The sequence below is a fragment of the Arachis hypogaea genome, chromosome 20 (genome assembly GCF_003086295.3).
Source record: "Arachis hypogaea cultivar Tifrunner chromosome 20, arahy.Tifrunner.gnm2.J5K5, whole genome shotgun sequence".
Lineage (NCBI taxonomy): Eukaryota > Viridiplantae > Streptophyta > Magnoliopsida > Fabales > Fabaceae > Arachis > Arachis hypogaea.
The window spans coordinates 135427488-135498110 of NC_092055.1; the positions used below are offsets into that span (position 1 = coordinate 135427488).

The following is a 70623-nucleotide window of genomic DNA, read 5'->3' on the forward strand; positions in this document are numbered from 1 at the left end:
TACATTAGCGCTCCGATGGCACTAAGATATGGTACTTCAAGACTAAGGATATCTTCATTCTCTTCTTTAGGACAGAATTGATCCTTTTCCACATCCAAAGATCTTACGATCATTGGGGTACTTAATGGATGTGACTTATCCATATAAAATCTTTTCAAGATCTTCTTTGTGTATGTTGTTTGATGAATAAAGATCCCATTTTGGTGCAATTAGGTGGTGCAATGGGAACATATATTGCACACCCAAATATTCTTAAATAGGAAACATTTGGCTGCTGGCCAAAAGCTAATTGCATAGGAAAGAACTGATCGTAACTCGTTGGCTTCAAACGAATAAGTGCCGCGACATGTAAAATAGCATGCCCCAAACCGAGGTTGGGAGATTTGTTCTCATAAGTAATCTAGCAATTAATTGGAGGCATTTAATAAGTGATTCTTCTAACCCATTTTATGTGTGAACATAAGCTACTGGATGTTCAACACTTATTCCATTAGCCATACAATAAGTATCAAAAGCTTGGGAAGTAAATTCACCAGCATTATCAAGACGAATTGCTTTGATTGGATTTTCTAGAAATTATGCTTTTAATCGAATAATTTGAGCCAGTAATCTCGCAAACGCCAGGTTGCGAGAAGATAATAAGCACACATGTGACCATCTCAAAGATGCGTCTATCAGGACCATAAAATATCTAAAAGATCCACATGGTGGATGAATAGGTCCACATATATCACCTTGAATCCTTTCTAGGAATTCAGGGGACTCAAATCCAATCTTTACTGGTGATGGCCTTAAAATTAACTTCCCTTGAGAATATGCAGCACAACAAAATTCACTAGTTTTAATAATCTTCTGGTTCTTTAGTGAATGTTCATGAGAGTTTTCAATAATTCTCCTCATCATGGTTGTTCCCGAATGACCCAATCTATCATGCCATGTTATGAATTCATTTGGGCTAGTAAACTTCTGGTTTATAATGGCATGTGATTCAATTGCACTAATCTTGGTATAATACAACCCAGATGAAAGTGAGGGTAATTTTTCTAATATAACTTTCTTATTTGAATCATGAGTTATGATACATAAATACTCATGATTTTCCTCATTCATTGTCTCAACATGATATCTATTTCGTCGAATATCTTTGAAACTTAACAAGTTCTTCAGGGACTTGGTAGATAATAGTGCATTATTTATTATAAATTTTGTTCCTCCAGGAAAAAAAATTATAGCTCTTCCGGAGCCTTCAATCACATTGCCTGAGCCAATAATAGTATTAACATACTCTTCTTGTGGCACAATATGGGTAAAATATATATCACTTTTAAGAATAGTGTGCGAACTTGCACTATCCGCAAGGCAAATATCTTAAGAATGTGTCCTTGCCATTTTTCTTCAAAGACAAATGATGATAATAATAATAAAATGAATAAAAGTACATGCACAGTAAAATTATTCACATGAATACTTAACAAATACATACACATATCAAACTATTCCATCATTGATCAAATAGCCAATATTTCCTTCAAGATCCTCAAAGAAATTAGATACATCATAATGAGTGGTGTAATTTTCATAATTTTGAACAAAATTTGTTTCCTTTTCTTTGTCATCCTTTTTCAAGGATGCTTAATAAATATCAACAAGGTGCCTTGGGATACGACAGGTACGTGACCAATGGCCCTTTCCACCACAATGGAAGCATTTATCCTCAATTGATTTACTTTGCCAATTGTTTCTTTCTTTATCCCATTTCTGGTGAGATCCTTTCTTATGAACATAATTTCTTTTCCTTCCATAATTTTTTTTGTTATCAAAATCTTGCTATTTACCTCTTCTGGAGTTATAAGTTGCCGCATTTGCTTCAGGAAATGGGATGACGCCAACTGGGCATGCTTCATGATTTCTTAAGAGCAACTCATTGTTGCGTTCAACAACAAGAAAGTAAGAAATTACCTCAGAATATTTTTAAATCATTTTTCTTTATTGCTACTACAGGAGCACATTCAAGGCATGGAAGGTTGAGAAAGTTTTCTCTAACATATTGGGTTTAAGGAAGTATCACATGATTGTACCTTTCTTCAAGGTTTTTTCACATATCTGCAGGATCTTTTAATGTGGGATATTCATTTTTCAATCATACATTAAGATGACGACGAAAGAAAATTATGGCTTTGACTTTATCCTTCTGGGATGTATTTTCAGTCTTAATGGTATCTCCAAGATCCATTGAATCAAGATGGATTTTAGCATATAGTATCCAGATATATCAAAAGCATTATATTCAAGATGAAAGAGTTTCGACATAATAAAAATTTATTACCTGAAGTCTTCCTAAAAATTGATCAAAATCTCGTGCAGATAACGTGTTATGAAAATAATTAAATAAATAAATAAGGAAGAGGTAACAAAAGAAATATAATGAGAGAGAGAAAATTGTTATTGATGTTGTTGTGTATCGTTCATTTGCCTCGTACATATATTTATAGGCAAACAAAATTTACTTTTTCAAAGCTTATTAATTTTCTTCAACATAAAAACTTATTCCTTTTAACATAGAAAAATTGAATTACCCATTTAATGGACATTCATTCTTATCCATAACAACGATACTCATTTACTTCTAGTTTTTCTCTTTAATACTTTTCGGTCCTTTTCTCTCAGTTAGCCGAGTTTCACACCAACACTGTGGAAGGAAATAAAAATTTGGACTTAGTTCTTATTTCTCTCTTTAAGTTAATAATCTCTTTTTAGTTACATATAGTTATTAAAACAATTATTAAATTTAAAGGGAATATAAAAGAACCAAGATGTAGGTGTAGAGAGTGAGCTTTTGAATTTTGATATTTTTAAGGAACGGTGAAAACAATGGGCGGCACAATAAACTTTTCCATTGCACGAATGCCACGTAACCATTCTCCACTGCCAGCTGGACTCACTGCCACGTTTCCTCTTATCACTTGTCATTCACGGAACTCATTTTTACCGACCCTGTCATTATATCATTACTCCTCACTTCAATATATCTGAAACTCTCTCACTCTCTTTCTCTCTGCTTCATAACCACAATGCAAAACCCAACCCAAAAGCCTTTGTTTTTTTCTCTCTCTCTCTTCTTCTTAAACCTTTCTTTCTCTACATTTTTTATGCCTTGCCCTTGAGTGTTTGTTTTGTGCTTTCTTTCCTTTCTTTTGTCTGGACAGAATTGCCCCTGCTGGAAGCTGAAAACTACTGAAGCCTTTTGCTGTTGCAACTTTCTGCAAGCAAAGTTAGTTGCTTTCTATCTTTTTGCTTGTTGAATTTGCTGTTCTTTTTATCAATTGCATGCAGGGAAGTGTTTCTCTCAAAAGATTTGGGGGTTTTCAACTTCTTCTGATCCATTTTTCGTTTTTTGGTTTCCTTTCTGGAAAAAAAAAGGAGAATGGAGGGTGTTTTAGTAAATTTAGAGAATTAGAGTGTGGTTTGTTGTGAAATCTAGTGATGGATCATTTTGGATGTTTTGTCTATTTAGTAAGGGATTCTTGTGTAACTGACTGTGCTGTGTGTAATGAACATGTTGAAGAATTTTGTTCTGTAATGTAGCTTGATTTGCATTTGTTATGTAATGTTGAGCTGTTGCTACTGTGGTTAATTTATCTTCTTTTGTTTGTTAACCGCTTTTATAGATGAGATGCGGAATTTGGGGAATTTTTTGAGCTCCTAGGTGCTTGAATTTGGAAGAAATTTTTAAGGCTGATCTTGGTTGAAGTGCTGTTGCTTGAACTGAACTGAAATGAATTGAATTGAACAACCCCCTCTCTTCGGAGCTCCTTTATTGATCGAGTTTTTCTTGTAAGTGTCCGCGCCGAAATCCTATTCCGCATTTGAATTTGTGTAGAAGATTTTGTTTCCTTTTCTTGAATCAACTTTTGAGTACTTTATGAAGATGCCTGTGATGAGGTGAATTCTTAATGTATGGACTAAACTTTTTTACCTGAACAATTAAGTATGGGTTCTCTTAGTTTCCAATTCTCCATGATGTAACTAGTTAAGAAATTAGGTTTCTAGGTTGTCAAATTATGAATAACCTAAAGCATGACAAATAAGAGTTGTTATAAACTAATAACTTCAAAATCTTCGAGCTTTCGCAGGTGTAGAAAATGATTCTGACAAAGCAATATAGGTGTGTACACTCAGCTAGTTGTCAATGCACCAAGGGGCATTTAAGTGAAGATGTGTTATTCTTGGTTTTTCATCGTTTGAATTGGAACCCCAAGTTAATTGCCACTCTGTCATGTGTGTGCAAATGGTTCGATGATCTTGCGAAGCGAGTACTGTGGAAGGAGTTTTGTCGAACAAGAGCTCCTAAGATGATGCTTGATCTGCAATCAAGCGGAAGCCATAGTATTGACGGAAACTGGAGGCCCCTAGGGAAGCTGCTTACGTACTGTTCCGGATGCAAGAGAGGTGGTTTGTTCAGAAACATTCAGATCCCCGGTCACTTTGTATATCGGACTAGGTTTTCTAGAACATCAGGAAAGAGCTTTCTTTTACCACAGTGCAGAAATGATGTTTTATATGTGTCTGATCCTTGCGAACATCTTGACCAAGGTGAAGAAGGGGATTTAGGATTCTTCCGTGGAATTTTCAAGTCTTTTGCGACCTCGAATGTAAGGAGGATGCTTAATAACAAGGCTGCCAGGCTCCATCCAACAGAGGTTTGCCCTTATTGTAAGGCAAAGTTGTGGAGCATGCTGCAGGCTAACATGATCCCGCAAAGTGCTAGTTGCAGGTTGGGTTCATATGAAGATTGCATCGAGTATTATGTTTGCCTTAATGGGCACATGCTTGGGATCTGCACCCTGTTACCATTATCTGAATCAGAAGAGGCATCTGAGAAGGACTAAGATTGTAATGATTCTCAGGTATTTTCTCATACCTAAAAATAATGAGTTTTTCTTATGTTTAGTTTTCGTTTCTCTTTTCTATATAAAAACTGAACGCTAAGATTGAAAATCTTTTTTGGAATTTTCGGCAACTGGCTTCATTAAAACAAACTGAGCTAAACAGCTAAATATTTTTTCATAGGTTATCTAGTTGATTAAAATCCTCAACTAAGCTTATAGAAAATTGTGATCCAGTATTGAATACTGAGCACCCAAAATCCATTTGTCTCCAACTTAATTTTGGTGTGCCTGAATAGTGGTTGTTTTAATTTTGTTATTTGTAATTTGTGTATAAAATCCCCGTAGTTTGACTCCTCAAAAATTCCCTACAGGATAGAGTATGGGGGATCAATTAAGTCTTGACTTCTCTAAAGATAATTTCTTGGTACATTCAAGTAAAAATCATGTTAAAAGCAAGTTGCCAATTCCTCCTTTTATTATCACACATGTTAACAGAAACCACTTTATAGAATCAAGAACAAAGCCTGTTCGCCCTTTAGGGATGCTTGATAGTTCATGATTTTAGTATGGTACATATGGACAAGATACTTGGTAGTTTGAGAGGAGTCTTCACAAGTGGAAGTCAAGAAGCTTCTTCTATATTTTACCAGAGAGTAGGAAGCAAAGTTTCAAGGAGAAATTATTGGGTACTTATGGGAGCACTTAATATCTAGGTTGATTATTCTCCATCTATTAATATAATAACTTTCAAATGAAAATACAATTCTTACCATAAAAAAGAACACTGATATCTCGATAGATGGAGCGTAATCCACCAAAGTGCTCTACGAGTATGCAATAATTTCTTAAGAGTAGAAGAATACGCTGAAAGGTGTACGAATGCTTGGATTGCCTACTTTTTACTTTGAAGTCCTCACAATATGACATTTCTTCAATTATTTTGAACAGATTGGCATTCCCTATTCACATGATGTACTGGTTTGAACGCACTTCTGGAATACTCATCGGGTAAAAATTTCTGGTCAAATATGCCATTATATGAATTAAATTTAAACCATTGAGTTTGATTGATGCTGCTGCTGTGTCAACACATGCTGGCATTTTCCTACAAAGGATAGATAGTGTATGAACAAAATTTTCAACAATGAATCAAAATATTGGCTTTGTTACTGTGAACTCTGACATTCCATGAAACAATGTTTGTTGCTGTGTGAATATCTGTAGTACCCGGCTGGTAGATTTGGTTGTTCTTTAATTCATAATTGTTAAGTATCATTCTCATTCCTCTCACTCTGCTAAACCCAACCATCGTTATGAGGAGTTAAGTATATTCTTAGGCTTCATATTCTTTGTTTTGATGCGCAGCTTTAAATTATGAGAAAATGTGAGTCAATGATATAGCAGACAAGATTCTAGTAGCCTTGATTAATACAATTCAAAAAGGCCAATTTGCCATTGGGGAACAACCATGTTCACGCTTCTTTCTCACGTTGCCTGCGTTGAACCTTTATCAAGTATTCAACTATTCATGCTTAAATGAGTTATCAAAATTATATAAATCAAAACAGCTGTTTAGACTCCGACGTAAGTGCACACTAATAACGCATATGACTTCTACATGTGATTCGTTAAGTTTACAAAGAGTTGAATTGTAACACTTGGCTGTCCTAAATGGATTGGAAAGGAAAAAGTAATTGATTCGTTTCGACTGATTTCAAGCCTTCAAGGGGAAGCGAAAATGGTGGATGGTCATAGAGAACGACTTTGTAACCTTCACATTAAATAGATTAAAGTAGGTGATTTGCTTAACAAGTTGCAGTAAATTTTCTACTCAGTTTCTTCTTCGTCCTTTCGAAAGTCCAACCCAGAAATTGTCATCCTTCCAATGTTAACTGCACAATGGAAATCACCAAACAAAATGTGTGATGGAAGAATGAAAGAGGAATCATTTAAACAATGCAGAACTTGTGAAAGGAAATGTCTTAAACTGATACTGCTATTTGAAAGTGGCGATTTAACATTTCAAAAGAATGCAAGGTTCCTTCATTTGCAAGATAACCTTACAAAACTCTATCAGGAAGCCATGTGTCAGGATGCAAATACATGCCATGAAGGTAGCATCAAAATATCCTCGCACGGTTTATGATGTAGATTTCTGTTAACAAAATTGATTCCAAGAAGAGAAATGCCATAGTTGATTTAACAGCAGAAAAAGTATGGCATTGCCCCCTGCCCTTTTTCTTCAATTTGGTATGCACAAAAATGAAAATAACCGAAACATGGAAATGGCAAGGAATGCACCACATATTATAAAAGGTCTGGCAATTACCTAGAACGCAGTCAAATATAATCAAAATGAGTTTATCAGGATGATATTAAATATAAATATGCAGATATATTTAAACCTGGCACAACATAAACCAAGCTCCCCTCCTTCATAAAACAAACAGGAAACTACTACTAGGTGATAAAACAAACAGGAGACTACTACTAGGTGAGAGTCACATTGACATACCAACGGCGTCCAGCCCCATTAATTTCGGCATGAACTGTCTTATGTGGTCTTCGGCTGCTTTATCAGCTTTCAATGTCTGGCACTCGAAAAAAACCATGATTCTTTTCTTCCCATTATTCTGTCCAACCATACCTGTGACATCCTTCTCCCAACTGTTACAAGGTGAATGCAAAACAATGAATTGAAGATGTCATCATGTAATACTCATCAAAATGAATGGAAACTTCGATTTGTAAATGTAAAGAATGTCTAGAAGAGAAACCCCATTCATAGAATCTAACTATAGTTAATCCTAGTAGAGTCCAATAATTCCTGCACTATACTCTAGAACAAATACCAACACGATTACCCGATTAAGAAAATTCACTTTCATCTTAATACCGTTATTCTGGCTGTTTACCATAAAAATTTTACTGATTAGGTATCAAATATGATTTAAAAAAAAAAGACCCTGGTAGTATATAATGTAAAGATCACCATGCCTTACCCATGAGCATGATCAATGCTATTGAACCGAGCAGCATCATGACCTTTGCATTCGACAATAGTAACTTGTTCTTTCTTTGTCTGTTTCAACAAAACCAAACAGGCAATGAAGTGCATGATGAACAGCTAAAGATAAACAACACAGAAGTCATGGTTAGTACATTGAAATCTGTGATTGTAAGCTTGATGAGGCGATAATCCTCACCCCTACTGCATTCCCTTTCACAAGGCAATTCTTACGCCGTAGAAAAAATTGGAAAAGAGAAACACGTAAGTAATCATATTAAATGGAGAAAACTGAGAATGTACATAAAAAAAAACCTATAGATTCACATAGGACCATGAGAAAGTAATCAACATAAAATAAATCAACAAGGTGTAAAATAAATCCAACTCAACATCTTTTGCGATTCTGGGAAGAGTTACTCGTTGGAGGGAGGATAATGAAAGTTGTAAGCTGTGTTTAAAGTTTAAGTTTGACAATTTTAATAAGAAGCAAGTAATTCAGCTTAGATTCAATGGTATACAATCTAAAACAGAACAAATAACAAAACTCCGCTGTCAAAACACGCTATCCGTTTACCTAAAGCGCATTTAGAAAGAAAATTTCCAATGATAATCCCCAATCCAATGAAGAGAAAGGCAGACTAATCACCAACACTGGCTCTATTTCTATGAAAGGGTGCAATTGATTTAGACCCTACATTTATCTCATGGCATGATCTAGGTCTGTGCCTCATTTTTCATCAAGCAAACTCAAATGATATTAGATTAACGAGCGGTTCGCTGTAAAGCATTTGGCATTTCATAGAGTTTAGGGAAGAGCTGCACCCGAATCGTGTAATGTAGACAGTCTAACCTATTGCAAACATTAGTGGCTCTATTGATTGAACTTCTGACTTCATAGACAACTCAACCGTTACTTCAAGGTTACTTGAAACCCAGTGATAATTGCAAACACACAAAGAAATTCAATTTGCTAGCACTAGAGGAAACTATTAAAGTATCACTTTTTGGTTTATATTCTAACTAATATTCAATAGTACCTAAACTCAAATTTCAGTCTTCCTAAACACATTCACAAAATTGAAAATTACTTCAAAAAGAAATAATTAAAAAAATTATAGATAATAATATACCAGAGCCATGAAGACCATAGCAGATAGAATGGGGAAGTTGGATGAAGTGTCCCGATAAAGAACCACTTGGTAACAATGCTATTGATGCCATTCCTTCCATCTCCTCCATCTTCTCTTCTATCTCCTCTGCCACAAAATTTTAACCTAAAAATAAGTGACGGAAAAATTGGGAAGCGAATTCAAACCAATAAAGTTTGGATTTTTAATATTATCAACAGCTCATGATCAAAGACCAAATTTTAAAATAAGAGGAAAAAAATAAAACACTGACCCATTGGGCAGTTAAGTTGGTTATGTTGAATGACACAGTGACACTGCAAACTGTGAAAGCGAAAGGAAGAGAAGCTTGGTCCTTGGAGACGAAATTGAATGATGGAAAACGAAACCGACTCAAAGTAGCGGCATCAGTTATTAGCCGACGGTTGCCGTTTTGTGGCTCCCTGTTACTCTCACCTTTACACTTCACGACTTGTCGTTTAACCCTCTTCTCACCCTTTTTTTTTTTTTTTGTCACTACCTCTCACCTTTTCTTTCGTTGATGAACAACTAATTTTGTGCTAAATCATTGAAAAGGTCTTTTTTAAAAAAGAAAAATGATAGAAGATTTTGTCAAAATAAACATCTTGAAATTATGGAAAAAGGAGTTTTTTTTTTTATCGAAAATAGGAAGACTCAAACTCGCAACTTTTTAAGTGAATATGAGAAGACTATCACATTTAAACTATTATTCATTGGAAAAAAAATAGGATTTAATTGAAAAGAGATTTTGTTTAGCTCATTTTTAAATGTTTTCTGTTTACCTCTTTACTTATTATATTTGGTACCAATAATTTAGAATTTAGAATTTATTATTATACTTTAAAATTTAGAGTTCATGATATTTTATTTTCTATTTTTTTTAATTTATTTTTAATAATAAGTTAATTTTTAAAAAATACTTTACTTTTTTTTTTGGAGTGCATTATTCTTCACCACTTAATATTAATTGTAAAGATATTTATAACAAGATTTATTTATGACATTTTATACCGATTATCTAATTAAATTCATATTTAGATGAGTCCGTAAATTCATGTATCTAATCAAATTTACGTGTTTAGATAAGCAGATGAAGTCATGTGTTTAGATGGGTTGGTTCCACGATCACCGATTCCTCGCCCGGATGGACGGCCCACTCAGCTGCCACCGTGCCCATGGGCGAATCGCCACTACGGTTGCTGCCCACACCTGTTTCCCTCTGACGGACAACCCTCTTGGCCGCTCAAACAAACCCCTCCTCCCCCCTCTGCTCCTTGTCCTTTTCATACATTAAGAAAATTCAATTACTTGCTGTTAGACAAAATATAATTTTTATAAGAAAATTATAAAAAGAAATAATTAATTATTTGGTAATGTTCCTATATATAATATTTATATCTATTTTAAATTAAATTAGATCATTTGATAGTTGGTTATTTATTTAAATTTTGAAATTAACATCAAGCAAGAAGTGCGAGAACAGTTACAAGAAATTCAAATTTTCTGCAAGTGGTGTACAAATGGTAACTGTTAGCTGATATTAGGCTAGTCTATAAATAGAGCTTTAAGAAAACATTATAATCAGTTCAGTTTTTCTTGGAAAACGCTTAGAAACCCAAAAAATGCTCTCAACCCCTTGGCATCACAGAGTAAAATTGGAAATCTTAAGTAATTCCTCTGAACTTAAACACTTGTACTTTGTTTTTTTCCAGTTTTTATTAATAAAATTCCTCTACTTTTACGTCTTTTTCTCTTTTACGTTTGTGTTTCTTCCTTCATCTTCTTTTTAATTTCCTGTTTGTTTTAATTTCTGCATTTTACTTTGCCTCCGACACCTTGCATGTTTTCTTTTCATCTTTAATTTTACTTTCGAAACTACAATTGAGACCTTGAGACATCCACAAAAGGAGTCGTTTCCGCTCCTTAAATTAAGATTGTGAAACAAAACTCGAAAATTATTGATTTATTTGTTGTTAACAATGGAACAAAAATTTGAGTAAAACAAATTGGCACGCTCGGTGGGACCTTGTCAATAGATTGTAGTTTGTCAAAAGAAAAAGCAAGAGTTTTGAATTTGCATGTGGTTGCGCAGTGGTAAGTTCGTGCGTCCAGAGCCAAGAAAATCAGTGTTAGTTGACATGTCAAATACTTCTGCAGCATCTTCTTCTACTTCTAGTGATGAGATTAGAGGAAATGAATCCGAAAATTCTCCTGTGGTTTCAAACGCAGAGCCTACCTTGATGTCAGTGAGGCATGATGGCGTTGGCCATGCCCATACAGGGTTAAATGCAACTCACATAAATACCGTGGGGTGGCTGCCATATATGGCTTGCCACCGGGGTATGTCCCCTCCATGGTGACACAAGGATTGCCTGTGCCTCTCTACTCAACTTTTCAAAATCCTATTTATCAAAATCCATATGGCATGTCAAATGTACCTGTTTCTGGGGTGTCAGGTTCACACGTATCACAACAAAATTTTTCATATTCTATTAATACAAGAAATAACAGTGCATCTAATTCTACTAAATCCACTGTCACTAGGGTAGAAAATTCTAGACTTGTATTTCCTGACATGTCAAGAGCAATGCCTGTTAATCAACCTAGTTAAACTGTGGGATCTTTAGCAAATATTAGGCAACAGATGGATGAAAGTCACCATGATCTAGTAAACATGTTAACTCATCAAATGGTGACAGTTTTAAATCCTCTTTTAGAAAACACAAACACTAGAATTGAACAATTAAATAGGCAAGTTAATAGGATTGCTACTGTGGTAAATTTAGAAGAAAATGATAACCAGGGTTTAAGATTTGATAATGTCAATCAAAATGGTGGAGCAATTCCTAATTATGATGTCCATATGCCTAGACATGGTCAAAATGCTGATGATATGTTAGAAAGACTTAGGCAAAACAACTTAGGGGAGCATTATAATCTAACAAGAAATGTTGAACAAGTTTTAAACCGTTTGGAATTTAATGTTGGTTGCTTAAATAGACCATATTTTGTGTCTGCTTTTCCTGAATGTGTCCAACAAGCAGAGCTCCCAAGGGGTTGAAAAATTTCAAAATCCCTTACAAAATTTTCTGGAGAAGAAAATGAGTCTACAGTAGAGCATATTGCTCGATATACTGTTGAAATTGGAGAAGCAGCTTCTAATGAATATCTCAAGATGAGATACTTTCCTTCTTCTTTAACAAAAAATGCATTCACATGGTTCTCCAACTTGAGACCAAATTCTATTCATTCTTGGGCACAGTTAGAAAGAAATTTTCATAATCAGTTTTTTCGAGGTGAATTGAAAGTTAGTCTTATGGATTTATTCTCTGTCAAACGTGCAGAAGGAGAATCCATTGATACTTATTTGGTGCGATTTAGAAACATGAGAAATAAGTGTTTTACTCCGATTCTGGAAACTGAAGTTGTCAAAATAGCTACTAATGGGTTAGAATTTGAGATCTTTCCCAGTTAGCTGAAAGAGTAAGACAGATAGAACAAATTAAGAAAGAAAAAGAAAATTTTAAAAAGGATTCAAAAAAAGTTGCATATGTTTATTGTTTTTCTGATAGTAGTGATTCAGATGAGAAAGAGATTTATATTGCTGAATTATGTGGGGGTCCTCCTTATGTATGCAAATCTTTGAAGCCTGTTAAAGGAAAAGAAAAAGTTTCTTCTTATTCTAAAGTTGAAAATAAGACTTATTCTTTTGATATTTCTAAGGCAGATCAAATATTTGAGGTTTTTTAAAAGATAAACAGCTTATTTTACCAGAAGGAAAAAAAATGCCTTCAGCTGATGAAATAAAGAATAAAAAATTTTGTAAGTTTCATCAGGTATTTTCACACACCACTAATAATTGCGTCCGTTTCAGGGACTTGATACAAAAAGCAATTGAGGAGGAAAGATTGAAGTTTGAGGATAAAACTATTATGAAGGTGGACACTGAACCATTTGCTGCTGACTCAAATTATGTTGAGCCATTCAATTTGTCAATCAACATGGTAAAAGTTGATGCCACAATGGTTAGTGCTAAAGATGAAAATAAAGACCTGAGAGTCTTTGAGCAAGATAAGAAGTCAGTTTATCCTCGTCCTGGTGAGGATCTGTTAGATTTTTTGTTGAGAATTAAAGAATCTGACAGTACCATCGCCATGTGCCCAAAGTGCAATGTTGTTTTTGACAAGGAAGCTGCAAAAGAGTTTGAAAAGTACAAAGTTGAAGAGAAAGAAAAGGCTGAGTTGAGAAAGAAGATTGCTGAAAAAGAAAATGAAACTAACGAGCTAAAGCGGAAGATAGCCGAGGGAAAATAAAAGTTGGGCGGTCAAACTCCTTTGAACAAGTGCGTCAACAACACTGGGGTATAACCCGTCAACCAGAAGATGAAGACTATGGTCATGATTGATGGAAAACTTGATGAATTTTCTCAAAAGACAAGAGTTCCTCCACCAAAATTTCAAACAATAAATGGGTCCAGAATGTGAGAAATATGCAGAATCAACCTACTACTTTTGCAAGAGGAAAAAACAAATGGGTGAAGTCTAGACCTTTCAAGCCTAGGTACTATGAGTCTCAGTTATGGAATATGAATCATGCAGAAAACGGAGGTAGTATATATATTCTAAAAAATGTGCATATTCCCTCAAAACCAATTTATTCTTGTTATAATCCTAACATGCACCAGGTTCCTAATTATTCTTCTTGGCCAAATTGTCAAAATATTCCAAAATATTCTCCTTTTACAACTTTTGAGCAGAAAGAGAATATATCTGAGTATGTTCCTTTGGATCCATACAAGGGACATGGAGTAGATTTTCCTCCTTTGCCAACCATGGCCAAGTCTGCATAAACAGGAAATTCTTCTAATCACCCTAAATGCAATAAAAATGTCAAGAAAAATCTTACTGGGAAGAGGGCAATGGTTGAAAATAAGGGAGAAAAGGATGAAGATTTAATTACTGATAATTTTGACACTGGTTTTTATGACAGCTTAGAAGCAATATTTGGTGTTAAGAAACCTATAGCTGTGGTGTCAATACTGCCTGAGGAGTATAGTCAAGTCCAGGAAGTAGAGTCATTAGAAGATGATTGTTATGATGTCTTCCCTGGAAGCGAATGCTTATTGCTAGATGACAATATGTGTGGTGGAGGATTATTTGAGAAGCCTACTGAAAATGATAAGGAACACTTGCGTCCACTGCATATCAAGGCTCGTGTTGATGGAAGGATAGTCAATAAGATTTTGGTTGACGGGGGAGCTGCTGTTAATCTCATGCCTGAAAGAATGATGGGAAGGCTTGGAAAGACTGAAAAAGATCTGATTAAAAGTAGCATTGGGGTAACAGATTTTAATGAAAGGACTTCTTCTGTTAGAGGTGTGGTTCTACTGTCAATTGAGGTTGGTTCTGTTAATAGGCCAACTCTATTTGTTGTGGTTTCTTCAAAGGCTGGTTTTAACTTGCTTTTGAGACATGATTGGATTCATGGAATGGGTGCTATTCCATCCACTTTACATCAAAAATTAATTTTCTGGAATGAAGATGGAGGAGTGGAAGAAGTTCTTGCTGACAATAGTACTTGTTACTATGATGAGATGCATGTGGAGTTCAAGATGTATAATTCTGGAGTCAAGCCGCTGACAGTTGACACCAATGCATTTAATCCTGAAAATATTGAGATGTGCAAAATAGATATGAATGGTTTTATTTTGGTCCCTAAGGCCGGGGCGGATACGGCCTCAGGAGAAACTTAGATGAGCTTGACGAGCCAACTGGCTCGGCTGTCAGCCTATATGGCAGACAGAGAAGGGTGCATTGACAGTGTACCTTATGATTGTATATATGATGATGGTCCTTTAGGTTTTGAAAAAATAATACTGACACTGTAAAAAAGTTTGAAGTGCAGGATCCTTTGGAGGAAGTAGATATTGGTAACGGTGATTATCCTAGACCAACATATGTGAGCAAGATGCTTCCTGATGATTTCAAAAAAGAAATGGTGGAGATTTTGAAGGAATATTGCGACTGTTTTGTATAGAATTATGCAGAGATGCCAGGCTTGAGTCGTGAATTAGTAAAAGATCAATTGCCATTGAAAGCCAATGTTAAACCTGTCAAGCAGCCACCAAGGAGATTTGCTCCTGCAGTCGTGCAGAAGATTAAAGAAGAGATTGAAAGACTTCTTAAGGCTAAGTTTATAAGAACAACAAGGTATGTCAACTGGATTTCTAGTATTGTCCCTATCATGAAAAAGAATGAAAAATTAAGGGTTTGCATTGATTTTAGAAATTTAAATTCTGCAACACCAAAAGATGAATATCCAATGCCTATAGCTGATATGTTGATAGATTCTACTGCTGGTCATGAAATGTTAAGTTTTATGGATGGATATTCAGGTTATAATCAAATATACATAGCTGAAGAAGATGTGTCAAAAACAGCATTTAGGTGCCCAGGTGCTTTAGGAACTTTTGAATGGGTTGTGATGTCATTTAGGCTAAAAAATACTGGTGCAACTTATCAAAGGGTGATGAATAAAATTTTTCATGACTTTATTGAAAATTTTATGGAAATTTATGTTGATGATGTGGTTGTCAAATCAAATGCTAAAAAAGAGCATCTAGAAAACTTAAAAAAAAAAGCATTTGAAAGAATGAGAAAGCATAAGTTGAAAATGAATCCCTTAAAATGTGCTTTTGGTGTGAGTGCAGAAAATTTTCTTGGTTTCTTGGTACAGAAAAAAGGGATTGAAATTGACAAAAATAAGGCAAAGGCTATCTTAGAGGCTCCCCCTCCAGCTAACAAAAAGCAACTACAAGCATTTTTAGGGAAGGTCAATTACCTCAGAAGGTTCATTTCCAATCTGTCAGGAAAAACCAAGGTTTTTGCGCCTCTGATCAAGTTGAAAAAAGAGGAAGAGTTCCAATGGAAAATAGAGCATCAAGAAACTTTTGACAACATCAATCAGTATTTGACTAATCCTCCTATTATGACACCTCCAAGGCACGGAGCACCTCTAAAACTTTACGTGTCAGCTTCTGAAGTAACAATTGGTGGAATGCTGGCTCAAGAAGATGAGAATGGCAACGAGAGAGTGATTTATTATCTAAGTCGTGTGCTAAATGATGTTGAGAGCCGTTATTCTCCAATTGAGAAACTTTGTTTAGCTTTATATTTTTCTTGTTTAAAACTTAAGTACTATCTAATTCCTAGGAATGTTTATGTAATTTCTAAGTTTGATGTTCTTAAATATATGTTGTCTTCTCCAATATTGCATGGTAGACTAGGAAAATGGATGCTGGCCTTAACGAAATTTTCTTTACAATTTTGTTCCTGCAAGAGCCGTTAAGGGTCAGGTTCTAGCTGATTTCCTGGTTGATCATCCTTGTATTGACATTGATGAGAGTTTACTGGGTTTCATTGGTTTGGTGCCTTGAAAATTATATTTTGATAGTTCATGCCATAAGGGTGGTGTTGGTATAGGAATTTTAATTATTTCTCCAAGTGGCGAGCCAAGTAAATTCCACTTTGAATTGAATTATTCATGTTCCAACAATGAGGCAGAGTATGAAGCATTAATAATGGGACTGGAATTATTATTAGAAAGAGGAGTTAAAATGTAGAAATTTTTGGAGATTCACAGCTTGTAGTCCGTCAAGTATCACTTGAATATAGGTGTGTTAGTGAAAATTTAAGAAAGTATTTCAATGTGGCTACAGAGTTGTTGAGTAAATTTGATAATGTCATTGTAAGGCATGTTCCAAGGGAGTTAAATCAAGAAGCAAATGAATTAGCTCAAATTGCTTCAAAATATAAGATCAAGCCCTCAACACTAGAAAAATTGGTAAGGATAAAGGACATATTTATGCCTTTGAGAGAAAGAGAAGTGTTGTCATTAGAAAAACTAGACCCAGAAGATTGGAGAGTACCAATTGTAGAATATTTAAAAAATCCAAGTCTTAGTGTCGATAGAAAACTTAAATATAGGGCTCAAAGTTATGTTCTAATAAGTAATGTCTTGTTTAAGAAATCTGTTGACGGAAACCTCTTGACATGTTTGGGAGAAAAAAAAGCGTATTTGGCTCTTGCTGAAGTGCATGAGGGAATTTATGGTGCCCATCAATCAGGGAAAAAAATGAATTGGGTGATAAATAGGAGAAGATTGTATTGGCCAACTATTCAAAGAGATTGTATAAATTATGCCAGGTCCTGTGAAGAATGCCAAAAACATGGAAGCCTTCAACATATTCCAGCGTCAGAACTGCATGTTATAATTAAGCCATGGCCATTTAGAGGTTGGGCTCTAGATCTTATCGGACATATTCACCCACCTTCTTCTAAAGGTCATAAGTTCATTTTGGTTGGTGTTGATTATTTTTCTAAATGGGTAGAGGCTATCCCTCTGAGGGAGGTGACTCACAATGAAATAATAGATTTTATTGAGGAGCATATTGTGCATAGGTTTGGAATTTCTCAGTCTATTACCATTGATCAAGGAACCATGTTTATTGGAAAAAAGGTCATGGAATATGCCAAATCTAGGGATATAAAAATGCTTTCTTCTACACCATATTATGCCCAGGCCAATGGACAAGTGGAGGCAGCGAATAAAATTTTGATTGCATTAATTAAAAAATACATTGGAAGGCAGCCAAGAAATTAGCACCAAACTCTCAGTCAAGTTCTTTGGGCTTATCGAAATTCTCCAAGAGATTCTACTGGAACCACCCCGTATAAGTTAGTTTACGGTCATGATGCGGTGTTGCCAATTGATATTAATCTGTAAAGTATAAGGGTGGCCAGACAAGACGAAATACCAGTAGTAGATTATTGGAATTCTTTGCATGATGAGCTCAATGAACTAGATGACGAAAGGTTGAGAGCTTTAGAGCGGGTGATTCGACAAAAAGAGATTATGTCAAAATCATACAACCGCCGTGTTAAAGCAAAGACATTTGCAGTTGGAGATTTAGTGTGAAAAACAATTTTTCCTATAGAAAAAAAGTCAAAAACTTATGGTAAGTGGTCTCCAACTTGGGAAGGACTTTATGTAGTTGACAAAGTTTATTCTGGAAATACCTATAAGATTCTTGAAATCGGATCAGGAAGAAGAATTCCTTCAATAAATGGCAAATATTTAAAGGTATATAGGCCAGGCATACATGAGATAAACATTCCACATGTTTAAGGACACGAAAATATCCAGTTGAAGTGTCCAAAGAAAAAAAAATAGCAAGTGTCCAATCTCCAAAATAAGGATAGAGTGCATTCAAAAGCGAGTAATAAACAAAATTCTAAAGGTTCAAAAAGTGAAGATTGCAGACACATATTAAAATCACAAATGTTCACATAAGAAATACAAGACTAGGTTTCAAAGATCTCCTTCAAGCGAATAACTTCAGCTTGGAGAGCGGTTTGGAAGTTCCTGACTTCTTTGGCAGCTTCCTGTGAGGAGGGCATCTTCTCTTCAAGTGACTGTAAGGCTGCATTGCTACTGTCAAGCATGCTACTTGCTTTGGCAAATTGAGCCTCATTCTTTATCAAAGCAGCGTCCAGCCTACTTTTTGCTCCTCTCTTGACAGTCAGCTGTTGTTCTAAGTATCGAATCTCCTCAGATAGCTCATGAGCCCGATCTTTAGCTTTTGTAATATGGACAGCCAGGGTAGCTTTGACAGCCTCAAAAGAGGAGGTGTCTTGTTTCAATTTAGAAAGAGATTCAGTTAATTGTTGACACGATGAGATGGCTGCCTGAGAATCTGAAAATTTGGCATAAAGATCCTCATAAACTTTCCGCAAGTGAGCCAACAAAGGATCAATAGTCTCAGGATGTGGTGTAGTTGAAAAAGTTTGAAGAATATCGGAAAGCTGAGCCTTAAACTGCGGATCCGTAGCAAGTGTCAAAACAGGTTTGGATAGAATGACATTGAGTTGTTGGCTTAATGGAAGCAGGATGGAATTGTCAACAATCTTGGTTGTGGGAGGTGTAGTATGGGGCTGCTCTGTTGAAGGGTGACTTTGAATGGTAGAATAAGATTCAACTATGGCCTTCTGTGTATCCATACTACATGCATATGCTTCATTTAGACTTTCTAAATCAGCCAATAAATCATTCACTACATTAGGGGTCTGAGCATGGATGAAAGCGATGAGTATTTGTTTTTCTGACCGCTCACTTGGGGAGATTTCAGAATTTTGAAGCTAGACAAAAAATGCAAAAGCGAATGTTAACATAAAAATAAAGAAGATACAAGGAAGAGATACCAACCATCAGGCTAAATGACATGTCATACCTTATTTGCATTGGTTTTGGGTATAGGCTTATTAGATGTGGCAGCCATCATATTTTCAGTATTAGGCACGATTAAAGAAATGGTAAGAGTCACAGTGACCTAAATCAAAAAGTAAAATGAGGACAAAGGTAATAAAAAGGGGACTCAGCATGAGAAGTATCATCACCATATAAGTTCTTTAAGATGATGTTATTTCAATGTAAAAATATGTAAAAATACCTGAGAAGCAAGCCGGTCACTGGGGCTAAGAGCATTGACATCGAATTTACTGACTGATTCATCACTTGACGAGGTGTTCTCGTTGTCCCTTTCATTGTGTCGAGAGATTATCAGTCCATCAAGATTGTCATTGGATGTATTTGATGTGTCATTCTTATCATTACTACTTGAAGATATTGAAACTTCAATTGGTTCAAGTCTTCTTCTTACCCGACGGTTTGAGCAATTAAAATTGCATTTCTTTTTTCCTACAAGCTTACTAGAAGACTTTCTCAAAAGAGGATTTGCGGCAAGTGAGGTAGTTGTGTTCTCTGTAATAATAAAATATATATATATAATAATAATGAAAAAATAATTAAAACAAGTGCCATTGTGATAGCCTTAGAAGACATTGTGCATGAAGAAAATTAATAGCAACAACACAGAGAGTACATGTTACTAATAGAGGAAATTACCCTAACTAATAATAATAATAATAATAATAATAATAAAATGAGCAAATAGTTTAGTGGTAATTACCCTTTTTTGCTCTTCTCACTTGTTGCATTACAAGAACAGTGGTCATCCTTTGACAGCAAGTACTGAAAGCAACTTCAATAGAGGAGTAATAATTTTTCCACCAAAAAAAGAATGTTCTTCAGAGTAAGATTCGAGTACTCATAGTCATAAATAATACAAGGGATACTTTGCATGCCATTTTTAGGGTTAGGGTTCTTCACAATCATTAATGGAAAAGAAAAGATAAAGATGGAGCTAGCAGTAAAATCTTACCTGGAATATTGAAAAAATTAGGTATAATCAAACCTTTGTGAACAGAAAAAGCCAATCGTAATAGATAAAATTTGGGAGTACGTGGGGGTACAGAGTTGAAGAAAAAGTTTAACTAGCGTATTATCTTTCTCACATGTACCACAAGAAGATAAGAGGACTGAGTGATTTCACTTTTTGTTTAACCAATTTAAATAAATAAACAAAATAACAAAGAAAAGGGGAAAGAGTACAATACTCTTATGTACTTTCTAAATGGCGTTTCAAAATTTCATCCTTATCAACATTTATTGTTATCATTTATATACTTTAAAAAAAATAATAAATAAATAAATAAATAAACATACGTTTGTATATACTTCTCTTATTATTATAAACAACAAAATTTTTTCACTTTCAATTCCTGTATGACTTCAAGTAAAAAGTTTTGGGGGCATTATGTTAGACAAAATATAATTTTTATAAGAAAATTATAAAAAGAAATAATTAGTTATTTGGTAATATTTCTATATATAATATTTATATTTATTTTAAATTAAATTAGATCATTTGATAGTTGGTTATTTATTTAAATTTTGAAATTAACATCAAGCAAGAAGTGCGGGAACAGTTACAAGAAATTCAAATTTTTTGTAAGTGGTGTACAAATGGTAACTATTAGCTGATATTAGGCTAATCTATAAATAGAACTTTAGGAAAATATTATAATCAGTTCAGTTCTTCTTGAAAAACGCTTAGAAACCCAAAAAACGCTCTCAGTCCCTTGGTATCACAGAATAAAATTGGGAATCCTAAGTAATTCCTCTGAACTCAAACACTTGTACTTTGCTTTTTTCCAATTTTTATTAATAAAATTCCTCTACTTTTACGTCTTTTTCTCTTTTACGTTGGTGTTTCTTCCTTCATCTTCTTTTTAATTTCCTGTTTGTTTTAATTTCTGCATTTTACTTTGCCTCCGACACCTTGTATGTTTTTCTTTTCATCTTTAATTTTACTTTCGAAACTACAATTGAGACATTGAGACATCCACAAAAGGAGTCATTTTCGCTCCTTAAATTAAGATTGTGAAACAAACCTCGAAAATTGTTGATTTATTTGTTGTTAACAATGGAACAAAAATTTGAGTAAAACACACCTAATTAATATATGTGTTTCTTTGTTTTTAGATAGTTATTTTGAGTTATTTTACAAATTTTAATATTATATCTTTTATATATATATTATTGGTGATGCTACATGTACAAACTCGCTTGTCATAAAATCTAGCAACTAAGTTGACACAAGCCCAACAAAAAAAATAAGTCAATGTTTTGAACATGTACTTCAAAAATTTGTGTTGCGTATAAAATTTTTTTGTGCTTAATATATATTATTAATTGGATGTCTATGTTTTGGATACGTAGTTCTTTAAAAAAAAATTTATTCTGCAAACTTTTTATGTTCTAATTTTTTAAACATATATAAGAGAAAAAGAAGACGTAAAAGACGACCAGGACAAGATGACAACGATGATGAAGGAAGTTGCGAAGGAAAAGGGAGAAAAAATTAAACAAGAGAAGAAAAAAAGACGAGGATCATGATGACATTAAAGAAGAAGAAGAAAAAAAAGAAGATAACAACAATAATAATAAAAATAAAAAAAAAAAAGAAAGAGAAAGAAGAAGAAGATGAAGAAATAGCACAATGTATACATAATTACATATACATTTGAAAAAGCACGCTCTAACTTGGTTCAGTACTTGATTTAAAAAAAACTTGGTCGTCTAACTTTATTGTTATTCGCAGCACTGCATATCTTCTTAAGTTTGGCTCAAATTGTTATTTCGTTATATTATATCGTATCACGTATTATGACATGCTAAGCATTCCTAAGTTCTAAAATTATATTCAATGAAGTGGTAACATGCCTTGAGTTCTAAAACTATATTTAGTAAAATTTAATCTCCCCACATCATTACTATAAAAAAATTCTACACATATATCAAATTACGTATTAAGATGTCAACCAAAATAACTTTTTTTTTATTTACTACATAAATAATCATTTAAAAAAACATATATAATAAAACAAGTATATAAAAAGATATTTTACGATATCAATCAAAATTAAACTGACAGACAGATGGTATGCTACTACTACTAGCTCACTAGTTGAAACTTGGGACCCATTGGACATTGGTTGGTAAATACCAGCATCGAAAGCTTCCACCCACGAATTTTATTGTTCGTCATCTTTCTTTTACAAGCAAGGACAGTTATTACTCATACAAAATCTTCCCACACTCATTACAAGCATAAATTCTAAATCCTGGAAAATTTACACTAAAACACAACACATGCCTCTCACCAAGGACCACCAAATCAAACTCAAAATCAGAATCATGAATTGATGATACATTGCTATATACAGCTATACAGTTGCAACAGATGCCACACGAATAGTGCCGCAAAGTTGCAAACTTAAACTTGAGAATTATGAAGTAGCGGATCGCGGTTGCTGTTGGGCCTATCGGAGTATCTGATTGGCATCAGGGCTGGATCATTATATGCATTGGCCATTGTATCATAGAATTCCGACATGTTATGGTCATTTTGGTCTGCTCTGTCCTTCTTGATCAAACATTCAGCAGGATAGTCCTTAAACATGGGGAAGAACCGATTCTGGCAATACTCGTTGAATAGAAGTGTGAGAATTGGAAGAGGAATAGTCAATGCAGATGCCAGAGGAAGCGTTTTCAGGCCAAAAATTCCAATGGCTATTACATGCATCAATATCAATGAAAAAATTGTGGAGTTGTGCACTGTTGGCCAAAATTGTCCCCCAGTCTCATACTTGGGCACATAAACTTTTAGGAACTGTCACCAAAAGATGTTTTAAGGCAATGTTAGAATTTCATTCATGAAACAAAAAAAGATAACAGCAACTACTACCTGTGTCAAAAACAAAAAGAAATGCAAATGCATATAATATATGGGAAAAGCAATAATAATATCAAACCTGGTTGCGGAAAATGATGTATCCCAAACAAAAGTAGACCAAGAGAAATGGCAGTATTAGTGGAGCAAGGATGAAGTATGTTACACCAAGAAGACCAAAGAGGCGAATCCTGGGAATTTCACTGTGGTAAGGAATTGATGGGGGCTCAAAATCATCATCACTGTTGCTACTAAAAGTTCTACTAATAAAATTGTATAGAAGTGTAGTCAATTGAAAGAGTTCCGACGCTATAGTGGTCCACCCAGTTGTGACAACATATGCTATGAAAAACGATGCCTGCAACAAGGGAAAGTATATGAAATTTCATCTTTGAAGATTGGATTTTGGTAACAGGCATTTATAACGAAACAAAATTAAGTTGAGAAACAAAAAAAATTGATAACTCAGGGTGCGGTTGTTTCCGCCTCTTTAAAGATAAAAACTGATTTTTGACTGAGAATTTACTTCATACTTCTTGTATGATAAACAAACGCACCATCAATGTATGTTATAAAATACTGGAGAAATTTTGTGAAACTTCATACAATATGACATTCAATACTGATTATCACCTGTGATGGTACAGCTTCAGCTAGTACTCTGGGAATCTCTTTGGGCTCAAGAAAGACGTTCACTCGATAAAGAGCTGACCCTGATAGTACATTTGCAAAGAAAATGTTCCATATGGTAAACAATAATACTTTAGTACATGCACTCTTTTGAATCTGACTCAGTGATATGTATCCTTGCATGGATGAAAGCAGAATCATAATAGGTGGAACAAAGGACAGAAACAATTGAAGAATCAAACTGGGAAGGTATCCTGTTACAACTTGGCTCACAACAGACCTGCAAACAGATGTTGCAAATTCATGGTAAGAAAACTTTAGTGCAAATAATAAAGCAATGAAGTATACTCTCAACTTGCAATCACAAACTCAACAAGTCAACAGTTCAATGGGGAAAAAAAGGGATAATGTATTCTCCAGAAAACTGTATCATAGACACACTTGCGTGCGCTCACGCACATTGCCTAATATACATTGTGTGATGGTGATATATGATTCTTCTTAATATGCTGTATGAGGGCCTTCAAACTAAAACTCTGGATATATTATTCCGAATACTGAATCTAAGGTGTAACCCATCCCGCTTATGACTATTCAAAGAAACCAGCTCTTAGCCAGAATGAATTTAGCTAATGGGAGATTGCCGACAGCCTGCGATACAAGCACTGATTCAAGTAAGGTCTAAAATATGATTAGTTTTCATAATTAACAAAAAAACCTTCATAGCTTACCAGATGAAAGATGAAAATATGTTTGTGCATAAAAATTGAAATGGCAATTGTTGTGAAAAATATGTGCCACGGCCAACAAAAATGTGTACATTTAAAAGCAGATGCTTTATACAACTAAAAATATAAAAATCAAATATATATTTCAATGGACGTAGAGAATGGAAGTCTGCATGCAAAGGTAGTTATATTATCATCTTACTGTGATGCATGCTCTCATGGAAGATGAAGGTCAACAGGTAGGAATTCCTACTTACAGTCTCAGTATGCCTGTAAGAAAAGGGAACCAGGTTTCCAACTGATCAAGATGTGTCAATCCTTGTACAATTGCCACTGGGATTAAAAATAAAACTGTAAGAGTAGCACATGCAACAAAAACTACCAGCTTGCTTATCCATCTTCGAATGAAGGAAACAGTGAAGAAAGGCCAATAAACATCACGAGGCTCGGGTGCTTGCTCAGTAACCCATTCTGTGGGATTGACACCTTCTTGAATGTGTAGAGCTATGGCAGCACCAAATCTTGTCTTAAATGAGACAAAGGCAGCTGGAACTTCCTTCAAGTTTGTTGATAGCACAAGTCAATGTATTAGACATCATTATTGTCATTACAACCTAATTACTAAGAAATATACTGATTGTAGGAAAGAATATCCTCCATCAAAATAACTATTGATATGAATAATCTAATAGACAACATATTATAAAGGAGGAGACAAGTGCTGTGCAAGCCAAACTGAACATAATCATGAGCTAGTATGCGAAATTTTTTATGATTATTTTTTGCTTCAAGAAATAAATATTACATTAGGATCTTCTATCTAGCAAATGAACTCTAAGCTTCATTTCAGTAAATGGTGAATTACCTCGTACAAATCAAATGTTCAATTCTCTCTCCATATTTTCTCGTGAAAAGTATAAAAAAACCCTCCTTGTACATTTATTTAATCCTGTTAGGCTGTCACTTTAAAAAGTGCATTTTAATCATGTGACTTTAATATCCAATCTCAGAAAAACGAGGAGGGTTGTATTAGACCTACGATAGTCAACATAAAACTTAGTTGCATCCTAATCCATAGACACGACGCAATGATGTCTTGGATCCATATAGCCAACCCCACTCAGTGGAAAAAAGGCTTTGTTAAGAAAGAAAGCAATAAATTACTATAAAATTTGCTAATGATTTTTATTTTTTGATGATAGAAGTCTAAAATACAGTCAATTTTGGTCCAAACACTCTTCTTATTATTTTTCAGTATTTGAGAGCTCCTAATGCGATCTCATTTCCCATTTCCCATTTCCTGTCTCATCTGAAATAGAGTTGATATATGAAAACTGAATTTTGTTACCTGCCACATCTTGCCATTATTAATCAAGTTGGTAATACTGAGTAAAACCAAATCTTAACAACATAATCTGTGTTAAATATGCAGTGACAGTCAATTTGGTTTATGATTTAATGAACTAATAATGCGTAGTTTATTATCAGGCAGCATGTAAACCAATTAGATATTAAACAAGCTTTGATGAAAAATAAGTTATTTTGTTATCACTTGAGTAGTGAAGGTTGTTATTTATGCTTAGACATGAGAGTTACCTTGGCTGTCACTGATGATTGTTCCATTCGGACATTATCTTCCAGGTCTCCCAATCTTCTTTCATAGTGATCCAAAAGATCAACTTTACGCCCGAAAAGTCCAAAAAGACCATCGCGCCTTTGACTTTGAGGAGCATCACTTTTTGATTTCAAACGGGTTAGCTTTTTGTACATTTTATCTGCATCAGCCTTCAAAGAATAAACTTTAATAGTAAGATATGTAGGTAATACTAGAAGACTAGAAGAAAAAATTGATGTTAGGTGAAACTATAAGGCTGTGTTTGGTATAAGTTTTGTGTTCCTTTTGTAGTTATATTTCCACTTTTGTATCTTATGACACACAATATTGTATACTTGTACCAGCTCCAAACACATTTTGGTATCTCTCAATTACCAAACACAATCTAGATATCCAAAATGTTTAACACTCATGAAAGAAAGAAAAACAGACAAGATGCAAAGCTTTCCCTCAAGTATTATATAGAGAATGCATGAAAATAGGCCCTGATCTTTGCAGGAAACAGACGCGAGTTGTGTACTGTTATCTCGCCTAAAACACCATAATTTCAACAAATTATTCGTTCATAGGGAAGAAGTGATAAAGTGATTATTTAATTGATGTTCCATATTTAACATGTAGGAATTCTGGAGAGATACTCTTTCATTAATAAATAAACTAACAAGGTAGCAATGTCCAATGCAACCAAAATTCAAGGGACAAGATCAAGTCAAGGGAGCTCCAGAGGAAAAAAAAAATATGCTCACAGTAAGATTTTGAAGTCTACTGCTTCGACGGATCACAGAATGTGAAAGATACGTAGAAGGGTGATACTCCTGGAAAAAACGCTCAACAGTCTCACTACATGTGCTTCCAGGTGGAATAGGAACACCACGGACTAACAAGGTAAACTGATGAGGCTGAGGTTTGGATGAATAAAAGCAAGCAATTCTTTTTGATGAAATGTAAGCATACTCCTGCATATGGAATTAACATTAAACACAGAAGACAATCATTCTCTTTACAAAATAATAGGAGAATTTGTCAGTGTTTACAAATAAAAGTAAAATAAAACTTACATAATAAAGAAGATAGCAAACAACTCCAGTGAAAACATAGGCAGCACTAAAATGGATCCATAACCTTGATAAAAGCCAATCTAGGTATCAGAATTTCAATGTTACAATGAAAGATAATTAAAAATCTCAATAATGCTCATGTAACACTCCTTTCATTTGAACATGCTATGTAAACACAGCAGAAAATAAATAAATAAAATTATATCATAAGTGTCATGATAGACTTATATAACAAATGCCGTTTTAGAAACCAGGACATCAAAAATTCAAATGCATGAACATTAAAACTTTGGATTCTTAATCTAGTCAAAACATTCCTAGCCACATTGCGATGTCAAAGGAGGCAATGAATTTCAAAATTAAGGCAACAGTGTTGTTTATCAGAAACATAAACTGCAAAGAGAAGAAAGATGTCAACTCTAGGAGACTATTCACAAATTTGGTGTCATTCAAACAAATGATTTTGCAGAACTTAATAGAAGTCATCTGACCTGTAGGTGGATTTATTCAGTAAAATGTGTGTCTTCAGATTTAATATCAATATATATCCTAGACATCAATGTATCATTGTTATATAGTTCTTCATCATGAATAGATAATATCTGAGTTATTGATACATAATATTCACCTGTTTGAACCGTTGTTAACATTAGATATAGTGAACGAGTCCAAAGACTTGTGCTGAAAATCTGATTCATCTTTAAGCTGAGTCCCCAAGTAATTAATTGGGAGAAGAACGCACATTCCAATTATTCCTCCAAATGTAAATACTTTTAAACTGTACAATGGCATAAAAAGGGAAAAGGGTCAGCTGAATCAAATAAAAGAGCCCTCCCAAAGCAAGGATATCCAAACTAGAGAGACCAATAATAGTTTACAGCAATATGGATACAAAGGTTAATGAACGCTGAGCCATGGTGGTTACATATAAATATGTCACATTGAAAATGTGAATATCCACTCAGAATTTGATATAGAAAATACTTAATGTCAGTCAAAAGGAAAATGAATGAATATAATTGAGTATAGACACGTTAAAACAGAATACAACCTTTAGTAGTGTAGTATATAAAGTTCTCTTGTATTGCAGAAATCAGCTATTGATATTTACAATATCCATTAAAATGAGTAGATATATGATTTGAAGCATCTTCAAATCTCCAAACTTTTAGTCAACCAAACATTTCACCTCACCTAAAGATAAATATGCGCATGAAGACAAAAGCATCTAGGCCTGCGTTTGACAAAAATTCTTCCTCCGAAGGCTCCCATGCCTTTCTCACCCATCCAGCAGTAGGTAGCAACCGCTCCAAGTTAAATTGACCACCCTCTTTAACTTTTCCTTCAGCAACTAAGCGTGGTGCATAGACAGTAACATTACCAGGCTGCTTTCGCAATATAGAGTATAGGGTGAAAAATAAAAGACAGAGGCCAAGATTAATGGCAACGGAAGTCAAAAGAGCAGAAAGAATCATAATTTAAATTCGGATTTGACACCAGAAGTTTCAGCTCTTGACACGTGATAACACAACTGTAGACCTGAAAATGAATCAAAATATTCGGCATCAGCACATAGCCAAGGACCACAGAAAATTTTCCAGTTTTAGTTCCATTGTAATACTAATGCATGCCCAAGTAAGAAGAACCCCAAGGATCACTACAAAAGAGGAAGCACAATGCAAACAACCACTCCGCAGTAAGCACCAAAGAACAGCAACATAAGAACACTAAGCAGCTGAATTTTGAACTTGTCCAAGTCCAACACCATAAATCTACTTCATCAATCATTGACCTTAATCTGTTCTTTCAAATGATAGATTATATAAGAAGCATAAGTTAATTCTAAACTCCTGATGCTATAATAAAGTCAACATACAAATTTAGAACAATGAGGAACGCACCAATTTTGCCAAATTAACGTGCTCGTAATAATGAAACAAAATTCATACATGTTTAAACAGAAAATGAATAGCTTGAAGTTGAAGAGAAAGAGAGAAAGAGAGAAGAGAACCTGTATTGCGCAGAAGCAGCGAAAGAGATAAGCACGTGAATTGAGTAACGACACAACTCACAGAAGTAGCAGAAACAAAAGACGATGCAGGAACCGACTCTTACTCTGCGCTGCAATTATTATTATTTACAGATTTATATTTTGAATAGATTACTTTTAAAAAAATATTAATAAAATCTGTTAAGATAATAAATATAGATAAATTAATTTAAATTAACATCTTTTATTTTAATTATACTGACTAATTTAAAAATAACGTATTCGCATTTATCATTTTAAAAGATTTTATTAATATTTTTTTAAAAAATCAATCATTTCCTATAAATATTCGAGTTTTATTTGTAACTTTATTCTTATTTATAAATGATGAGGCGCCGTTCTTGGTGGCAGTGATGGATTGAAAAGCAACGAGCAGTCGACCACGTGCTGCACCTTCGTTCCTTTCTTTTCTCCATGGGTTTTCTTCTCTATTACATTACATTTTTTTCCCCTTTCATATATCGCATTTCATGCATCAGACATGTGAAATAATATATTATATATCAAAATTAATTATTAAAATTTTAAGAACAATAAAATCTCTAGCACCACAAACTTCTCTTGTAAAATTATTGCACGTGGCTTAAGCATATTTAACGTATATTATAAAAATTATTATTATATAAATACTAAACATTAACAGTCAAACAATTATATATATTTAGTAACTAATTTGGATTGTTCGAGTGGTCAGCTCACTCATCTGTTCAAGTAAGTGTCGGTAGTTCGAATCTCACCTTAAATGGAGTTCATATCCGCAACAGATTAGTTTTTAACCTGTCGGGTTGAGAATACCGTAAACAACAAAAAAAAAATATATATATATTGTGTTTAAAAATATTGATTATTTTGCTACATAAAACATAAGTATAAGAGAAAGAGATATTTAGTTTCTATTACAATTACACAAAAGTATTTATTCGCATAAAAAAAATTTATATACAAATAATGGTAACAAATTATTAAATAATTTAATTTAATTTATTTTATTAAACTGTTTAATATAATACATATTCACATGTTAATTATTATTTTTATGTGAACAGTAATTATCTTATACAAATTCACCATGCATGCATGTATAAATACCGTAATTCATATTCTTGTTTCGCATCGTATGGTAAAACTCAAGTCTCGATCAGCACCATGCATGTCTAGACCCAACTCTATACATACTTTAACTATTGTTTTTATACAAACACATATTACATATTACAGCAAGATCCAAACTTTTCACAGTTTGAAAGTTAGTAGTTGAAGAGTAAAATGATGACGATGATGATGATTTATTAATTGTTACTTTTGGGGACATTAATCTGACTTATTTTTGTTTGGCTCAGGTAAATTTGTTGAAATGGCATCACAAATTGTTTCCCAGGTTTAAAAGATAAGTCGTTTGTCTTCAAACTTTATCGATCAAAATGGAAATGGATTATTAATGAAGAACTTTAAGGTACATGGGATCTATACAGTATACACAAAAGTTCAATTGGTATAAGGAACGCATGAACTATGAATGCTCAAAATTTGGGTGAAACCTAGAATGTAGTGGAATAGTAAGGAGCAGTTCGAGGCATTCACAGAATCTGTGGAAAGCCTTCAATGCTACCTCTAATGGAGGATTCTGAATTAGCATCAAGCCTTCTAAACGCTAGCTTTTGTTGAGGAAGTTGACCATTAGCAAACGCTGTCACTTCAGTGTCTACCAAAATTGTGTCCTCATCCTTAAATTCTCCTCTAAGTATACCCTTGGCAAGTTCATTTTCCACATTTTGTTGAATCACTCTCTTGACCGGCCTAGCGCCATAGTTCGGATCATACCCCAAACTTCCGAGAAGTTGGATTGCAGCATCTGTTACTTTGATTCTCATCTTGCGATCTGCGATTCTCTTCTGCACGCGCTCCAACTGTGTAATGAAGTTACAAAGTGAGCTTTGGACATTAAATTACATGAAAAGATCCTCGCAATAATCATGCTCAAGATAACAGATATGCAGATCAGAAATTATACTCCAGACTAGTTTATTAAAATGCAGTTGTCATCCATCCAAAATTGATAAACTCAAACCACTTGAACCATATTTCTTAATAGCATTCTTAATTAAGATGGAGGATGGGATGGAAAACTACCTGTAACCTGACAATGCTGCTAATTTGGTCACGGTTTAGAGGCTGGAAGACGATATACTCATCAACTCTATTCATGAACTCAGGCCGAAAGATGGACCTTGCAGCGTCCATTACCCGCTGCTTTATGGTTTCATATGCTAACTCTTTCGGTACAGTGTCATCATCTGTGTTGAGAATGTACTGTGATCCAACATTTGAGGTCATGATGATGACAGTGTTGGTAAAACTTACTGTGCGACCCTGCGAATCAGTCACTCTTCCATCATCCAAAATTTGGAGAAATACATTGAAAACATCTGAATGAGCCTTCTCAATCTCGTCAAACAAAACAACGGAGTACGGTCTGCGGCGAACTGTCTCTGTAAGTTGGCCTCCCTCTTCATACCCAACGTATCCAGGCGGAGCTCCGATTAATCTTGAGACCGTATGCTTTTCCATGTACTCACTCATATCAATTCGTACAAGTGCTTCTTCTGTATTGAACAAAAAGGAAGCGAGGGCCTTAGCCAGCTCCGTCTTACCAACACCAGTGGGTCCCATAAACATGAAGCTAGCAATAGGGCGATGAGGATCTGAAAGACCTGCTCTTGAACGTTGGATAGCCTCAGCTACCGCCTTAACTGCAGGATCTTGACCTACAACACGCTTATGGAGCTCTTCTTCTAGCTGCAACAACTTGTCTCTCTCTGATTGTTGAAGTTTTGAAACAGGGATTCCAGTCCACTTGCTTACAATTTCAGCAATATCATTGCCTGTAACTTCCTCTCTGAGCATGGACTTGCCTGAGCTCATGTATTCATGTAACTCCTTCTCTGCACTTTCAAGTTGCTTTTGCAAGGAGTTCAGACTACCATACTTCAATTCAGCCGCACGATTAAGATCATATTCACGCTCAGCCTGCTGGATCTCAAGATTTACCCTGTCTATCTGCATGCATAAATACAGAAGTGATCTTAATATTTTTTGGACATTCAATTACGGTCTGCTGTTCGTTCAAAATTCCTTCCTCACTTATTTAATTGAAAATCTAAAAGCACCTTAGGCAAAAAAATAATAAAAATCTAATAACACACCTCTTCTTTGATTGACTGAAGCCGAGTCATTACAGACTTCTCATGCTCCCATTGCTGAGTCAGTTCGTCCTGTTTCTCTTTTAAGAGAGAAAGCTCTGCCTCAAGACGATTCAACCTATCTTTAGAAGCCTTGTCTGTATCATTCATAAGAGACAGTCTCTCCATCTCTAGTTTTAACACTGACCGGTTAATCTCATCAAGTGCAGTAGGTTTAGAAGTAATTTCCATTTTTAGTTTTGCAGCTGCTTCATCAACCAGATCAATAGCTGCAATTTCAGAAGTGTTAGAAAAACAATAATAGTTGAAGAGCATTAATAATGTCTATTAACGTATAGCTAGTTCTTGGCAGGTAATGGCAGGCAGTTGCAGAGTATTATTGTTAGTGCTTTCTGGATCAATTGTAAGTAGTTGCTATAATTATTTCCCAGACTTATCCTAGTTGTATAAATAGCATGTTAGAATGAAAGAGAGAATTTAAGAGCTTTGATGATCTTAATAAAAGTAATGCTATCATGATACCTCAACTACTTATAATTCATACATCAACTACTCGCGATATACTCTACAACGATCAACCACTACCTGCCAACAAGTAGCGATAACTATACAGGCATTTGTAATATTATTGATTTCTAACAATAAGTGATTTCTAGCAATTCATGACAATAAATGATTCTAGACCAATACAGAAATGTAGTCATTTATGCTTTTAGAAAGAATCTGGCCAAACACAAAATAAGAGAGGAGAACCTAAAGCAATATATTGACCATTCGAAAGCAGTCTTTTGAAATGAAGTATAATTTGATGTCTGCTCACACGTATGTAACATCAGTGGAGAGTGGAGACTAGGGAAGTGCTTTAAAGATTTTACAGAATAGATGCAATAACTTATATCATTTATTCTTTAAACATGATATACTATTCTCCTGGCACTTGCATTTCCAAGGTGTTGAAAAGCAGACAAATTCTGTTCTAACAAAAATCTATAACCATAACCTACACTGAATTCACATGTTTTTATACTACACATCAAATCAGGCAAAAAATGTCCTGATCTTTGATCGAGAACAAAAACTCGTACTATGAAACTTGTAAGGGGTCAAGATACCAATTACCAGAGATATAATATTTGTTGTTACAAGAAAAGCATACATGCTTGAGAAAATTTCTCATTGCATCAAAAATATTCATCAACCAAGTGTTTGTCACCAGTAATTAATACCTTTGTCAGGCAAAAATCTCCCACTTATGTAACGATCTGAAAGGATTGCAGCTTCAACAAGTGCGCTGTCAGAGATGCGTACTCCATGATGCAGCTCATATCTTTCCCGCAGTCCCCGTAGAATTGAAACAGTATCTTCAACTGAAGGTTGGTCAACATAAACCTGTTGGAAACGGCGCTCTAGTGCAGGGTCCTTCTCAATATACTTCCGATACTCATCTAGAGTTGTTGCACCAATACATCTCAGCTCCCCCCGACCCAGCATGGGCTTCAGGAGATTACCAGCATCCATTGCACCATTTGTAGCACCTAACATACAGGAAAATTAGAAATTGTAATCAAGTTCAACATTCACATCTTTAATTTTAAATTCGCATTTGGAGGCATCAACAACACACTGATGTAACATTTTAGGAAAATACATGAATTTAAATGTATCATCTTTGATCATCCAAATATCCATGGATCTGAAGGGCTTTTGTATAGAGACCAATTATGTGCACAGAATAAGCAAAACGGATGTAAATGAAATAAGCGTGAATTGTGCAGACCCTTCAGACAGCTTTTACAACACCAAAGAATCAGATATCTAAAAGTGGAAAGTTTTGAAGCCTGCTACCTGCCCCAACAACTGTATGGATCTCATCAATGAAAAGGATAGTCTGACCATCAGATTCGGTTACTTCTTTGAGAACAGCTTTCAGCCTATCCTCAAATTCTCCTCGATACTTTGCTCCAGCAATAAGTGCACCCATATCAAGAGAAATAAGCTGAAAAGAAACAAGTGCATCATATCTATTTCACAAATCCTGGCCAGCTTACGCAGTACCAAAAGAACAGAAAAAATAACATAAATATTATTACAAACTTGTAAAGCAAAAGAAAAAAAATAAAAACTAGAAGTGCAGTGTATATATAATAGAGATGAAAATAGTGAGAAATGAGATAATAGCATAAAGTGAATATTGACTGATTTAGATTGAAATTCCCTTCTGGGGTATTATGAAGGAGTAACCTAGGCACAAAACCAAAAGGGGCCCGATACTTTAACTAGAGGAGCAACCAGTTCACCAAACCTCAACCCATCATCACACGTCTCTAGGTATGAAGGGATCCAGTGCCCAACTACCAACGCCTTTCAGAATTGCCTTATCGGAGCCAAGCCAGGAATGGCTGTTAGTGGACACCCACCACTTTTCACCGATTAGAGAGGCCCTCTTTAATACATTACAAAAAGATGTCCATAAGATCTAGGTTTATGCTGACTTTTAAGTCTGTGCTCCTCTGTCTAAGATAAAATTCACATGCACTTCTCCTTCTTCAGCATTCATCTCAGGAAATCAAGCTAAACATGCACTCTCAAACGGACCAAATACAGGGAAGGAGAAACTTGAGGTACAAGAAGTTCCACACAGAAGTGGCTAACATGGATAGCAGGAGGCCTACAAGGAAACTCTAATTTGCAGCTCAAGTGATTGAGGTGGATGCACAGAAAGAGAACAAGGTGTGAAATTAGGTTCTGGTGGGATGACAGTGCCACCATGGTTTGCATGCATTGGGTGCTGTGGCTCACTTGTACACCTCGAATCTGCATTTGGTATGGATTGTGCTGATATTTTTCAGATTTCATGAGAACCTACACATTTACTGGAGTATGGATATGGGTATTGACTAGTGAATGCCTGATTACCATTGCAACAGTGTTTGTTGCTTAAAACTTGCTTCTGTGAACATTCTTTTTGTAATATTCTTGCCCTTTTATTCCATTTTCAGCTTTATCACAAATGCTAGAATAACTTAATTATCAGGATAAACCACATACCTTTCTGTTCATCAAAGCTTGTGGAACATCTCCTTGAACAATTCTTTGAGCGAGTCTATTACAAAAGCAAAGTCCGATCAACATGCAGAGCATATTAATGAAAACCATAAAAAAAACATCCACGTAAGTCATAAGCAAGTATTTGACCTGCTCATATAATGAGAAAAACCGGAATGTGTGGCTCAAAAAAAATATTCCAATGGCATTGATGTCCATACCAACCGAGCACAGTTTCAAATGACAAACTGCATCAGCTGTTGTGGATACAACATTGCAGTTGTGCCAACACCCAACAATTGTGGATTGATTTCACAAGAAAAATTGCCATGGACAATACATCATAATATGCTTTTTAGAATAAATATTTCATGGCTCTGCATCAACTGCAACACACAATGCAGTCACCACAATGCTTGGAATCAAAGTAACTGCAATGAAATCACAACTTTGATGTGAATCCATGTACTAAGAGTAACTAGACAGTTGATCATACTATTTCTTCCATTCTAGTCTTCTTACTTTTGAATAGGTCCTCTTTCTAAATAGTATTGTAATGGTTATATAAATTATTATTTATGTCTTAAATATTAGAGGAGGAAAAAATGACATCTCCAGCTTATAAATCATTCAACTTATTTTTTTCCACACCTACAATGAGGTACCAATATTGTATGTATGAAGTGGTTACAGATGAAATCCAGGTAAGGAAAAATGGTAGCAGCATGTGAATTTAATAAAGAAATATGTTAACAATAATACAAACACAAGCAAAAGCTATGAGGAAGACTAAGCACTTAGTCACTTACCCTTCAGAAATTGCTGTTTTCCCAACACCAGGCTCACCAATCAGCACAGGGTTGTTTTTGGTTCTCCTGGAGAGAATCTGAATACACCTGCGTATCTCGTCATCTCTTCCTATGACTGGATCAAGTTTTCCTGCTTTAGCCATTGCTGTCAAATCTTTGCCATATTTTTCCAAGGCTTCATACTTTCCTTCAGGATCTGTGACAATTTAATTTTAAGTTCAGACTTATGCATTATAAGATGTGGAAAATGAAAAATACAATGTACAGCTCCAAACAGTCCATGGAGTATTTCAGTCAGAACTAGAGTCCACTGGTTCACAGTAACATCTAAAGATACTAAATTTTCAATAAGAGACAATTAGCAACTCAATGTTGCCTACCCCGAAACAAAACAAGGTGGAAAAAAAGTAAGATAACATACACATTTATAGATAATGAACTAAATCTAAATTTGATTTTAAACAAAAAATTATACATTATAATTGCAAAAACAAGGATAGTGAATGACCTTGGTCGATAACTGATTGGCGCCCTCTTATAGACTCTATGGCAGATTTTAGACCTTGTTCTGATATTTGAAAATCCCTAAATAATATCTTCCCAAATCGTCTATCTTGGGCAAAACCAAGAACCAAGTGTTCAACTGACACAAATGAATCACCATAGTCTTTCTTGATGTCCCTGGCTCTCTGAATCAATGCCTCCAAATCACGCCCCAACATTGAACCAGATGATTCCCCTAGAACCTAACATGATCAGACAAGAGTTACAATTAATGAGGCTCAGGGCCTACAGGCTTAGGGAATAATATACTCAAATCAGACAAAAAGTATAACGTTGCCAAATTTTAAAAGAATCTGAAAATATTCAATTGGTGATCATTTGCTCCATAACACGTGCATATTTTGACATCTAACATAAACATGCCAAATTATCCAAATTCATAACTACTATGGAAGGTTGAAGACAATAACCATCAAAGATTTTTATGTTTATTAGTTTTATTTCACAGGGGAAGGGAGCAAAAGGAAGTGATCTGAAGCGAGAGAGAGAGAGAGAGACTGAGAACGATATTTTACCCTTCAAAACCCCTTCCATTCTTTGTTTCCCCTCCAAATTTTAAGACTCACAAACACACGCTAAAGGAATAAAAGTTACTTAAGTTGGTCAATCACCTTAGGTTGCCGCTGAATGTGCTTATCAGTAGCCTCCAAAAGTCGAGTGTTATCTACCCCAACCTTGGAAAAGATCCGACGAGCAAGCCCATTCTTTTGCTCTAACAAAGCTTTCATCAGGTGCTCTGTCTCCACAATTTGATGTTTGTTCTCCTTAGCCACTTCTGGCGCTGAGACAATCGCTTGCCATGCCATTTCTGTGAACTCCTGTTGTGTAATCTGCCATGCATCAAACCCCAATATAAATCACTTTGCCTCTGAAGCTCCAACCAGATCCAATTAGCCTCACAAGCAACAAATTATCCAAATCACAAACAAGTATCAAGTAACATTGTTGACCAAGTTCCAAAACAAATTTCTTTAGCAACTACAACTGGAAATGAGTCGAGCCAAGCCATGCCAGCCCACGAACACACAACAAAAAAGGGTCTCATGCCAGCTTAAATTCGGTTCATTTCAAGCTCGCAGGCTGTCCGACTTTTTCAATACTAAGAAATAATTTAGTCAAAACCAAAGTTTTTGAATTTCCATACTAAACAGTTGAACCTTTTGAACTATGAAAGTGTCATGTTTCTGGTTCAGATATATTCCAATTCAATCAGTGGTGGTAAAAACCAGGAACAGGAAGCTTGCTCAATCCAATCTGTGGTTCAGTTTTTAAATCATTGATAAAAACAGAAATGAAACTTAAAAAAAAAAAAACACTCATATTAAATAGCTACTATGAACAGGATAAACGAATTTCGAAAGTTAGCAGCAACTAAAGACGTTAAAATAATCAATTGAAGTAATAACAACGATAATGATGAATGTCACTGATAGTAATGCTACCTTTCCGCTTGAAGATGTGCAGCGAATTGAGAACCCTTTAGGGTTCCTTCCAATTCGCGAAAACCTATTTGCAAAAGCCTCTCTTTTCTTCGTAAGAACAGAATTCAAGGTTCTCAGGGAAGTGGATTTCGCGGGAAAGGAGAGGGAGAGTTGTTGAAACCGCGCAAGAGGCGCGTCGTTTAATATTGTGCGACGAGGAATTGGAATTTGGAGCCTCGAAAACGACGTCGTTGAGGCCATGGCCGTAGGTTACCGGAAAATATCTCCGGTGAAGTTGTTAATGTGATGGAATGCTCGTCTTTGTGGTGTATAATAAGAAAGTCATGAAATACGTGAACACGTTGTTGGATAAGCCGGGTGCGCAATGCGCCATCTTCACCCGGTTCACACAAATGGGCCTACTTTGGATATGAAAGGAAATGATAAATGAAAGTAATTTATTCAGCTACTATTATTGGAAAATTAAGGAATGGATATTTGTTTGGATTCTACTTTCATTTTCAATTTTTTTATCTTTAGGATTTTGTGAAAAAAAATATATTATTTTCATCTCTTATTTCTATTTTCTTTTAACAAAATTAAAAAAAATTTCAAGAATAAAAACAAAAAATGTAAATATAAACCAAACAAGCCGCGAATTTTTTCATAAAAAAATTCTGAAAATTTCTCAAGGTGTAAAGGGGGGAAATGATTATAAATGTATGAGTAGCTTTTTATCCTTGACACTGAATTCCTCATTTTTATTTCATAAGTAGTATATATATTCGTATGATACACAAAAAATATTTATTTATTTATATTTATGTTTGAAATATATTTTTTAAAAAAATTCATGAATATATTTAACTTATTTAACATATTTTTTTTATTTATATGAGATTATACATATACTTAGGGGTGATAAAACGGGCCAAATTTACCGGACCAACTGGTCAAACCCGTAATAATATTTAAGTAGTCTTTTCTTACTATAGTATTTGCATTCTTTTTTTTTTTTTTAAGGCTTGTTAACCTTTTTGCATTCCCTTTTATACATATTGCAATATTAATATTGTGAATAAACAAGCTCCAAAATTTAAAACAGAATTATTATTACTATAATGCATGAATTTTAAGGATGGAGAAGAGGATAAAAATTAAAAAGAATTATATGCACATTTCCAATATTTGGTAATCGTACACAAAGAATAACAACATATTTCCTATAGACAGTTCCCCCAATTCAATGGAGCTGTGACAAAGTAATCTCATGAACTACTCCTAGATTTTACAATCAATATATCAAATCAAATGGGTGTATAGTAAAAAACTTGGTGCTATCATAAAATTAACAAACTAAAAATAATAAATGGAGGGGAAAAAACATAGCTATCCTACCACTTGTGTTCTCAGCAGAGTCAGCATCAAACTAGATTTGATGAAATAGGCATGACCTTAATCTTCAGAATTTGGTTTATTCTCCAATATTCACTCTAAGGTATCTCTACTATAATAGCCTCTTAAAAGACTAATAATAGTGATTAAAGGACTTGTTTCTCTGTCACAAGAATCTGACTCTGAAGGCAAGACCATTATGGGAATCATGTTGCAAAATAAGGATGGTAAACCACTCCAATGTCTTGATCATTTTCCCCTTTCATCCAATGCTTCTCTATATGTCATCTCGAATTCATCTTAATAAAAATCTCAAGTAAAGAAATACATAAAATAAAAAATTAAGATGAAAATGGTATTTACTTGTCCTTTTTTATAGGATGCCCTGTCGTTTAAACCGTGGCTCGTCGCTTCGACAGACTATGGCTCCAATATATGACAATTTCTAATAAACTCATTTGAATAATTGACATACATGGTCCAAAAAGGCCTAAGATGTTCAAAGCCAATATTCAACCAAGGTTTTGATTGACCATTGTAATGAATAACAGCAGCATTTTTAACATTCTCGACATCAGTTTTATTCTGATAACCCAAGCCAAGCATGTGCCAAGAAGGGTCAATTGGTTGAACATGACCTTTAAATGCTATCAATGCAGGTGGTAGGGTTCCAAGCTTCCACATTGTTAGGTTTGATTGCAAATTCTGCCATGCAGAAGCCATTAATAATAAATTCTTATGCAAATTCTAACTTTGACTGCACTCCAAGAAGGGAATTTAAAACATTAGAACATAGGCTACATTTGGATACTGCCTCTGAGATAGAAATACAGAGACAAAAAGAAATATTAGCTATCCCCACATTCAGGAAGTACAGAAAATACATAATTTTTTGTCTCTCAGACAGAAATTGTGTCTCTGTCTCCACAACCAAATGAGACAGAAATTCTCTCTATCTTAGAGACAATATCCAAATGCAGCCAAAGGTCCATGTATTCTAAAACTATAATCAGCCAAACTGACATTAAAAAATCTTTAAGGTACTCAATTTATTGGGTATACAACAACATAAATTAAAAATGTTCAAAAACTTTGTTAAAGCATAAAATTATTAACACAAAAAGTGACTAAAATTTTGTTAGGCTGAGTATATATATTTGAGACTTTACCTTTTTTAACCATTGATGATATGTCTCCCTTATATTTGTTGTTCTCCATGCACGCAAATCGAAGATATTCATCCCATAAGCCCAAGCACATTCTTCAGGGTCTAATTGTTTTGAAATGACAGGATGAGAAAAATTGAAATAGTTCCTAAAATGCTTAGACATTACCCAGTCATCTTCCCCTCTGCAAGTTTCAACAGCTCCATTAACTTTACCATTTAGGTCAATATCCCAAAGGGGAGACAAGTCTCGCTGAACTACAACATCATCATCCAAAAAGACCACCTTGTCAAGATTTGGGAAAAGCTGCGACATATTAAAAATACCACCAAGTCAATAAGCACAAATTAGAGCAAGAAATTCTTATTTTTAGGAACGTTAAAATGGTTCACATAAAAATTGACATGATGAATCGTGATAATGAAACCAATGCAGATACCCCAAATGTTGCAATTGAGCAACTCTACATTTATGTTATAGTTTGTCTTCTTCCATTATGATATATAAATTAATCGCAACCAAAATGTACAAACCAATTTAGGAAACATAGTACAAACATCTCACTCAAATAGTTCAACACAATACTTATCCTTCACTTTACAATCTGAGTTCACTTTAGCCACTATGACTAATCAAAATTTGAATATAGTAGCAGTGCTCATAACCAACTCTTGCAAATATAAATTTTCAAGAGCATTAATTTCTTTGCCAAACCTAACAAAATGCATTGTTCTTATATAACATTTACACACACACACACAGAGGAGGGAAGTAGGGAGGGAGGGAGAGTGCATGAGTGCAGGGTTAGAGAGGTGTTAAATTTAACTTACCTCGGGAATGTATATACGGATATGGTTGAGTAATGATATGTACTTTGGACTTCTAGCTTGTAATATTGAAGCAAAGTTTCGTAGATTGATATCATCGAGGTTAGCTCCTAGAACATAGTTTCCATGATAGTAATTCCTGATCCCATTTTGATGTTCTACCGCTTCAAGTACTGGAACATTTTCTCTAGTCAACCAGTCAAACTGGTGAATACCTTTGACCTCAACTATAGCAGGGAAGACAGAATTTAGCGCAAACCATGAATGCATACCCGCATAAGTTTTTCTATCAGTGATGACATGGAAGACTATCATCTCAGGATTTTGAGATGACTGCACAGTAGAGGTAACAACTACTGAGGCAGCCAATATATTATCAGTTGAGAGAATAAAATGGTGGTAATTGTTGTCAGTCAGCAGAGGAAGTAACTCTGGAGGGGGCAACTGTCTGCGTGCATGGGCATTTGACGAATATTCATCAGTCAAACGCAAAGTTAGACAATGAATCCCTTTAGGAATAGAACTTGCTGCAAAGTGTTTATTCATTAGCTCTGCAAATTTAGATTCCTTAATTTCCCTCTCAAATTTTTCCATCTGTCCAAAGAACAATACATTGTAACGAAGGTCAATATGATGATTATCTTTTGTCACCACCTTTTAACATAGGAACAATAGCATCTATTGCGGAACAATATGACAAGATTTGGCATAATATTGACAAAACTAAACACTTAAATACACATAAATTTAGTCTTACGTAATAACAATGCTACACATGACAAAACAATGGCTCAAATTTCTAAGAGGAATGCATGAAGCATTGTAAACTGAAACAAAGATGATAACAGTCATGATGACAAAGTATTTTCTCATTTTCTACTTATTTCTTAAGAGACATTAAAAGATGTAATTGTATTCAATTGAAATAAAAATAATCTTTAAACAATTAAAAAGAAAATAATAATAATAATAATAATAATAATAATAATAATAATAATGTCCGATAGTAGCTCACAATCCCTAAGTGGGGGGCAAAAGCATAACCAGGATTTGTCGCCTCTTCCCCCTGGAAGAAAGCCCTTTAAGGATTGACAAACTAACAAAGGCACTGACTCATGGGTGTGAATTTGTGCCGCAACAGCTATTCTTGTTAAGTAGCCTATTCCTGTGGGCCTAAAAGCCGTAGGAGGCAAAGGGTTGTCACAATTATTCTCATGTAATGTGAGAATAAAAGAACAAAAGAAAGACTAAATAATTTAATGATTCTTGTAAATCCTGCAATGCATATAAATAAACTCTTTTGATAAAAAATTATTTTTTTTGTCAAAAATCTAGAGCCAGTATTATTTTTAAAAAATTGCTTTCAAACTTCACATATTATAAAATGATAAAAGTGAGTTACACAATGTAACAAAGCTTACTATAGTACAAATAAAACATAATACCTAGCTTAGTAGTAAATTCCACATGATTTTTAAAAATAGTCATTATTGTATCTTTGTAGGTTCAAATTAAGTACCTTAAACAGAAGAAAATTTAGAGATGTCATAAGCAGAATCAGTACAACTCCTAAGTCTTTATTCTACAAATTTTCTTAGCCAGAGTTCATAGATAGTACATCAATTATCTCATTCTCAACCTTCTAAGCCAAGTGCATAGATTAAATGAGTTTTTGAGTTTGTTTCCCCCTTAAAAAAAAAAAAAAAACTCACCTATTATATAATTTGAAGCATTTAAATATTTAAATTTCAACAGCTACTTTCTCCTCTCAAAACCAATTGACCAAAACTAAGATATTTAATACATAAAGCAAACGCACTAGGCAACTTACCATTCTCGTTAGCACGAGCGCAAATGTTTTCGTGTCATAGTTGTTATTCTTCATATCAGAAACCAGCTGATCAAACGAATCTGGCAGCTTTAGATCAGCTGGAATTTCCCCAGTTTTCACTTCTTTAAGAATCTTGTAAAAATCTCTAACTAGTCTCTGCCATAGCATTACCATCACCACAGATAGGTTTTAGAAAATAGTTATTTAACCAAAACTTCAATAAAAATAAAATTGTAATAGAAAAACTTATGGAATAAATCAAAAAGTAAAAAAATTACCGTTGAATCATCAACCCTACCAAGAAACTTTGGTCCTAAACGCCTACCAAGACAATCTAGAGTACAAAACAAGCAAAAAAAAAAATCAAGGATTAAATATAGGCAAAAGGTACACAAAAACATAAGAAAATCAAAAGAAAGCTACAAATAAATAAGATAACATTTTAAGTTAACAAAAAGAAATATATGTATCTTGAAATTTCTATTAGTTAACCTGTAATAGTAGAACAAAACCTAGCTTTGCTAAACTATGGTGCTAAGGCACTATAAATATTTATCTATATTTTATCTACTCGTGATTATATAAAATGCTTCACTAATTTAAGGAAAAAACTTAGCATGCATTAATTTATCATGTAAAAGAATTATCAGAATAGGTACAAATTTTGCCAACACATATTAGAAAAGCATCATCATCACTAGAATCTTTTAAGGTCTAAATCTTTTTTATCCATCCCCTTTCTGCTTAATCCTACTTTCTCTCTAGAAGTGGGTTTCCGGCAAAGGTCATTCCTCGCGTCATCTAACACGGAGATGAGTCTGGATGGCATTTGGATCCGAACAAACAATACAACAAAAGGGCGGTTCAGTGCACAAATATCCTGCATTAATGTAGGATTTGAGGAAGAGTCTTTGGTTGCAATATATTCAACCTAATCTGACAAATGCATAAATGGCTGACTCTACAGCTTGGACCGTGATTTTGGGATCACATAGAGACCATTCGACTGTTCCCCCATTCGATCAAACCAAACAACATTAAATCAAAATGACAAAATCTATCAAATGGTATGTTCTAAGCTAAGGTCATTTCGCCCCATCCTCACCAATTTGAGCCTAGCCCAGAAGGTATGTAGACCGGACCAAGCAATATTCAAATCAAAATATATCAAATAATAAAAAGTTGACTACAGGCAAAAGATTCTAGCGCCAAATAAAAGGATTCAAAATAAAGAAATGATGAAAAAAACTCCCTAAAGATATCAAACACTAGGGAAAAAATAGTCCAATTATATATTGTTACATCAGCAAACACAAGTAATTTTCAAATCCACTAGTCAAAAAGTCATCTAAATTTATGAATCTGATTGCATGATAGCGTAAAATTCAACAAAATAGAATCCACGATAATCAAATCTCCGAAGCAGAATAATAGAAAATGGATAAAAGAATTACCGAATGAGGAGCATTTGTTGACACCTTCAAGGGTGACAAGAGCGGTGAGGATGAAGACAAAGGGCAAGAGAAATGCGAGGATGAGAATGGTGTGGAAGAGGGTACGATATGAAATGTGGCAAGCTGCGACCTTGATCTTCATCAAGTCAATAAATCCATTGTTACTCGATATTGTGATGCTTCTCATGCTAGGCGAGAAGCGAAGGTGCATTCTCGTCTATGCAGATGCACACCACCCTAACATCAACACTCACCGCCACAACAACAACAGAAACCCTAATTTCACCTCCTTTTCTCGCACTCTCCCATTCCCTTCCAATTCCCATTACCACATCCACACTATTCTTCCCTATAATCCCCTTTCTTCTTTCTTCTTCTTCCCCTTCTCTTACTTTCTTCTTCTTCTTCTCTTTTGTTTCAATGGTATTCGTCTGTGGCCTTCTAAAAGACCGCATTTGGGGTCTCCGCCTTATTCAGCCGAAACAGGAATTTCCCTTTCTCTTCTTCTGCTTCTTCTGGATTTGTTTGGAGCTTTTCTTCTACGGGGAGAAGAGTCAGAAAATGTGTACTTGGTTTTGTTTCGTTTATTTTCTCTTTTTTATTTTTTTAACTTAATTTAATTTTTTTCGGGAAAAAAAAGAGTTTTTCCCCCAAGGAATGATTATGGGGAGAGAGGGAGAGAGAGAGAGAAAGAAATGAAGTGTTTGTGTTTGACCTTGAGATTAGGAAGTAGGGACATGGTTTTGTCCGTTATATTTAGGTATTTTCCTATGAATATGGGCAAGTCAATAAAAACTAAAAAGGATTGCGTGGGCAGCAGTATATGGGTAATATTATTGGTTAATTTTAGTTCATCTTTCTTACCATGTAGATGTAGATGTTCATGTTATGTAGTTAACTAGCTATTGATTTATTTTTGGCCTTTTGTCTTAAAAAATGAGAAAATAAAAAAAATAAAAAAAGGAAGAGCGTGGTAAATGTAGGGGGCTTTAAAACGGGTTAAATTTAACGGATAAGTTTGTTTATTTATTTAAATTGGTAAATTTCGTTTCTAAAATTAAGTTTGTTTTAAATTCAGATTAAACAAGTTGAGTCTAATTAATCCAAAAATAATGATAAGTTAAAAAGACTAAACGGATGGTTTATTTATATTTTTCAAAATTTTTTTTAAAAAAATTGCACTTTTTGCCATAATTTCTTTTTAATTTGACATATCAATTAAAAAAATATTATTTATTTAAAATTTTTGACTTAAAAGTGATATTTTTGTCAAAATATTTTTTAAAAAATAAAATAAAAAGATAAATGAATCATCCCGTTTAATTCATTGGACTGGCCATAAACAGTCCAGACTGAAAATGATCGCTCGTGAATAAAACAGACTTCAACAAACTAAATATAAATGAATCGGACTCATTCGTTAGGCAATTCTAAAAAGTGTAATCTAGTAAACATGAGGTGTAAATTATTAAAGTAGTATAATTATAGGTTAAATTACACAGTCGGTCCCAGGGGCGGTGCTAGTACAAGGAAAGGGGGCAATGGCCCCTCCTAATTTTAATTTTTTACATGTAAATTATATATAAATTTTAGTCGGTCCCTATACTTTTAGTAAAATTATAAATTGGTCCCTACACTTTAAAAGTTTGTAATTAAGTCCCTAAAAAGAATTAAAATTTGCAATTTAGTCTCCGCCGTTCAAAAAGTGCTTGATTTAATAGAGTATTCTCAGTATATTTTCTATTTTAAACATGTGAGTTGTACATGTTTGACAATAGGGACTAATTTGTAATTTTAGTGAAAGTATAGGGACTAACCGTGTAATTTAACCATTTGAAAATGACCAAAAACTTCCTAAGATATTTGAACCCATCCCGCCCTTCCCCAACTCTCTCACTCTCACTTTCCAAAACGACACCCCAACCCCAGCGCTCTCTATCTCTCACCTCGGCTCACCATCGTCATGCCTCTCGCCTCCGTCACCGCGCTGGATCCACTGATAAATTGAGTTGCTATTTTTATGTTGATTTGTTGTTATTTTTTCTTAGACATTGAATTGTTCGCTTTGAGTATGTTCGATATTGGAATTGTTTTCTTTTATTTATCGGTGTTCAGTATTAGGATTGGAAGAGAAGAAAAAGTCGCCGGATGAGAGAGGCGAGACCCGACTCGTGAGCACAAATGTGGTGGATCCAGCGCGGCCATAATGAACCGAGGTGAGAGACAGAGAACGCTGGGATTGGGGTGTCGTTTTGGAAAATGAGAAAGTGAGAGTGAGAGAGCTGGGGAGGGGCGGGATGGATTTAGATAGCCTAGAGAGTTTTTTGTCATTTTCAAATGATTAAATTACAAGGTTGGTCTCCATACTTTTACTAAAATTATAAATTGGTTTCTATTGTCAAACATATGCAGCTCACATGTTTAAAATAGAGAATATTTTGAGAATATTCTATTAAATTGAACACTTTTTGAAAGGCGAAAATTAAATTACAAATTTTAATTCTCTTTAAGAACTCAATTATAAACTTTTAAAGTGTAGAAATCAATTTATAATTTCACTAAAAATGTATGGACCAATTTACAATTAAAAAGGCAGATTCATAAAGTTTGGAAAGGGAGCATTTGGTCAAGTTAAAATTTTAATTTTGATGCATAGTTCAGTGAAACAGTTTTTTTTATGACTTTTTGGTTGTGTTTGACAGGATATTGAGACAGGAATACTGAGACAAAAAATCGTATTTGACAGATAAGATATGGATAGAAACAATGTATCCAAAGACACTGAATTAGTGTATTTTGTGTCCATCCTAACAGGAAGGATACGGAGAATCTAATAAAGGACACAACTTATTTTTCGTTTTTTCTTTCATTATTCTTGTTAATTTTTCATAATTATATTTTTTATTATTAGATCTTTCATCTCAAATTTTTTGAATGAAAAAAATGAGAATAAATTATATTTTTATAATTTGTTCTAATTTATCACCAAACAAAATACATGAACACAAAATTTTGTGTTTTTGTCTATCAGTTCTGTTCTCAGTATCTTATCATATCCTATTTTCAGAAACAAATGCAGCCTTTATGTAATATGTAAAAAAAACAAAATATTTTTGTTAATGCGATGTTATGTAATTTAACCACGTGTAAAACTATTTTTACACTGACAATGCATTAAAATTAAATTCTAAAAGTATCTTAATATTATGTAAACTGTGATGTATGCGTATATAGGACGAGCATGAAATTCAATGGGGTAAAACCTCTTTTCATTGAGCCAAAAGTCTATTTCATTGATACTCCTCTCTTGCTTCCACCGAAATACCCTTCTCATCTCTATCGAAATGTTCTGATCCATATGTTACTATTACATTCTTCTAATGCACATTTGTGCAATACACCTCTATAACATCCATTTAAAAAGTAAATTATGTTCGTCAAGTGTATATAGTGATGGGATTATCAGAATGTATATGTTACGGTAGGTAACCGGAGATTAATGGGTTGGATGGCGTTGGCTGGTCCAAACGTATGAAGGAGGTGGCTTTCGAGTGGATCTGTTACTCGGTGTTCCTCCGTCCTACTTGTACGTGTGAAAGAATGGGGGGTGGTACCTGCAAAGACACTCCGATGCCTAAGTTAGCAAGAGTGTGAGCAGGTTAGAGAGTATTGGAACTTAGAGATACCTGAATGGTGTCAGTGTATTTATAGTGGTGAACCAATAACCACCGCTGAAGTAGTGCCACATTTTTAGGTGGATAACCGTTCTCATATCTTAGGGAGGTTAAGATATGGCTCTATGAAGTGGTTAGAGAGTTTCTAGGGGCAGTTACTCATTCGAATGAGTGTTATCTGCCAGCTAACCCTCGTATCCGACTTCTTTGGAGCAGGTCGTGTTCAGTACCGACTTCTTGGGATGAAGGCTGGTACTGGGTGAGGGCCAATCCTTTGGGTTGGGCTTCTTTGCTTGGATCCTGGGCCTTTATTATTGGGTTAGGGTATGAACAGTATATAACATGGAAAACAAAATAATATGTATCTAGAATTGGTGATCACTCAGATAAAGACGTCTATTTCATCTTTTATTAAAGATGTTTTTATATTGTGTTTTAATTAGTTTTTTTATAATTTATTTAGTGTTCCTCATCACATATTATTAAATTTTTCAAAAGATTTTCTTTCCAAAAATAATAAAAAATATTTAATTTGAAATAAAACCAAAAAAATAATAGATTAACTATTAGATTTTTTTTAAAAAATTATTTATATAAAAGAATATATCACATTCATCAAAATATATATATATAACAAGTTCAAGTCTCTTAAAATTTTTACAAATAAAAAATAATTAATTTATATTCGTGCAATATACAAAATAATTACTATATTATTATTATATTATAGATTAAAATTCATTAATTTAATTTTTTTTATTTTTAATATAAGCATTAGAAATAAATAAATTTTTTATAACTAAATATAGTGTAACAAAATATATATATATTATTAATTAGTTTTTAAAAAAATTTAAAAAAATAATTTCTTTCATTTTAGTAAAATAACTATTTATTAAAGTAGATAAATTAATTATTTTCTTCTCATATACAGTTTTTTTAAGACATAAAAGTAATTAATTAGGACATTGGTTAAGATAATTAAAGTCACTATTTCATTAAATTTTTAATTTAAAGAGAAATCCTAGTTAATTTTGGTATAGAAATTTCGAATTTGAAAACATTGATAAAAATTATGTTGAATTTTTTATTTATTTGATTCTCGTTTAAATTATTCACTACATAAGTTGAAGTTCTATTTTGAAGTTATATTCGAGTTTTAATCTAATTTTTAAAGTTTTAATTTACTTAGTTTGATCTTTTAACTTAGGTATCCGTGACTCATATTAGGGTTTTAAGTGTTTAGTTGAAAAAGAAATTAAGGTAAAAAAAATTTCAATTGTCACATCAAATAGTTGCTAGAACGTATAATGTAGCAGTCGTTAGTCCATCTCAAAATGTCGTTAACGATTTTGTGAGACAATGACAAAAATAAGATCAGGAACCAATGTGAGTCATAACTATTAAGTTGTGAGACTAAATTGAGTTAATCGAAATTTTTGAAATTAGGTTAAAATACGAACATAATTTTAGAGACTAATAAGTATTATCTCTTTGTTGACAATTAAGTTGTTTTAATAGTAATTAAGATCTAATAATGGTTTATAATAAAAAAAAGCATTCTTTTACAACAATGAACCTATAGTAGTAGTTATGGGTGTTCATAAATTAGATCATATCCATAAATTCACAGTATTTATTCGTATCTGATCTGTAATTTGTGGATATGATCTGATCTGTAAGATGATCGGATTAGATCGAATCGGATCTACACTCTAATCAGATAGAAGTAAATATGTTTAAAAAAGTAAACAAAAAAAATTATTGACTTTTTTTTTTATAAAAATAAAATTTTTTTAATATTTTTTATTTTATGGATATATTTGATATCTGATCCAAACATAAAAAGTGCGAATATCAAATTTGATCTAATGAGTTTAGTGCGGATTGAATCGAAATTTCAGCCATATCCAATCTGTGAACACTCATAACAATAATAACTAAAAAATTATAATGATTATATTTTTAACTAAGAGAAAGTGCCAAAAAAATTACTAAATACAAGAACATTTAATCAAATATTAAAAGAAAATTTTATTTTAAAACAGTTTGACTTTTTTTGTTCATATATATGATAATTTTTTTATATATCACACAAATATAAACGTTTTTTCTGTGAGCCTAAGAAAGGTTTTGTAAGTCCCTAACCTTGTTATCGATTTTTGTAGTGTTAGCCCTCATATTATCAATTTGATTCATATATAATTCGGATGATAAATTATTTGGTGACGTACTTCTTTTTTTATTGTGACATACTTGTTTTTTTTTATTATTATTATTATTATTATTATATTATTATTATTATTATTATTATTAAAAAATAATAGACCAAATTATTGCCATAACATAATAGAAGTATGGAAGTTTATCATTCTTCTCTAACGGAGGAAACAAAATTCTTTTCAATAGTTTATTTAACGTTTAGTAGAATAAAAATAAATTTTATTAGAATAAATTTTAGTACGAGTTTAATATTTTTATTCATCATAAAATATTTATAGAATTACTTGTAGATAATTTTAGAAAAAAGAAAAAAAGCATGATTTTTAATTTTGTTTTTAAATAAACTTTATTTTTAATTTTAAAATAAATTTTATTTTTATTTTTTAATAATATTAATTTTTTACCGTATATAATTATTCAATTATTTTTTAATCATATATAAATAAATTACTCTTAATAAGAGTTTTTTGTGTTATTCAATTATCTTTTTTTAAAAATAATTAATTATTAAAATAATTAAACTTTTTGCAACAAAAATAATAAAAAAATTATGAACGAAAAAAATTAACCATCATGATAATTTTTTGTATTTTTATTTATATTTTAATTATAAACATAAATATAATTTAATTATATTATTTATGAAATGTGACTATAGATGTAGATAAAATTTAGTTATATTACTTATATATAGTTTCATTATATTGTATTGCTTATAAAGTTAGATTATAATTATGACAATAGAATTGTTCTGGTATTTTTATATGTGTGACTAATTGATGGTGTTAAAACATTACTCTTAATTATAAATAAGGTTTATAATTTAAAAAATTAAAAACTCAATTAAAAAGATACAAAAAAGATGATGTTAAAATATTCTAACTCTTTAAAATAAAAATATTCGAAGTTCAATTAAAAATTATTTAAAATTTAAACTCAATAAAAATTTATATGCAATGTGTTTTGTATTAAATATATTTAATAACCTATTATATCATATTGGTTGAAATTAGCTTTTATAATGTTAATTTTCTAATAATACTTTATTAGAAAAACTATTTTTTCAGAATTTTTTAAAAACTAATTAATATTATATATATTTTGTTACACTATATCTTGTTATAAAAAATTATTTATTTCTAATGCTTATATTAAAAATGAAAACAAAATTTAAATTAATAAATTTTAATCTATAATATAATAATAATGTAGTAATTGTTTTATATATTGTACGAATATAAATTAATTATTTTTTTATTTGTAAAAATTTTAAAAGCTTGTTATATATATATATATATATATATATATATATATATATATATGATGAATGTGATATATTTTTTTATATAAATAATTAAAAAAAAATCTAATAGTTAATTTATTATTATTTTTTTGTTTTAGTCCAAATTAAATGTTTTTTATTATTTTTGGAAAGAAAATCTTTTGAAGAATTTAATAATATGTGATGAAAAATACCGAATAAATTATACAGAAACTAATTAAAATACAACATGAAAACATCTTTAGTAAAAGATGAAATAGGCGTCTTTATCTGAGTGGTCACCTCTAGAATTATATATATCTAAACAAGTGTGGTTAGATATACAAAATGATTAATCGATAACTAACACGCACCCAAGAATATAACTAATTACACTTCAATCCCCAAGAAAATAATTCGTTACTTAAAAAAGCGGGTAAAATGGCATTTGGCTCATTCAACCCAACAATTAAATTTGGGAGATAACAGCTACCATGTTAAATATTGTGTTCCATATTAGGATAAAATTTAGCTCGTTAAATAAGCCAACTGTCTAAACAATATCGAAATTCGAAACCTTAGAATTCAAAACATCATGATCCAAAACGAAATCAGGTTCCTCAGTTAGGCTGTACAAATATTGGAATGTGATACATGTGCATTTTTACATATGAGCACTAAAAACAGTTTCCCCTGTATTAGTCACAATCCTAATCTACCCTTCAATCTATCTTTGATGAAAAACAAATACAGCAGGAAGAGAACAGTAATGTTTTATATATCTAAATCATCATCAGGGTCCTCATCAGAATCTGGCATCTCATCGTCCGAATCGCGAAAATATATGATCTCGCCCCTGCCAGACTCCTCCTTTTTGCCACCTGAAATGGGTGTTGTTTCATTGTTGCTCTCTTCCAGAGATCTTCTACCATCATAAATTTGTATTGGTTTACCATTTCCTATAAGAGAATGAAGAGCTTCAGTATTAGCGTATGCACATCATTTGACGGAAGGAGAAAATATAGATCTATTTCATACCTTGGTGTTCAAAAGGAAGCACAACTCTTGACCTATCAACTAGCTCCTTCTCAGACAGCTGCAGATTGAATTGTACCTGTAAAGAAAATCCAGATTGTTTCATATCATTAAGTGACAGTCAACAAAATGAAATCAACTATACATAATTAAGCATTTATGGCTTGGTCGCGGGCAGAATCCAGCAACCCTAACTCCAATGTGTAGAAGTACGAATATAGTCTCCATCTAAGTGTCGGCAGACAAATGGCTTAGAACAGGTGTGCCTTTCGGTGGGAAGTTTTTGGGAAAGTTTTCGGCACAACAAATTAGTACATAATATAACCGTTTGCTTCCTATTTCTTGTGTGGAAATATGCCATGTAATATTTGAAGCATTTAAAGAAAGAAAAACTAAATTAATCACAGTTGGGAGTTTCTGAACCTTTAATCCTTTATGCTAGAGGGCTATATTTTCCAGCAACAAAATTTTGGGTGGGATGGCGGGAAGGAAATTTTGAATCTTGCCCATTTCTATTCAATCAAAACTTCCGGGGAGAAAGTCGTGGTTCAATGTCTCTTATCAAAAGACAATGGTTGGGGTTTTCCTTCTTAAGAAAGAGACATGACTCTCCATTTTTTCATCTTAAGGAAATTACAGAACTGACCTTTGGAATTAAACCAGCAACTGCTGCTCCATCAACTGCTGATACAGGTGCAAAGCTGATTCCACTAGGCCCAACTTTAAATTCTTCGCACTAAATACAAATTGAGAAATACAACCTCAGTGCATTGGTTTTGTCAAATACTTGTTTCAAAAAACCTTAAAAACAGAAATAAAGAAATCACCGTCACTCTAACTCGCCCATTTCGACGTTTGGACCTGACATTAAGTTTTCCTTTGGTCAAATTGGGCTCGGATGAATTCCTTATATAACTTCCCTGACCATCAACAGAATGATGAAATGGGTCAACACTGGCTACAATGGAGGACGTGTACTCAACAGCAGCTAAAGCTCTCTCCTCATGAAGGTCAGAATGCAACAACCCAAAGATACTTGAAATTTGATCTGCAACCAAAGAAAAAAAGAAAGAAATTAGTGAAGAAACAGTTAAAGCATTATGTCAAACTAAGCCATAAACATAAACCTCCAAAACAATCAACTACCCTCCTTATTTTGAATACAGTACACAATGCTAACCAAGGAACTTTATCGAATAAATAGTAGAGTGAGTACCATGGCTACGCAGATTACTTAAAAGACTTGCAACTGACTGCATGGATGAATGTCTCAACAGTTCACTTAGCTGATAATATCCAACAAGAATGCATTAGGATCACAGACAGACAGAGAATACAACACAAAGCTAGAAATACAGTTTAAAAAAAAAAGAGAGAGAGACAAAAAGCTTCTGCCCCTCTCTCTACTTATTCCCTAAAGAATTTTAAGTGTAATACCAGTAACTGTGAAGGCACAAATGACTCTCAGAATTACACACTTCATGCAATACTTACCTACAGCAAGAGGGATTCAAAAATTCAAATAGCTACACTATTCACTGATAACATGAAATTTGAACACTGGTCTTAGAATGAAATGGATATTCTATATTCTTAAAAGCTTATATTTCAAGGTGATTTGCATTAGCTCAGAAACATATAAAACTTTTCATAAGTTTCATTGAGCATATATCCGTTACACAGTTAGCAAATGAAGAACTGAATCATTCAGAACATTCATCCCCAAGACCCCAACACAAAATAACACAATACAATTCATGTAAATCTCTATTAAATACTAAAGCAATATTAATCAAAATTTTAATAGTTACAGCATGTAAAATTACCGAGTCTATGGCAACACAAAAGCGGGACTTATTTTCCCCAACCAATCCTGCATGTATGAAATGAAAAGTATTATTCAAAAGAATGTGTCAAAATAAATAAATAATGAAATCCAATAACTGAAGCATAATGGTTTTAAGGGGACACATATCATAACTGTACAAGCTAATTTTGGTGAGAATAAAGAAAGATCTAACTGTAATACCTCGACCGAGGTCACAAATTACTGAAAATAATTTGTTAACATCTTTCACTGTTTTATAAGAACTTAGAATTTGGTTAGAAGGATCCATAATGTCTCCAGATTTCCTTGTCTTATCCTTCCATCCAAGGGGATCTGTATAACAATCCAAAATGTGAATCCTGAAATAACATAGATGCTGAGAAGTTACAATAGTGAATATAATTATCAATAGTGCTAGGAGCCAGCACATTTGGTAATTTGTAGCCATCAATTAGCCATCATTAGTATTTTTAATGGTGTAAGATTACATCTAATGGTGTAGGATTACACACTCTTTTTTTATGGTTAAATGCTGGCTAGATTTTAATAAAAGTACTGACCCCTAAGATTTTCTCTATAATTATTATAAACAAATCTAAATATAAATTCACATAAGAGTAAGAGTAAGACATAGCACTTAATGAAGAATTGTAATGCACAAGAAAAATTGAAGTTAACGTTCCTCAACATAAGTGTTCCATGAATAAGTTGAAAATATTTACCATTTCTTAGAAGATTCAACGTCCACTTCATTCATCTTTAACAAACCAGTATACGATGATGGACTCCGAGAAAGTGAAACAATCACCATACCTCTATATACAAAATGAAACATTGGAGCATAAGATTTTATATTAAAAATAAGAATTAAGCCTGCATTTGTTTACAGGCACGGGACACTGAAACAGGACACGGAGATACGATTTGGCAGATAAGACATGGAGGGACAATGTGTCCGGAGACACTCAATTAGTGTATTTTGTGACCATCTTGACAGAAAGGACACAAAGACACTAACAAAATACACATCTTATTTTTCATTTTCTCTTTCATTATTCTTGTTATTTTTCATAACTATATATTATTTATCATTATATTTTTTTTCCAAATTTTTTGAATGAAAAAAAAAAGAAAATAAATTATGCTTTCATAATATGTTCTAGTTTTTCAACAAACAAAATACAAAAATACTAATTGTTGTGTTTCTTTCCTTTGTGTCTTGTTCTTATTGTCCTAAGATACAAAACAATTCATAATCATAGAAAACAAAGTTATCATTTTTAGATAAGTGTAGTAAACTTACCGCGACTGAGATTTCCCGGCGACGATGTGTGACGACAATTGAACTAGAATGTGGGAGAACACATTGAATCCAAAAGGGGAAGACAAAGAGTCCTTGATTGTGAGAGCAGGTGCAAGCTCTCCCTCCAATGCACCATCCCTAAGAGATCTACAAACTGATTCTGCCATCTTAAGTGCAGAGTCAGCAAAATCCCAACGGTCGAGGCACTAACTCAGTGAAAAACAATAGCATAAACTACTTGTCATTTCTTAAGCAAAATGGATTCAACGGTTAATTAGTTGCAACTTATTGATAAATGCATGTAATATAATTATAATTAAATAATAATTCTAACCTCAGTGTGGCAGAACAGGCAGAGAGGAACGGCGGCGAGCGGAGGCAGGACGGCTGGCAGATCGAACCTAGCAGACTTGCAGAACCGGCCGGTGACAACAGAAGACGGCAAGCGAGCGAGCACAACGGAGCAGAAGCCGGCGGCGAGCGGCGAAGGAGAGAGAGGACGGGAGGAGGATGAGTGACGACGGTTATGGGCTACGCCAACGCTTACGTGAGGGTTTTGGGGCGGAGCAGGGTTTTGGGGTTACGGGTTTCCGCATTTCTCTGGAACTGGATCCTCTATGCCTCTTAATCGAGGAAAGATGAAAAAAAAAAGGGACGTTTATTTTTTTTTGTATAATTTTGGTGTAATACTCAATCATTGAATTTTATGCTGTTTTTAAAAATTGTGAGAACAGTACAATACGCCTCCTTGTATTGACAATAATTGTGAGAACAGTACAATACCCCTCCTTGTATTGACAATACACAAGAGGGGCGTATTGTCAATATGAGGCGTATTGTACTGTTCTCACAATTTTGAAAAACACCATAAAATCCAATAATTAAGTATTACAAAAAAATTAACCTAACTTTTTATCCCCAAATTAGGAGTTAACACCAATCGGATCGAATATGACCAAAATTTCGATCTGATCCGTACTAAAATCATCGGATCGAATTTAATATCGGCAGTTTTTTAAGTTGGATTCTTGCGGATCGGATTGGATATTGGATATATCTACAAAATACAAAAATATTTTTAAAAGCTTATTTTTATTAAAAAATATCAACAAAATTTCATTTTTTTTCTATTATTTTAAATAGGTTTACTCTTAAAATAATATTAAACATACATTTCTTAAATAATAAATTAAAATAATACAACAAATATGATAATTATTAGTTGAAATAAAATATAAAAAGAATATTTATGTATTTATTTATTTATTTTTTTGTGGATACGCGGATATGCGAATCAGATATGCGAATATCTACACAAAATCCGCAATCCGATCCGATTAGTGTGCGAATCTGATCTGATCCGATAGCCTTGCGGGTCGGATCCATATCCGCAATTTTCATATCATATTTGGATAAATACCACGGATATGCAAATCGAATCCAATCCATGAACACCCCTACCCCAAACTAGTGTATCCATGGGCTAATACATAAAATTATATAAAAAAAAAATTGAGGTAATGACCAAATCAGTACCCAAAATATTCAAACGCTGACATTTTGGTACCTCACTATTGTTATTGACAAAATGATCCTTAAAAGATTTTAAAATTTGACAAGCGTGCTCCTGAGCTCGTCGGAGCAAATTTCTGGCAAGCACAATGCTTATGTGGTCACTGTGTTTTGGTGACTTGGCAAACCACCCCCAAAGTTCCCTCCCCTTCCCTCTCCCCCCTGTCGCAGCCCTCATCCCCAACGCACACTTCTTCCCCATCGTAGTCTCCGCCGTATCACAACCCCCTCTCCAACGTACACTTCCCCTTTCTCCCTCAACACCACCATTCACAGCAACAACAACTTTAACATCAATAGCAACAACAACCTCCACCACTCTCCCTCTCCAGCGCACACTACCCCTCTCTCCCTCCCTCAACCCCACCACTCGCAGTAACAATAGCCTTAAAATCAACAATAATCTTCACCACTCCCCCTTCCCCAACGCACACTCCCCTCTCCCTCCCTCAACACCACCATTCACAACAACAACAACCTCAACATCAACAAAGTTGCCCCAAATCATGAATTGTCCCAAATTTTTAGGTTAAATTATCATTCAAAAAAATTAATAACAATAAAACTCAGAGAAAATAAATAAATTCATATACAATAATCAAAATAAAATAAAATAAAATAAAATAAAACTTAATACAACACCACCAACGCAAGAATAGAAGAAGAACACCAGACACAGAGGGGCACGACACGATGGAGCCAAGACGGAACCCAGACAGAGGAAGCATGGCAGCGACTGGGGGCTAGCAGTGAAGGCGATAGCGGTGAAGACGCACAGACAACGCAATGCCATGAAGGAGATAGACGACATTGGCGGACGCAGAAGATCCGATGACGAGATGACGACAGTGCGGTGTCAATGACACTAGCTCAGTAAGACTGAGAAGGTTGAACTCCACTGCTGTTTTAAGGGAGAGTGAGTTGAGAGTGTAAGACACTGTGTTGAGAAGGGGATTAGAATTCAAAGGGGCAAGGGAAGGGGAATTAGGGTTCAAAAAGGAGAATTTTGGATTGAGGAGGGGGGAAGTGCGTTGGGAATGGGAGATTAGGGTTAGGGAAGGGGAGGGAAGGATTAGGGTTGGGGAGGGGAAAGAGTGCATTCAGGAAGGGGAGGAGGAAGGAGAAGGAGAAGGAGAAGTGCGTTGGAAAGGAAGAAAGGAAGAAAGGAAGAAGTAAGGTTGGGGGGGGGAGGTTGTCATGTCATCAAAATGTAGTGGCCATGTCAGCACTGTACTTGCTGGAGATGTGCTCCGGCGAACTCCTGGGTACGCTTGTTAATTTTTAAAATCTTTTAAGGACCATTTTGTTAATAACAATAGTGAGGCACCAAAATGTTAGCGTTTGAATCTTTCGAGTACTGATTTGGTCATTACCTTAAAAAATTTTTTATTAAAATTTAAATAAAAAATATATACAGTAATTATTATTATAAATATGTTATAATTTAAAAATATTTAAAATAATTAATATTTATTTTAATCGATTTGAATTGGTTGAATGTTATCTTATTTGTCTGCTTAAGTAAGTATTTGGAGTTCGAATCTCACCCTTAATAATAGATCATTAATATGTGGTGGATTAATCCTCGACTTGCCGAGTTAGAAAATCTGTAGAAAAAAAATTGTATTTATCTTTAAAATAGATTAATTTTTCTTTAATAGCAATACTTATGGACTTTTGTCTTTGTTAAAATTTACTTAGGACAATTTTATTTGTTAGTATCGTATTCATTCTTGAAGTCAAAATAATATGATCAACATTGTTACTTGTTAAAACTTCACATTTTATGAAATAATTTTTAAATTTTTAAATTCATAAACTTATGTCATGACAAAAGTTATTAGATCGATTAATATTTCTTGATAACATGGTGTATCGAAACGCCATCGTTGAGTATTAGTTAGTGTGAAGAGAAACCAATAATAACTTTTGTTATTCAATATATAATTTATTTTATTGAAAATAAATTAATATTTCCTAAATTTATAAATACATTTTCTTCTAATTTCTTATACCATTTTATTTGACAATATTTACCATTAAAAAATAACAAATAAACATACTATCCACACACACACACACACATATATATATATATATATATGATGTGCAAAATAATTTTTTGTCTTGAAATTAATTCTAGTTAGAAAGATAAAATTTAAAATATTTTTTATTTTCTTACTCAAATTTAAATTTAAATTTAGAATTGATTAATGACTCATTTTTTTTAATTTCAATAAAAAAATAAATTGATTAGATGTAAAATATTTAGCATTTAATAATTTTAATCATTTAAATTTTAATTACCAAAAATTAGATTAAAAATTAATTATAAACTTAATAATCGATAATATATATTATATTAGTACGTAAATAATAATATCTAATGTATTAATTATTTATTTTTTTTATAGAATTAATGTATAATCTATTAATGATTTATTTATTATCCAAATTTTTTTTCATAAACTTTGTAATATATAAAAATAGTGATCTTATTTATTATTATTATTTAAATAATTTTTTATACTTTTTTAATTAGGTAATTAACTTAATTAATAACCTTTATTATTGCTTTTATACTAAAAAAATATCCGTTTATACTTGTTCATACCATGGCCCAACGCTAGGGCCCAGGATCCAAGTAAGAAGGCCCAACCCAAAGGGTTGAGCCTCACCCTGCACCAAATCAACCGCTACAAAGTCGGTTTGCATCACGACTTGCTCTAAGGAAGTCGGGAACGAGGATTAGCTGGCAGATAAGCACTCATTTGAATGGGTAACTGCCCCTAGAATCTCTCTAACCACTTCCACGAGCCATATCTTAACTTTCCTAAGATAAAGGGACGGTTAACACCCTATAAAAGTTGCACTACTCCAACAGTGGTTATTGGATCACCACTATAAATACACTGACACTCCTCAGGTATCTCTAAGTTCCAATACACTCTAAACCTGCTCATGCCCTTGCTAACTTAGGCATCGGAGTGTCTTTGCAGGTACCACCCCCCATTCCTCCACGCACGCACAAGTCGGAGGGTACCGAGTTGCGGATCCACCGGGAATCCTCCTCATTCATACGTTTGGGCCAATCAGCACCGTCCAACCCATTAATCTCCGGTTACCCATCGTAACATTGGCGCCGTTGCCGGAGACCCGAGAGATCAACCAGTGATGGCGGACAGATCCCCTGAGGAGGGTCATGTGGAAACAGATTCTGAACAAGAGAATCTGGATACCGGAAATAATGACGCGGACCTAACCCTCCATCAGGAAACCAATGATCAACACAAAGAAGGAACCTCCGGAGTCAAAACCCCGAAGGTGAATTCCTCTGAAGGCCGTGAGTCAGAGAAAGACGGACAGTCCCACGCAACTGAGCTTTTGGGATTAGTCCATGTCCATCAAAGTCGTTTAGAACAACTAGAACAGGAATGGGAGCGACAAAGGGAGATAGAAAAACACCTAAGAGAGGAGATGGATCGACGAAAAGAGTTAGAGGAAAAACTCTTAAAAGTTAGAATCCTCCCTCAAAGGTCGGAACTCCCGTGACGGTAGAGAAGATTCGCCCCTAGGGGGAAGATCCTTTTAGTGAGGACATAATGAGGGCAAAAGTTCCGAGAAACTTTAGAAGCCCCGATATGGACCTCTACGACGGAACCACTGATCCAAAGCATCATCTGAGCAACTTTAAAAGTCGGATGTATCTGGCTGACGCTTCTGATGCTACGCGATGCAAAGCTTTTCCGACAACCTTGTCAAAAGCAGCGATGAAGTGGTTCGACAGCCTCCCCCCGAGGTCGGTTACCAGTTTTGAAGACCTCTCAAGGAAATTCTTGATGAGGTTCTCTATCCAGAAAGACAAAGTTAAACATGCACCAAGCCTCCTGGGAATAAAACAGGAGGTCGGAGAATCCTTACGAGCCTATATGGAAAGGTTCAACAAAGCATGTTTAGAGATCCAAGACCTGCCCACCGAGGCAGTCATAATGGGGTTAGTCAATGGGCTTAGAGAAGGTCCCTTCTCACAGTCCATATCCAAAAGACATCCCATCTCTCTAAGTGATGTACAGGAAAGAGCTGAAAAGTACATCAACATGGAGGAAAATGCTAAGTTAAGAGACCTGAGTTGGCGACCTGGGCACCCTCCCTCAACAAAAGAGAGAGAGAGGGAAGCCAAAAAGAAGGAAGAACTCGGTCTCGATAGACCAAGGAAATATCACTCTTATACTCTTTAAAGGTCTCTATAGTGGATGTATACAGAGAGATTTGTAATACTGAAAGGCTGCCACCCCCTAGACCCATTAAAAATAAAAAAGGGGGGAGCCGCAGCGACTACTGTGAATACCATAAAATATATGGTCACTCCACAAACGACTGCTACGACCTTAAAAATGTGATAGAAAAGCTGGCTAGGGAAGGTCGGCTCGACAGATATCTCATAGAAAGGTCGGACAGTCACGAGAAGAGAAAGCGAGATGATATGGATAGAAGAGACCCCCCACCGCAGACTCCGGAGAGACATATCCACATGATCTCAGGAGGGTTCGCGGGAGGGGGACTCACCAAATCCTCTCACAAAAGACACCTCAAGAGAATCTACCAGGTCGGAGGAGATTCATCCGACCTCCCTACCATTTCATTCACAAAAGAAGATGGGCAAGGAATAATCCCTGGATATGATGATCCAGTGGTAATAACTATGATCCTAGCAAATGCTCATCTCCACAGAACCCTAGTAGACCAAGGAAGCTCAGCGGACATCCTTTTTAAGCCCCATTTCGACAAACTAGGGTTGGATGAGAAAGAATTAAGAGCCTACCCTGACACCTTATATGGACTAGGCGACACGCCAATAAAACCACTAGGATTTTTGCCCCTCCACACCACTTTTGGAAAAGGGGAAAAATCAAAAACTCTGAGCATAGACTTCATAATCATCGATGTAGGGTCAGCATATAATGCTTTAATTGGCAGAGCTACCCTTAATCGACTTGGAGCGGTGGTATCCACTCCTCACCTTTGTATGAAATTCCCGACTTCAGCGGGGATAGCAACGGTAAGGGGAGATCAGAAATTGACAAGGAAATGCTACAATGAAAGCCTAAACCTGAGAGGAAAAAGCCGAGAAGTTCACACAGTAGAGCTCGGAGGCGCAAGGGCTAGAGAGGAGCTGCGTCCACAACCGGGAGAAAAAACCGAGGAAATACAGGTCGGCGAAGAGGAGGGAAAAAATACTCACATAGGGGCCAACCTAGGGGAAACCCTAAAACAAGGGTTGACTAAGCTCCTAAGAGATAACTCCGATCTCTTCGCCTGGAAGGCCTCCGACATGCCCGGGATAGACCCCGAGCTCATGTCCCATAAGCTCTCGGTTTACCCGGGGTCCCGACCTGTACAACAAAGAAGACGCAAGCTCGGCCCCGAGCGAGCCCTAATAGTAGAGGAGCAAGTACAAGCGCTCCTAGAAGCCGGCTTCATTAGAGAAGTCAAGTACCCAACATGGCTAGCCAATGTAGTGCTAGTCAAAAAACAAAATGGCAAATGGAGAATGTGTGTCGACTACACCGACTTAAATAAGGCATGTCCCAAGGACCCTTATCCACTGCCAAGTATTGACACCCTAGTGGACTCCAGCTCGGGGTATCAATACTTGTCGTTCATGGACGCCTACTCGGGGTATAACCAAATCCCGATGTATGAGCCAGACCAGGAGAAAACATCATTCATCACGCCCAGAGCTAATTTTTGCTACGTGGTCATGCCATTCGGATTGAAAAATGCAGGGGCCACATACCAGAGGCTGATAAATAAGGTGTTTGCCTCTCACCTTGGAAGCTTAATGGAAGTGCACATCGACGACATGCTGGTAAAGACCAAGAAAGAAGTTAATCTCTTGGCAGACCTCTCACAAGTCTTCAACACCATAAGGCTACACGGAATGAGACTAAATCCCTCAAAGTGTGCCTTCGCAGTAGAGGCAGGAAAATTCCTAGGGTTTATGCTAACACAAAGAGGGATTGAAGCTAATCCCAACAAGTGTAGAGCTATCCTGGAGATGAAAAGCCCGACTTGTTTAAGAGAGGTCCAGCAGCTGAATGGCCGACTTGCAGCCCTTTCCAGATTTTTGGCAGGATCGGCACTAAAATCCCTCCCACTGTTCTCCTTATTGAGAAAGGGATGTCAGTTTGAATGGACTCCTGAATGTGAGGAGGCGTTCCAGGAGTTCAAAAGATTCTTAAGCCAACCTCCTATTTTGACTCGACCAATAGCTGGGGAAGACCTCGTCCTATACTTATCTGTAGCAGACAAGGCCGTCTCGTCGGCCCTAATAAGAGAAGACGAGGTCGGACAGCACCCAGTATATTTCATCAGTAAAGTCCTACAAGGCCCTGAGCTAAGGTACCACAAACTAGAGAAATTTGCCTACTCCTTAGTAGTAGCCTCACGAAGACTACGGCCTTACTTTCAAGCTCACACAATAAGAATCCGCACGAACCAACCCATGAAGCAAATCCTCCAAAAGACGGATGTTGCAGGGAGAATGGTTCAATGGGCAATAGAGCTCTCCGAATTCGACTTGAAGTATGAAACTCGGACGGCGATCAAAGCCCAGTGCCTCACCGACTTCATTGCGGAATACGCGGGAGACCAAGAGGAAAAACCAACTACATGGGAACTTTATGTAGATGGATCCTCAAACAAAACAGGAAGCGGTGCAGGCATAATATTGGTGGACGAAAGAGGGACCCAAATAGAGGTTTCCCTCAAATTTGAATTCTCAGCTTCAAATAATCAGGCAGAGTATGAAGCCTTGATTGCTGGATTGAAGCTAGCGGAAGAAGTCGGTGCTACAAAAGTGATGATATTTAGCGATTCGCAAGTAGTAACCTCCCAGATAAGTGGAGAGTATCAGGCAAAGGACCCAAACATGAAAAGGTACTTGGAAAAAACTCTGGAACATCTTGGGCGCTTTGCAGAAATCGAGGTCAAACACATAACTCGGGATCTAAATAGCAGAGCAGACGCCTTATCCAAGTTGGCAAGTACCAAGCCAGGAAGGAATAACAGAAGCCTGATCCAGGAAACTCTCCAGAAACCCTCCGTAGTAAAAGAAAAAGACAAACAAGAGGAGGTCCTTGAGGTAGTCGGATTAAACCTCGGTTGGATGAGCCCCTTGGTCGAATACATAAAATTCGACATCCTCCCCAAGGAGGAGAAAGAGGCTAAGAAGATCCGAAGGGAAACGCAACATTACACTTTGGTGAGAAATATCCTCTACATAAAGGGGATATCAACACCATTATTAAAATGTGTACCGGCTTCAAAAACCACCGAAGTGTTGGAAGAAGTCCACAGTGGGGTCTGCGGAAATCATCTCGGAGCAAAGTCACTAGCTAGGAAAGTAATCCGAGCTGGATTCTACTGGCCGACCTTACAGAAAGATGCCACGGAATTTGTGAAAAAGTGCCAACCATGCCAGATGCATGCAAATTTCCATGTGGCTCCCCCGGAGGAGCTAATCAGTATCACTTCTCCATGGCCTTTTGCAAAATGGGGAATGGATTTGTTAGGTCCTTTTCCCCAAGCGCCAGGACAAGTCAGGTACCTGATTGTGGGAATAGATTATTTCACAAAGTGGATAGAAGCAGAACCATTGGCCACCATCACCACACAAAGAAGTCGGAGGTTCCTCTACAAAAATATCATCACAAGGTATGGGATACCTTATTCATCACTACAGATAATGGAACTCAGTTCACCGACTCCACCTTTAGAAGCCTAGTAGCCAGTATGAAAATCAAACACCAGTTCACCTCGGTGGAGCACCCGCAAGCCAATGGGCAAGCCGAGGCAGGCAACAAAGTCATACTGGCAGGGCTAAAGAAAAGACTACAAGATGCAAAAGGAGCCTGGACCGAAGAGCTCCCACAAGTGCTATGGGCTTACAGGACAACCCCCCAATCCGCCACTGGAGAAACACCCTTCCGACTAGTCTATGGCGTAGAAGCCATGATCCCAATAGAAGTCAACGAACAAAGCCCAAGAGTGATTCTCCATGACGAGATCGGAAATATACAGGGGCATAAAGAGGAGCTCGACTTGCTCCCCGAGGTCCGAGAAGAAGCCCAGATAAGAGAAGAAGCGTTGAAACAAAGGATGACTACAAGATACAACAAGAAAGTCATTCGAAGAGCATTCACCCCAAGTGACTTAGTCTTGATCAGAAACGACATTGGAGTCAACAAATCAGGAGAAGGAAAGCTCGCTGCAAACTGGAAAGGTCCATACAAAATCAATGAGGTCTTAGGAAAAGGCTATTATAAAGTGACCGACTTGGACAGCACCGAGTTACCAAGGTCGTGGCATGCTTGTAATATGAAAAGGTACTATAGCTAAAAGCGAACTCTACTCCCTGATGTACTCTTTTCCCAACTTCATGATTTTTTCCCAAAACCAAAGGGTTTTTTCTGAAGAAGGGTTTTTAACGAGGCATCATAGTAGAGACTAAGGGAAATATATTGTCAAAAACCCTTAGTAGCAATAAGGTACCTCCCTAATTAATAAAAGATGTTTTTCATATATATCTCTCTTGCAAATTCCTTTTTTGTTTTTTCTTTCGACGAAACGCGCCGACTTAAGCTCGACAAAACGTGAAAATCCCATGAACCGACCTAGATGGTCGTCAGGATAAAATGACGAGGTACAAGTCGGTGTAAAGAGGTTATAGAAGTTGATCATGATAAACTCGGAAACATCCCGACTCATAAGTCGGAAAGGAAAACCGAGTAAAACAAAAATGAATCACGAAAGTAGCCTAAGGTCATAAAAACTCAATGAAACGAAATTGAGTACTAGGAATAACCAAAGAGAGATAGGAAAAAACCTAAGAAAAGATTAAAAGGCTGTCCTAAAGATCCTTAAAATAAAAAGGTTCAGAAAGGCAGACAAAGCAAAAGAAAAGGTTTTTTCAGAAAAGATCAAAGGGAAGTTTTAAATCAGAGAAACATGCACGCATAAGGTAACTTAAACCCTTATCCAAAAAAGGGTATTTATTTTTTAACTTAAACCCTTATTAAAAAATGGTATTAAAAAGTGTTTTGTTTACGGCCTTAAAAGGCCAAAAAATTGTTCACGCACTACCAAAATTAAATAAAGAGTTTAAAAAGAGGGGACCCACAGGCCGGGCCCCCATATAGCCAACAAAATTATTTTTTAGGAAGGAGAGTAGACGGATCACCATCACCAGAGCCAGGAGGAGCACCACCAGGACCGGGAAGAGAGGCATCCATAGGAGATGAAGAGGAAGTCGGAGGAACTGTGGAGGAACTCGGGGCGTCCTTAGAGCGAGGAGGAGACTCTATAATCCTTTGCCCCCGAGTCTTCAAATCTGACTCGGAAATAATCTCAGGGACAGGGGGATCCACAATGGCACCATCGATGACAACCTTATCGGGATCTAAAGGAGAGAGGTCCAAGTCAGGAGCAATGACTCCGACCTGCTCCTTAAAGATCCTCTAAGCCTCCTCAGCGCCATCAGCAATAGAGTCCTCCAACTCGGCGTAGGCCTTCCGAGAATTCAGCAGATCATTTTTCACAGACACAAGATCATTAAACAAACTTTGATAGCTATCCTGTGCTGTCTTCCTCAAACCGACCTCTATGTTGCATTGGGCTTGCAACTTCCTCTCCCTCTCCCGGAGGTTATCTCTCTCCTCCCTCAGCTTGGCGACTTCCTCCTTCAACTTCCCCTCATGCTCCTGATATATGAGAAGCCTTCCTTCCAGCTCTTCGACCCTCGAGGTCATCCCTAAAGAGCTGAGAGGAGCCTTCTCAAAAATATCTAAGAGTTTGCCACAAACCCCCGCCGCCTTGAGGCTCTCCTCAACCAGAGTGGTAAGGTGGCGCCGAACAGAAGCATCATCCATGCTTATACGAGCATGGGGATAGATGTTCTTTCGGACGAATGCAAGAGCATCCGCCTTCACCTCACCAGAAGAGCCAGACTCTAAGGTCTTGCGCTTCTTATTCTCTGGCTCAGGAGAAGGTCGAGCAGAGGGGGGCGGCTGAGAGAAAGTTGAAGAAGAAATCACAATGGGCTAAGAGGGAGTCCCAACGTTCCGAGGAGGAGGAGGAGGAGAGATGACCGCCCTGGCGCCACCAGTCCTGGCGCGAGACCTTGCTTTAGCCTCCTGGACCCTTTGGTAAGACTCCTGAGCGTTTGCCTTTGCCATCTCTAAAAAGACAATAACAGATAGATCAGACAAGTCGGAAAAGTCAGTCAGACAAGTCGGAAATCTAACAAACAAATAAAAGCTACCTAGCTGTGCCTGGACAAAGGTCGGAGACCCCTGGAGAAACTTTTTTGTGTCCAAGTATGGGGCCCTCCCCTACACTTCTCGGAGGAACCCCACAATGGCTGCTTCTACCTCATCCAGGTCATCCAGACCATATTTCTCGCAGGGGGAGGCCTCCAGCCAGTATAAAGGAAATCGGGGAGAAGAATTATCATCCAGAAAAAAGGAATGGTGACCCTCTACGGCTTGAACTTTGAAAAAATAATTTTTAAAGTCATGGAAGGATTCGTCAAAAAGGGTAAAAACTCTCCGACCCTGTATGGCTCGGAAAGACACCCATTGTTGCTTATTGTTTAGCCCACCGAAGGGTTTGGTCATATGGAAGAGATAGAAAAAAATCTTCAAAGAAGTCGGGAACTCCAAAGCCTGGCTAATAAATTGATAAATTTTCAAAAAACCCCAAGAGTTGGGGTGAAGCTGGGTAGGGGCAACTCGGTAGTGATGCAAAACAGATATCTCAAAGTTTGAAAAAGGAAGGAAAACACCTAAACGGGTGATCATGCACTCATACATAAAGAAAAAATGAGGGACCGCCTCATTGACCCTCCCAAAGCAAACCCGGTCTTCAGGACCCGGGACTACCAATTCATACTTCGGCTCGTCATCCTCAGAAGTACAAATTCTGTGGTGAGTGCGAAGGTTGGTGATAAACTCAGTATCGACCGAGGGTTCCTCCCCTAGGACCGTAACATCAACCCATTGAGAAAGGATATCTACAGAAGCCATTTCTTTTTCTTAAAAAGGTAGCAAAAAACCTACAAGGGAAAAAGAAAAGGAAAATCAAAGACACGGTCTCTAAAGGAGGAAGTACGGAACTTAAGTCTACAAACCAACCTATCTACAAAATGAAGGCATGCAAATAGAAAAGCATGTTACAAAAAGAAGTAACCTTTGTCCGAAAATGAGGGTTGAAGGAAACGAAAAGCCTTCGAAGATACAAGAACACAGCACGAACGAATGAAGGGGAAAATTTGAAAAATCGCAGAAACGAAATAATGAAAGAGAGGGAAAGTATTTATAAGTACGTTAGGGGCACGATGGTAAAAGCGGAGCAGTCATTAATGAGAATGCACCGTTACCAAGGCCATCAATCCCTACGCACATCCCTAACGGACGCGACGTTTGATTAGACGTAACTGTCAGAACCAAAAGGTCACGAAAAGTCACGTCGGTTTTAAACCATCACGTCGGTCCTCCAACAAGTCGACCATAATCCCGAGTAGAATACTCGAACCCAAATCTTAAAGAGAAATTGGGCTCGAGTAGGGGCACTTTTCATACCCTGGCCCAACGCTAGGGCCCAGGATCCAAGTAAGAAGGCCTAACTCAAAGGGTTGAGCCTCACTCTGCACCAAATCAACCGCTACAAAGTCGGTTTGCATCACGACTTGCTCTAAGGAAGTCGGGAACGAGGATTAGCTGGCAGATAAGCACTCATTTGAATGGGTAACTGCCCCTAGAATCTCTCTAACCACTTCCACGAGCCATATCTTAACTTCCCTAAGATAAAGGGACGGTTAACACCCTAGAAAAGTGGCACTACTCCAACGGTGGTTATTGGATCACCACTATAAATACACTGACACTCCTCAGGTATCTCTAAGTTCCAATACACTCTAAACCTGCTCACGCCCTTGCTAACTTAGGCATCGGAGTGTCTTTGCAGGTACTACCCCCATTCCTCCACGCACGCACAAGTCGGAGGGTACCGAGTTGCGAATCCACCGGGAATCCTCCTCGTTCATACGTTTGGGCCAACCAGCACCGTCCAGCCTATTAATCTCCGGTTACCCATCGTAACAATACTATTTACATATTTTTTACTACTAATAAATAAATAAATAAATAAATATTTGCACTATTATATTTATTATCCTAGATGATGGCTTAAGTTACTTATTTTGTATGTTAAATAATATTTTGTATGTTAATTTATTTAATATTAAGATGAAAAAATTGTTCAATAAATTATATAAATAGTCATTATAGAAAAAAATTATATATCATATATAATAATCCTTGATATATATAGTGTCATGTATATATTAAAATTATCTATTTTAAATATGCGAGTTATTATTGTTATTTTTACTTTTTTTGTTACATTAAAAAATAATATTTAAAATTAAAAATGAGATAATTAATTTTTTAATTTGAATTAAAAAAATGTCTTGTAAATATATTCAACTTTTACATATACTAAGTGTTATAATATTAAATAGTATAGTATTTGCTATAACAATGACTCAAAATATTAATCCAGGATATATTTGGGCCTAGTAAGACCTCAATGCAAGTAAGATCAAATAAAATTCATTATTAGGGTCCCAAATCCGAC

The 70623-nt window shown here is 35.1% G+C and overlaps 7 protein-coding genes across 15 annotated transcripts; 1 reads left to right on the forward strand and 6 right to left on the reverse strand.

Annotated features, from left to right (window-relative positions):
• Positions 1-3055: 3055 nt before the first annotated feature.
• Positions 3056-6065, forward strand: LOC112782663 (EID1-like F-box protein 2). Its single transcript, XM_025825156.2, has 4 exons — positions 3056-3271; positions 3669-3834; positions 4134-4907; positions 5838-6065. The coding sequence occupies exon 3, from the start codon at positions 4143-4145 to the stop codon at positions 4887-4889; it is 747 nt and encodes a 248-aa protein (XP_025680941.1). The 5' UTR covers positions 3056-3271; positions 3669-3834; positions 4134-4142; the 3' UTR covers positions 4890-4907; positions 5838-6065.
• A 349-nt stretch (positions 6066-6414) lies between these two features.
• On the reverse strand, positions 6415-9622 carry LOC112782664 (uncharacterized). 2 transcript variants are annotated; one of them, XM_025825159.2, is made up of 6 exons: positions 9301-9622; positions 9030-9155; positions 8052-8125; positions 7892-7971; positions 7405-7556; positions 6415-6781 (listed from the first exon to the last, which is right to left on the reverse strand). In XM_025825159.2, the coding sequence occupies exons 1-6, from the start codon at positions 9302-9304 to the stop codon at positions 6717-6719; spliced, it is 501 nt and encodes a 166-aa protein (XP_025680944.1). In that variant the 5' UTR covers positions 9305-9622; the 3' UTR covers positions 6415-6716. The 2 variants fall into 2 exon arrangements, with proteins under 2 accessions (XP_025680944.1, XP_025680945.1); XM_025825160.3 differs by having other exon boundaries at positions 9030-9173; positions 9301-9583.
• An 8669-nt stretch (positions 9623-18291) lies between these two features.
• Positions 18292-20536, reverse strand: LOC112782655 (uncharacterized). 2 transcript variants are annotated; one of them, XM_072229925.1, is made up of 5 exons: positions 20326-20536; positions 20074-20145; positions 19555-19865; positions 19336-19434; positions 18292-19243 (listed from the first exon to the last, which is right to left on the reverse strand). In XM_072229925.1, the coding sequence occupies exons 2-5, from the start codon at positions 20117-20119 to the stop codon at positions 18410-18412; spliced, it is 1290 nt and encodes a 429-aa protein (XP_072086026.1). In that variant the 5' UTR covers positions 20120-20145; positions 20326-20536; the 3' UTR covers positions 18292-18409. The 2 variants fall into 2 exon arrangements, with proteins under 2 accessions (XP_072086026.1, XP_025680925.1); XM_025825140.2 differs by having other exon boundaries at positions 20074-20536.
• A 1961-nt stretch (positions 20537-22497) lies between these two features.
• LOC112782654 (CSC1-like protein HYP1) lies at positions 22498-29791 on the reverse strand. Of its 6 annotated transcripts, none has more exons than XM_025825137.3 (10): positions 29281-29791; positions 28464-28808; positions 27898-28047; positions 27270-27333; positions 26958-27167; positions 26193-26381; positions 24854-25152; positions 23872-24148; positions 23321-23596; positions 22498-23178 (listed from the first exon to the last, which is right to left on the reverse strand). In XM_025825137.3, exons 2-10 carry the CDS (start codon positions 28742-28744, stop codon positions 22783-22785), a joined length of 2142 nt encoding a protein of 713 aa, XP_025680922.1. In that variant the 5' UTR covers positions 28745-28808; positions 29281-29791; the 3' UTR covers positions 22498-22782. The 6 variants fall into 6 exon arrangements, with proteins under 6 accessions (XP_025680922.1, XP_025680924.1, XP_072085667.1 ...); XM_025825139.3 differs by having other exon boundaries at positions 27270-27349; positions 29281-29397; XM_072229566.1 differs by lacking the exon at positions 29281-29791 and adding an exon at positions 29219-29278.
• A 936-nt stretch (positions 29792-30727) lies between these two features.
• On the reverse strand, positions 30728-38843 carry LOC112782472 (chaperone protein ClpB3, chloroplastic). Its single transcript, XM_025824864.3, has 10 exons — positions 38380-38843; positions 37549-37767; positions 36882-37119; positions 36374-36569; positions 35568-35622; positions 34365-34515; positions 33746-34054; positions 32523-32788; positions 31450-32376; positions 30728-31226 (listed from the first exon to the last, which is right to left on the reverse strand). Exons 1-10 carry the CDS (start codon positions 38617-38619, stop codon positions 30897-30899), a joined length of 2931 nt encoding a protein of 976 aa, XP_025680649.1. The 5' UTR covers positions 38620-38843; the 3' UTR covers positions 30728-30896.
• A 666-nt stretch (positions 38844-39509) lies between these two features.
• LOC112783850 (probable galacturonosyltransferase 13) lies at positions 39510-45755 on the reverse strand. Its single transcript, XM_025826922.3, has 6 exons — positions 45032-45755; positions 43856-43911; positions 43578-43733; positions 41750-42340; positions 40923-41225; positions 39510-40458 (listed from the first exon to the last, which is right to left on the reverse strand). Exons 1-6 carry the CDS (start codon positions 45240-45242, stop codon positions 40174-40176), a joined length of 1602 nt encoding a protein of 533 aa, XP_025682707.1. The 5' UTR covers positions 45243-45755; the 3' UTR covers positions 39510-40173.
• A 6929-nt stretch (positions 45756-52684) lies between these two features.
• Positions 52685-57043, reverse strand: LOC112784389 (elongator complex protein 5). Of its 2 annotated transcripts, none has more exons than XM_025827568.2 (10): positions 56690-57043; positions 56356-56561; positions 55775-55867; positions 55254-55411; positions 55051-55097; positions 54441-54510; positions 54052-54272; positions 53871-53960; positions 53228-53303; positions 52685-53148 (listed from the first exon to the last, which is right to left on the reverse strand). In XM_025827568.2, exons 2-10 carry the CDS (start codon positions 56520-56522, stop codon positions 52964-52966), a joined length of 1107 nt encoding a protein of 368 aa, XP_025683353.1. In that variant the 5' UTR covers positions 56523-56561; positions 56690-57043; the 3' UTR covers positions 52685-52963. The 2 variants fall into 2 exon arrangements, with proteins under 2 accessions (XP_025683353.1, XP_072085965.1); XM_072229864.1 differs by having other exon boundaries at positions 56356-56522; positions 56690-57027.
• Between the last annotated feature and the right edge of the window lie 13580 nt (positions 57044-70623).

Coding starts and splice junctions, on each gene's coding strand:
- LOC112782663 (XM_025825156.2), top strand. CDS start 4,143: ATGATTCTGACAAAGCAATATAGGTGTGTACACTCAGCTAGTTGTCAA.
- LOC112782664 (XM_025825159.2), bottom strand. Junction 8,126..9,029: donor CTATGGTCTTCATGGCTCTG/GTATATTATTAT, acceptor CTACGGCGTAAG/AATTGCCTTGTGAAAGGGAA. Junction 6,782..7,404: donor AATGGGGCTGGACGCCGTTG/GTATGTCAATGT, acceptor TCCATTGTGCAG/TTAACATTGGAAGGATGACA.
- LOC112782655 (XM_072229925.1), bottom strand. CDS start 20,119: ATGACCACTGTTCTTGTAATGCAACAAGTGAGAAGAGCAAAAAAGG. Junction 19,866..20,073: donor AGTGAGAAGAGCAAAAAAGG/GTAATTACCACT, acceptor TTATTATTACAG/AGAACACAACTACCTCACTT. Junction 19,244..19,335: donor CCAAAACCAATGCAAATAAG/GTATGACATGTC, acceptor TTTTTTGTCTAG/CTTCAAAATTCTGAAATCTC.
- LOC112782654 (XM_025825137.3), bottom strand. CDS start 28,744: ATGATTCTTTCTGCTCTTTTGACTTCCGTTGCCATTAATCTTGGCCTC. Junction 26,382..26,957: donor GTAGACTTCAAAATCTTACT/GTGAGCATATTT, acceptor TATTCTTTGAAG/GCTGATGCAGATAAAATGTA. Junction 23,597..23,871: donor CTGAAGCTGTACCATCACAG/GTGATAATCAGT, acceptor CCCTTGTTGCAG/GCATCGTTTTTCATAGCATA.
- LOC112782472 (XM_025824864.3), bottom strand. CDS start 38,619: ATGGCCTCAACGACGTCGTTTTCGAGGCTCCAAATTCCAATTCCTCGT. Junction 35,623..36,373: donor AAAACAGCAATTTCTGAAGG/GTAAGTGACTAA, acceptor CTTTTGTAATAG/ACTCGCTCAAAGAATTGTTC. Junction 31,227..31,449: donor GCAGCATTGTCAGGTTACAG/GTAGTTTTCCAT, acceptor TTCATTACACAG/TTGGAGCGCGTGCAGAAGAG.
- LOC112783850 (XM_025826922.3), bottom strand. CDS start 45,242: ATGCACCTTCGCTTCTCGCCTAGCATGAGAAGCATCACAATATCGAGT. Junction 43,912..45,031: donor CAACAAATGCTCCTCATTCG/GTAATTCTTTTA, acceptor TTTGTACTCTAG/ATTGTCTTGGTAGGCGTTTA. Junction 42,341..43,577: donor CGCTCGTGCTAACGAGAATG/GTAAGTTGCCTA, acceptor TTCTTTGGACAG/ATGGAAAAATTTGAGAGGGA.
- LOC112784389 (XM_025827568.2), bottom strand. CDS start 56,522: ATGGCAGAATCAGTTTGTAGATCTCTTAGGGATGGTGCATTGGAGGGA. Junction 55,868..56,355: donor GCCGGGAAATCTCAGTCGCG/GTAAGTTTACTA, acceptor TTTTGTATATAG/AGGTATGGTGATTGTTTCAC. Junction 55,412..55,774: donor GTTGAATCTTCTAAGAAATG/GTAAATATTTTC, acceptor ATGTTATTTCAG/GATTCACATTTTGGATTGTT.